The sequence below is a fragment of the Mugil cephalus genome, chromosome 12 (genome assembly GCF_022458985.1).
Source record: "Mugil cephalus isolate CIBA_MC_2020 chromosome 12, CIBA_Mcephalus_1.1, whole genome shotgun sequence".
Lineage (NCBI taxonomy): Eukaryota > Metazoa > Chordata > Actinopteri > Mugiliformes > Mugilidae > Mugil > Mugil cephalus.
In genome coordinates, this window is record NC_061781.1 from 20077099 (window position 1) to 20133644 (window position 56546).

The following is a 56546-nucleotide window of genomic DNA, read 5'->3' on the forward strand; positions in this document are numbered from 1 at the left end:
CGATACCTTTTTTCTTTTTTTTCTTTTTTTCTGTCTCCCCCATCAAATAATTAGTTGCACATTTTAGACATTTGATAGCAGTTTGGCCATTAATAATTCATTCCCGCTAAATTCATAAAACATCATCTTGTCCCCAGCAAGTAACATTTGATATTACATCTAAGGCCCAGAGCAGAGATGTTTGCCAGAATCCCATCAAATGAAATTTCTAAAAATACTGACTAGCGTCTTCTCCCTCAAAGGCTCTCAGTGGCCCTTTAAGAACGACTGGAGGAGGAGGAGAAGTCCCCTGCTATCTATTTTCTTTGGCGCCACAGCTCTTTTCTGAACGTCTTCCATTTGATTCCATGCCTCTCCTTTTTTCCCCCGTCCCTCTCCCTCCCTTCCAGGCCCCCTTCTCATGATGTCAATTTAATTCAATCTAAAGAATTTAAAACAACCAGTATCTTTTAATGTCTGTTGGAAGGGCACTTGTAACACATTAAATTTACTTTCACCTTTCTGCTGGGATTTTGTTTTAAGGTGGGGGAAGGGGTGTGTGTGTTTCGTGGAGGGGGGTGGGGTGGGGGGTGAAGATCAATTATTTGCCGAATCTGAAGTTTCATTAAAATCACTTTTCTCTGTCTATGTCCTTGCGTCGTTTTAAGTGGGCCATCTGTCTAAACATCTCTCAGGGTTCTTTTTCCTTTTTTCTGATCATTTCCTCGCCTTATTCATGAACCCTAGGAGTCCAGCTTTGTAGTAGTATTGGCGCTGGAGCAGCCTATACCCCCACTGAATACAGCTTTGGGCCTCAGCCTGCGCAATCCCCCCCCTCTCCCCCACCCTGTTACCTCTCCCCCGTTCTCCCAAATAGCCTCCCCTCCCCTTTACCTCCCTCCACCTCTTCCCCACAAGGGCCCGCAGAATCTCTGAACTTGCTACACAGAAATGACCCACCTTATTGCGATCGGTTATCCTCACCCTCCGCCTCTCCCTCTCTTCCCCTCTCAAACCCACCCACTGTTTCAGATCCCCCTGCCTCGTCCCTGGCTCTCCCTCCCTCCCCGCCTCCCCCTCCTTATTGCAGATTTGTATGCAGGCTGTGACCTGGGTGGCTACAAAGCACCGCACATTATTCTTGATCATTCCTCTGCCCCCCATGAAGCCAGTTATGAGGAAAGATCCCTTAATGATGCTCTGACTATTAACAGTGTTTTATGTCCAAACGTCTCTCTCGTCCTAACCAACCAGTCAAATATAGATACAAGGAACTGGGTCCTCTGCAGCGACATGGATTTGGGGAAAATAAACATAAGTCTGTTTGATTACGGCAATAATTGGCGAGTAAAGGGTACAGTCCAGTGATTTGGGGGTTCTGAGGAACTTGACTGCAGCTGCTGACAGACGACTTTTGGCCAGTTTTCTTTTAAGTGAATTCAAAGATATTTGCAATGGACACGTGTTAGGGGTCAGCCTCGCAAGTTTTACACTCCAAGTTCATTGTTTAATTTACGAAATTGGAATTTTTTTAAAGCATAGACACAATTTAAGATCACAATGAGCATAAAAGCAGAGTTCATATATATATATATATATAGAGAGAGAGTGTGTGTGTGTGTGTGTGTGTGGGGAGTGTGAGCTTAGTCTTGATCGGTGTCTGTTGTCACAGTGCCAGTATTGTGTCTGCAGCCAGTCCATCCAGGCCCCCGCATCTCCCGTCTCTCGTCCCGAGCTCATCCCTCTGTCTGTAGGAAGACAAGTCACAGCGCCAGTCTGGCTTATGGCCAGTGTGGAAGCTCTGGTTAAGTCCCTCTGCCAAGCCTGGATTACACTGAGATGTTAATCATTGGAGAGCGTATTAAAAACATTATCATATACTTTCCGTTTTTTCAGGCCGAACAGACATTTCAGCTGCAGCAAATCTGCTGCCACCTGCATGTACTCTTGCGAGTCTTTGCCCTTTCTGCGCGTCCACAGTAAACGGAAAGGAATCCGTGGCGTCTTTTGTGTGGAGTTTGGTAAAGTGGAATGTCCTTTAAATTCCAGTCTCTTTTGTTGCTTCATTGTTGCAGCTTATTGTGTCATAAGTAATTCTAGCTGACTTCAAAGGAGGTTGGGGCGCAACTGTAGGGTTGTGGGAAGCGCTATGAATGTCAAGCAACGCAAACGACCTCTCTCAGATGGGTCTCCAGTGAAAATAGTTTGTTTTCCTTTTTGTCTTCCTTCAGATTGATATGTGACCTAAATTCGGCAAATCTAAACTTATAACGCGGGAACCCGACGCCAAACCTGACCTCCCCAAAGTTTTTGCCCCTTTTTTTTTTAATCCTGTGTATACGAAGCGTGTGTGTGTGTGTGTGTCTGAGCGGATTGCAGCGTGTGTGTCTACGTGCAAGGTTCACATTTAATGGGTTTTGTAGAAGTGAGTGGGAGCCGCCAAAACGGCAAAGGGAGCAACGTGGAAATAGATCATATTTCAGGTTTCTGTGTTTTTTGCTAATAAACCAAAGCAATATGTCAGAATTACACATTATCGAGGCTTTTCAATATTGGCTAAGTTGATTTGTGTGAGCGGGGAGTAGGAGAACGGAGGTCTGTAACCAATTCACTTAGGGAGTACGTATGCATTTGGGCCCCTATAGTGAAGCAGACAGACGTTCAAATTTGAATGATGATGATTTCTACTGAATCCGTCTCTTCTGAGCAACAGATTTTAGATGACCTATCGCTCAGTCACTCTCTGAAACGGTTTAATCCTGTTTGACTTGCAGGGGGCTGGGGCTAACGTCAGCTTGCCTTAAGTCTGGGGAAGATAAATACATGTCGCCAGTCCCTGACAGAGCTGTCAGTTCTTTATGTGTTAATGCAAGTGTGGATTTATGGTGAAAAGGGTGAGAGTAGTCATGTAAGAGAGAAGGACAGAGGCCGTCCGAGAGAAAGCAACGTGGAGAAATAAGGCATTGTTTCGCAGAGTCGCCTGTAATCAGCAGGAGTTGGACATGCGGAGACTGTTGGCGGGCTGGAGATCAGGGGTCCATACTATCACTGTCTACGCTAGTGGAGAGATCTCCACGGGGGGAAAAGAGTACCCTGCCCCCCCCCTCGACACTCCCAACACATCCATCCACAGCCCTCACACACATTCCTTGCATACTCACAATATTGCCCTGTCCATCTTCTTCTCATTCAGCCTCCGTTTGAGTCCATCTCTGACTGACGTCTTTATTCACATCACAGAAAAAAAAGTCCGTACTCTGTTCGGTTGTTTGGAGAAAATGTACGTAAACAGGAGTCACGCTACTTTGGCGCCCGCCATCGCTCCGATTTGTGCGTGATCTGTGCGTTTCTGTCAAATTTACAGTGCGCCGCGGTGTTACGGGAACATGTTTTCTTTCCCCGGCAGCCGTGAAAAACATCTCGCCGCTCACGAGAGAGAAACGGAAAAGAAGTTACACCTGCACATTTGCAGCTGTCAGAACTTCCCGCTGGTGTTCGCATAAGGTTTTTTAAGAGAACGCACACATCCAAAACGTGTCGCCTCAGCTGAAGAATTATATTCTCAGTGTACACGCGAGCAGATATTGTCACACTTAAACACATTGCGCACAGCATGCTCATTGCGTCGGCTCCGGAGCAAATTTAGCATGCACACCTTTTTTTCTGTGTCGCCAACCTTTTGCGCTCACACAGATTTAGCACGTAAGCTCTCGTGGGGATGGCAAATACGCCTCCTTGTCAGAAGTCTCTTTCATTACAGTGTTAATGTCACTTTATATGATAGCTTTATAGTGTTGTGGCTTATATTATGGCGTGTCATGTAACTGAACCCTGAGCTGTGACACCAAGTGGGTTTCACGGTGAGCAGGTTTTGTTGCTGTTTGTGTTTTTCTTTTCTTTTTCTTTTTTTTTCAATCCAGAAAGTTTCAGCTCGACAACCGCGTTCCCGAGTCTTAATGAACCCATCACTCAATAACAGTCAATGACAGCAGTTCCCCGCGTTATCAGTATTCACGCGGGAAATCGTCAGCTTTCTAATTAAGTGGATCAGAATTAATCAAGCAGCCGCTCGCCGTGGCTCCGTGTGTCAGAGGAGGAAGTTTGTAACCCAAAAGAACACACTCACACGTAATTAAAGTACATATAGATATAGATTCAACCTTGCATCTGCATCTGTATTATACATCTCATTATAAAATCCATTAAAACTTAGTTAATTAGTAAAAGGCGTAGTTTTACACTTAGTTTTTTTTTTTTTCTTTTTTTTTTTTTACAAGTAGCTACATTCCAGGTCGGCTTGACTCATAAAATATGTTTATTCTAGCCCGGAGAGACATTTTTTTTTTTGATCTTCTCAGATTACGCTCCCTGTTGCCGTCTTTACACCGATGGAAATCTAACTTTGCCTGCATCTGAAACTGTTTGGCATTTAAACTCTGGGCTTGTTGAGTTTTGGATTTCACTAACCTTTTGGAGGCGAGCCTGCGCTTCTTTGGTATTTATACACGTGTTCAGGGTTCCTTTTGTTCTTTGTGAGAGACAGTGAAACAGCCTGTGTGTGCTCAGTATGTATGTTTATATCTAAAGTATGTGTGTGTGTGCTAATGGGGGGGGCACAGGCAGGTTTGTGTGTGTGTATTTGTGCTGTAATATTGCCGCTGCCTGGATTGTCCTCTTCATCTTGAGCCACAGATTCAGTGTGGTGCCCTCCCCCAGTTGACCTTTTAATGTAAACTGCTTGTTTTAAGATGCCATGTTTCATCAGAGCGGAGAAGCCGCTGGGATGCGACTCTAGTGTTGCGGGGAATGAGGGAGACAATTCAGAGGTGGGGAGAATCCATCTGAGTGACCTCTCGAACCTTTGACCTTTTAATGAAGCTTTTATTACTGACAACCACATTCACTTTGTTTTGTTTTGGACTTAACCTTTGTTGAACCTCAAAGTTGATGTTCTTCCTTTCCTTTTCTTGCTCAGGAGTTATTCTTCTTCCACTTGTTATCTTTGCTGTCTTGAATCTTCCGCATGTTAAAAGATTATTGTTTTGTTAAGGGTCTGGTCTCACCCGTCAAGACACCAGAGAGGTGGTTTGGGGAATAACGGTACACAATGATGATGCCAATTTTCCAGTGCAAAATGGTTGATATTTTCATATAATTCATACACTGATCAGGCATAACATTATGGCCACCTTCCTAATATTGTGCAGATCCTGTTGGTTGAGGTAAGGGGCCTCTGTGGATCCGGCTTGTTTCAGTGCGTCCCACTTATACTTCAGTTTGGGATCTAGTGAATCTGGAGGCCAGGTCAACACCTTGTGCTGTCCTTCATGTGTTTTTAGTTGGTCCTAAACCATTTTTGTGTGTAGCAGCTGTGGGTAGCTGTTGCCATCAAGGAATGTCAGTGCTATGGGGCGGGGGTGGCTCATCTGGTCTAGGTGGGTGGTTCATGTGTAAGTGACATCCACATGAAAGCCGGGTCCAAATGTTTCCCAGCAGAACACTGAACTGTGACAAGATGGTCAATGTCATTTCAGTGGTCATAATGTTGTGGCCGTTAGGTGTATAATGCCTCTGATGTTAATTCATTAAGCTGCCAGCTATTTACCTGCAATTACTTTGTTTATGACTTTGTCAGTGATATGCTTGACGCCGCATGCAAATGTTTGCGATGAAGAGATTGTTATCCAGGTGAGGACAACGGACAGCTACTGATCAGATTATCTCAAGAATGAAGCCTCAGGCGGAGCGAGGCATTAGTGCCAGAGACACCAGTGCGGACTCTGAGAAATGCCTCAGATTTCCAGCAGAAGCCAACAAACTTTAAACAGACTGTGTCTTTAGCAAAAATAAATAAATTAAGATTGCAGCTGCTGATCAGAAAAAACTTTAAACTAGGCCTGAGCTCATCTTAGCGTGGATGTCAGTAACCTTTTTATTAGCTGGACCGTGTTGTATTTTGGCAAAGGCATCGCCCACTGTTCCCTTTTCTTTCTTTCTTTCTTTTTTTTACCATTATCATTCTGTGTGTGCTGGTGCGTACATGTGTCCAGACATTCCAAGGGCTCTTTTTGAGACACTTTGTCGTTTATTTTAATCCCTTTAGTCATATTCACGTATGGTAGACTCGAGCTTGAAGCACAGTGGAAATGCGGTGACGGGTCTATTAATCTGCTGTATTTTTGTCAGTAATTGTGTGAAAGTGTTTCTGTTCTAGTCTCGTCTCGGTTATGCATCTGTGTGCTTTTAGCGGTGGCTAGGAACATCTTGGACGCGCTGTTAATTATATAGACTCGTTTTTGATGCTGCCCATATGCATAATACCCAACGCCTTCTCGCTGAATTGAATGTGGAGCAGAATTCAACTTGAACAAACTAAAAGAAAACGCATCACACAAAGTACACTATTTACACTATTTGTTTTTTTTGTTGTTGTTTTTTTAAGATTTTGTCATTTCTTTAGCTTGAGTAGTTACCAGATTGAGCAGAAAACAGCAGTCGACCCCTCAATTTCCCCTTGGACCACTCCTGCCCTCTCCACTGTCCCACAGAGCACTTTGGCTATGAGCTGTCTGCTGAGCTCATGGCTGTCTGGCACACTGACCCCCTTAAGAGGCCACACTGTGTGTGTGTGTGTGTGTGTGTGTGTGTGTGTGAATGCATGCACGTACATGGGCTTGCAGCCGCGTGTTTGCTTGTGATTAAGTGTGTGTGTGTGTGTGTGTGTGTGTGTGTGTGTGTGTTTGTGTGTGTGTGTGTGTGTGTGTGTGTGTGTGTCACCGCTCCTCTACCCCAACATCAACTCATGCCCTGGCTGTTATAAATAATTCATTGGCCATTTGAGGCCAGAGCAGAAGAGCACTTGTGAGAGTCTTTAGTGATGGCCTTTAGTTACTCCTTACAAATACCCACTTAAACAGTTCTCACACACAAGAATATGCACCTCTCAAACCGCAACCAAAGCAGCTACTTAAACTGTCACAGCAGATCAATGGGAAGCCTTAAACTCAACATTATCCCCTCATGTCAAAGCCGAGAGGTTTTTTTTTTTTTCCACCTGACAACACACGTACCAAATAAACGTTTCTTCGTCCTGATTAGCCTCTTATTACCCCTCATGTTTTGGTATCATCCATAAACTTTGGCTAACATCAGTTAGCGTTGATGGAGGAGGAGTTTGATGAGGGGAGGGGTTTGGAATGAAACACCTGGATTTTTAGTTTCAATCCGCAATCAGCCTCTGGTTTGGGTATTAGATAGCGGCAGAGGGAGCTGATCGGACAGAGATGAGGGAGACATGGCATATGCAAGACAGGAAGGAAGAGACGGAGGATGAGGCGTAGGGAGGTCAGAGTAGCATCTTGACTCCCGAGGAGAGGAAGAGAAGTGTCCGGTAGCACCTGCCTCATTATCGTCTGCCCCCACCCCCCTCGCCACCCCCTCTCGATCTGACGTAACCCCGCTAACCCCCAAGAATATACATTAGCTGTGGGCCATACCTATGGGCCATGCAAACACATTTGTACAAGTTTTTGTCGATTAACTAATTCAGAAGTGAGCTTCATTATTCCGCTGCCCTTAATTGAGATAACAATGCAAATTCCCTTCATTAACTGTGACATGGACAATTTCTCCCGGGCTCCACAGGGACACCATTATATTCAGAGCCCACGGAGCAGGTTGCAAGGTGTCATCAGATATTCAAATGGCATGCTTGTTTAATTGCAGTAAATGTAGCATGTCCGGACGGCTCGGTGGAGGACATTTGGAGCGCGGCGCTTGTGTCGGCATTTAGGTGTGTAGGTGTGTGTCGGTGTTTGGTAATAGAGGCGTTTGAATAGCAGTTAAGGTAGGAGTCAGATCAAGGTGTGAGTGTGTGTGTGTTTGTGTGATGGTGCAGGTCCACCCCCCCACTCCCCCACCCCCCCTTAAGGCAGCTGTTTGCAGGCCCCTGTGCGATCCCGTGGGGCTCCTGAGGGAGTGTGTTGTTGGACTCTTGTCTTTTATGGCAGCAGCAGTAAACATGACAGGCTGTTTGGAGACCATCTGTTTCCAATGGCTGCCGCATGGTAACAGGGAGCTCAACCTGAGATCTGCTCGGTGTCTGTCTCAGAGGTAACAGTCCTGTCTCCTTGCATCTACGAGGGGACTCTGACGGGGAGAGGTACGGGACATAGATGAGAGAGGGGGGGGGGGGGGGAAATGAGGGGCGCAGACATGCCGAACTTGGCATCTGCATGTGCCACCTAGCATCAAACAGCACCTAAAGAACCTACAGGTACACCCTCATCACTCTCGAAAAAACACACACAAACAGCAAATAGTACAAAAAAAAAGAGAGACACACTCTTCTTCAACGCACGCCGCAGACACACAAACACCTCGGGCCATTAAGCTAAAGCAGTATTAGGAGAGGCGGTCCCAGAGCGTGACAGATTGAGTCAAGTTCCTCTAACACTGTCTGGCTGCCGACACGGTGCTATGTCAAAAGCCTGTTTCCCTCAACACCTCCACTTGCCAAATTGAGATGAAGAAAAGAAGAGACTGTCACACACCTCTTAACACATAAGGCATTAATATGTCTCTGATGCACTCATTTGTTCACCTCACTCATTAATTTGGGCCCTTTCTCGCTTAAACAGCATTCAAATCAAAACAGTGTGGATAGCTTTGAGGTGTGACTCTGACTGATTTGCGGGTCCCTTACCTTTGAGGCCACCTCATTACAGTATCACAGATGTATTTTTTTTTTCTTTCCTCTGTTGCCCTTCGGTGAAATCAGAGTTTAGGAAAAACACGAGTTGACCCTGAGCTCCTAATGGTTGCTTGACACTACTTTTATTTAATGAATCCGGAGGTGTATCTGTTGAGACATGGATGGCTTTCTTCCTATCTTGGCCTAATTATTCTTTTAAAGTCATTTACTTTCCCATCATTACCCCGCTTAAACAACCCCATCCTGAAAGGCCTTGAACCCTTCTCTCTCTTCTCTCTCTCTTCCTCTCTGCCTTGTCATTTCACTCTCCCCCGAATGTATTCACCCATTAAAGAGCCGCTGCAGTCCGCCACTCATTACTGCTCAGTGCATTTACATTGAATAGGTCATTGGGACCCAACTAAGTGGAACTAATGCGGGACAGAATAGTAGAGGGTTTGGCTTCAGTGTTACACAAACCCTCTGCTCTGTAATAAGGACTCTCTGATTGCTGTTAAGTAGGAGGGAGAGCGCCTCAATGATCCAAGCCATGTCTCAAACAAATCTGTGGTCTGTTTGGCTGTCTCTGTTTAGGCTTTTATTCATTCAATAGGAACAGAATTACACCCTGTGTCTGGAAATCGTTCACTCGCTCCCTAACCCCTACTCCCTACATAGGAGTTGCACTATATAGTGAGCTCAATCCCAACAGCTTTGGGTCACTGCATGTATGTGCAGTTAATGACGTCACTGCCGTCACATCGTTTCGTGTCAGACTGACTTTTAAAACAAATATGTGTGTTCATGAAATAAAAAATAAAATTATGTTTTAAAAAGTTTTCTTGTCCATCTCCCACTATGCAGCGGCCTTCAGGTGGGTACAGACAGAATTTTGAGTGCACTGAAACATCTCAAAAACCATAGCCTAAACGGCGGTTAGTATATTTCAATGGACTGTTGTGACAATAATGGACGAGGAAAAGGCATATTTTAGAGAATATACTAATACACTCACTCCCTGAGACCGTGAGTGTTATTTTAAAAAGTTGACTGACTGATGGGACTGTATTCACCGACCCCTACACTCTCACTCGCTGGATGGACGATTTGATAAAAGGAGAACACAGAGGGGACGAAGTCTGGTCTGTCTTCATCAAGTGAAGCCTCTCCAACAAATATATTACAAGAAGTAAGTGGAACCACTGTGGAGGGTAATGTAGTAAATGCAACTAGCTAGCAGTTAGCATTAACCTGTAACAAGAATCCCCTAAATAATGATTAACTTAACGTTATTTCAGTCATAGTTTAGTCTAACCCATAACGTTATCCAGGCTGAAACTGATGATGCATTACATATTAATCTGATTAACCTGATATGAAGTGTGCATGCTGTTGATCGTCTCACTCCAATCTTTTCTTTTAATGACCAAAGCCAAACCAAAGTTGTCTTGGACTGGCAGCGGCTGGCGTGTGATAAAAGTTCAAGTTAGCGTTTTTGATTTTTTCGGTTTTGGCACCAAAAAATACAACAAGATGACATTTTCATGGTTGAAAGTGACAGCGTTCACCACAAGCTTCCCTCTGTTTTGCCTCCAGCTGCATGAAGGGGTCTATATAGGGCCCCCTAACCACTATTATAGGGCCCTATATAAACGTTGGGGGGCGATTTCGAACACGACCACAGGTTATTCGGTTTAGCAAAACATAAAGGACTGCTCGCTCACCTTTACAGTATATGCATTTTTAGAGGTCCTATTTTATTATTACATTATATTTTTTTGTTTCAGTTGAAATGTTGCTCTGCGTACGGTCTTGTGATTATGCAGGGACAAGGATGCAGAAGGCCGGGCCATATGGTAGATGTCTCCTCGCCATCCCGAGAAGACTTATGAATGGGCCACAGGGTCACGCTTTGACACCAACTACAGCGCACCATAAAGAGACAGCAATTATATACACACAGCCAGTCAAAAGGTAGCCCGCGGACTGTACGATCTGACTGTACGCTTTCAGCAATCAGTCTGCTCCACTATGAAACATCTGTTGTTGATGTTTATGGAAATCAAGCCGCTGCTTTTTTCACGCTGACAATAAAAGTCTACCTTCCTACACAACACGTGTGTTGGGTCTCCGGTTGGAGTAAACAGGCAGTAATTCTGTATCTTGTTTCTACTTCGTAGGCTCGTCTGTGGGTGCGGGGAGGGAGGAGATGATAGTTGATACTCGTACCTCTGGCTCAACGTGGTGGGCGAGAGCACAGCAGCTGGTTGACTTTTATTAAGACACTGCGACGTGTGTGTGTGTGTGAGCACGTGTGCACAATTGCAGCACCCATTTCAACCTGTTTACATGTCCATCTTATCATACCAGGCTTTGTACCTCATGCGGAGGCAGATGAAATTGACTGCTCTATCAATGGAGCACTTACTTCAGCACCGTGTTACACGGGAACGAAAAAGTGATTTCTTGTAGTCGGTGAGGTGGTCATTTTGCTGAACACGAGAGATAGAGAGAACAAGAAAGGGAAAGAGTAGTAGGGAGAAGTGTAAGAAGAGAGGGAGTATCCTATCTATGCGAATCCACTTCAGCTGGATTTAGCTGTATGAAGTGAGATGGATCAAATATTGAGTAAGTGAAGGAAGGGCATCACCACATCAAAGGCATGGATCGGGAGGCACAGGGAGAGATTAAAGGCAGCCTTGAAGAACTGGGTGAAGGAGACCAAACTGTGGTTGTTGTAGCCACACTGGATGGGCCAGTCGATATAGCCGACCCGTTGCACCGCTCCACCAAGTCGCTACTATCTGCGCAGATAGCTCTTTTTCCATGTTGTACTTGCGGATCTTAAGGGCTCACATTGACCTTGAGGAGGTAACAGTCTTGAAAGCGAATGGAAAGAGAACCCCCAAGAAGAAGGGGAAGGTACTCGAGAAATTATTCAAAAAACACTGTCAAAAATTCAGTATTCAGAGTCTCCACCAATGCTTTTTTCATCTTCCTCTTCATTGGTCTTCCTCCGCCTCATCATGTTAAGGCTGCAGGATTTCAGCTTTCATCCGCATCTTTGATATTAATTTCTTACACTTCTGCATATTGTTCTTGGATGGCCCAATACCCAAAGCAGCAATGAAAGGAGAGTGCACAATAGCACAAAAAAAAAACTGAGTGGAAACCTAAACCCCTGCCGATGCTGGCCCAATCAGCCTGCCCCGTTCTGGCCCAGCTTGTGTGCCTGCGCACCCGCCTGATCTTGGCTAGGTTTGAAAAGTCATGCTTGTGGGTGGATGCTACTCATAAATATGTATTTGGCTTAAGCCGTGTAGTCCCACTGCTCCCGACTCTGCCTCTCTTGCCCGAACCTTATGCTCCTCTAGCTCGTCAGTCCTTCATAAGTTAGGGATGCAACTTCCTGGGGCACATTCATAAAAAGCTGAACAAAAGAACGACTGATGCTAGAATCTCTGTTATGGGCTTCCTCTACGGGGGGATTGTACTCCAGGCTGTCTGCAGGATGTTTCATGTTTGTTGAGATAAAATCCAGGTAAATGGCATAGTTGTTACAGCATGTTTGGCCAAATAAACAATACGGCAAAACAGTGTAGGAGGTCTTATCAATGCTGCTGCACTATTTCCTAAGCAGTGAGCAACACACAAACATCTAAGGGATTAGAAGATCTGTGTTAAGATTGAGTTTGAGGGAAGCAACATGGAGTTACTGTTAAAATCTATCTATCTATCTATCTATCTATCTATCTATCTATCTATCTATCTATCTATCTATCTATCTATCTATCTATCTATCTATCTATCTATCTATCTATCTATCTATCTATCTATCTATCTATCTATATTTATATCTATGTATCTATCTATCTATAAATCATCCCTGAACAATTCATCTTTTTGGTTAGTGCAATATGTCCAACCGAGTGCCCAATCCTGATCCAGAATTTCTTATTTTAACTGCAGCTAGTGTTTTTCTGAGGATGCGCACGCTTCAAGTCAAAAGGCACAGAAGCCAAAACCTAAGATCTCTGCGTGTACAATCTGCTGGGAATCTGTCATGTGATGATCCCTTTTTATCTACACAGTTGGTGCGTGCGCGTCCGAGTGTGAGCAAGTGTGTGCGCGCGCACGCGCGCTTGCTTCTGCGCTTGTGTGTACATGTGCGCTGGTTTGGTATGGTTAAGGAGTGAATCACCATCTCTCCTTCTCTCCCACTCCACCATCTTTATGTTTCCTAGGCTGCGGGTTTGCGGTTAGCTTTGTGAAAATGTGCATATCCGTAGTCGGCAGACAAAAACTGTGTCAGAGCTCACAGTAATTGATTTTCTGTTTGATTCGAGAATCGTATTTGAACTACTGTCCCCCCCCCCCTCTGTCTTTTACATTTATTTATGCTCGTGACAGTTCCTGCCCCTCTTTCTCACAATGCTATTGATAGGTTCAAACAGCACTTGCTTATGTTCTGTGGCAAACCAGAAAGATCTCCCAATAAACTTGCAAAAAAAAAAAAAACATAGCTTTTGACCTGGATCAGACGGGAAGCTCTGCTGTTGTCATTCTTAAATGCAAAACCAAGCTATAAGCACATACTGTAGTCTGTGAAAGCTTACATGGCACAAAGATATTTTCTTATGTTTGTTTACAGCTATCCAGGTTATTATTACAGGAATATTATCTGATGTTCTTAAAACGCATCAAAGCCCGGGGCTGCACATTCCTTCAAGTACGGAGCGTAGAAATAGGTGAAACACTTTCAAAGTGGAGTGAGAAAAGGAGCAAACATCCAGAACAAAAGAATTGATCAAATATACAATTAACAATTTTTAGATTGTTTTTTATTATTATTTCTTAATTAAACCTAATTTTGTGCGAGTACGTCGACTCAGTTCAGAAGTCGACAGCTAGCGAGGGAATCATCATCCACAGACTCACTGCCATTGTTCTTTATTTTTGTCTTCCCCGTCCCACTTTGGAAACAAATGTGTGATAATGGCCCGTGCCTCTTCTTTCAGCGAGGGTTGATTTTCCAGCTGAGCCGAATTATTAAATATAAATGGGTTGTTGACTGATTGTTGGAAGGCACAACAAAATGTTGCAGGTCGTGACGTAGATGTTTGCTCCGAATCCGCGAGTAGACGTTCTTTACTTTTCTTCAGAGGGTACTGTAACTTTTATCTGATTTGCTGTAGAGAGGATAGAAGAATGACAATCTCCCGGCTACAAGCCAAACCAAACCTTTCAATCTTTGCTCTGCAGGGACTGACCACTCAACTCTGCCAGCCAAGTACTGTAGAGCAAGTGCTGCAGTAACCTTGATAGGAGCTGACCTCTGCAATTATAATCCTTATTTTCTGATGTATTGGGGTTGTTTTGTTGTTGTTGCTTTTCTTTTGCCATGCTATATGATTTAACTTCAAAGTTAACTTAGCTGTAACAAGTTTCAAGACCCTTTTGCTTTTTTTCCTACCCCTGCATTATGAGCCCCATTAAGCTACATCTCATGCCTCATCTACACAAATATCACCATTCCCGCTCCCATTCTTATCCCCAGGGCCCATTCTCCTCAGGCCTAGCCCACTGCAAACTCCTGACTACAGTAGCCTGTCCACCTTGTGCCCTGGCTGTCAGCTTTCCAGGCAGGCTGCGTTGACAAGGGGAGGCCACTAGGGCTGTCTGTCATGGGGTTATTCTCGGGGCGGAGACGGTTCAGCTGATTCGCTGACACCGGCTGGCGTGCGCGGGGGCTGGAAGGGCGGGCGTTTGGCGAGGATTTACAACGTGTGTATGCGTGAGCGTGTGTGTGTGTGTGCATTTGGCGGGGGAGCTACCAGGGGTTAGCCTCGCCAGATGACAGGTAAAAGGGAGGCGGAGAGAGAGTCAAAAAGAAAGAAACACGGGGCTGGCTTCGTCCGCACGCCTAAACACACACATAGCCGGCTGAAGGACGATTAATAGAGTCCGGACCTCAGAAACACAGCTGGGAATAAACGCCCCCGAGAGAGGTGTGTTTTAATCAAAGAGTAAAAACGAGGGGGCAAAGTGTAAACCATTTAAAAGTTTACTTCTGTAAGAACTGACTGCGTCCTCAGGTCATGACCTGCAACTATTAGTATTACTATTAGTAGTTGTTTTTGTGTAACCATTTCAGGTTCCACTTTTTTTGTACGGATGATGTGCTAACTAAATTGTAGGCCCCTCTTCTTTCCACTTTATACATCAAATTAAAAAAACAAAACAAAACAAAAAAAAACAACCTTCCCTTGCTTTTCTTACAGGAGAAATATAAAACTACAGTGGCCCTGAAGGTCAAAACTCAACGACATTTCAGAAAACACAACGACATTTCAGAAAACACAACAACATTACCATTTCCATAATCTGAAAGGTTGTATTTTGTGAAATGTTGTTGTGTTTTTTTTATGTTGTGTTTTATGAAATGTCGTTGTGATTTTTTTAAAATTTTGTTGCGTTTTCTTTAATGTTGTGTTTCTTTGAAACATCATTGTGTTTTATGAAATGCTGTTGTGTTGTTTGAAATTTTGTTTTTTGAAATGTCCATTTTTTTAAATGTGTTTTTTGAAATGTCATTGTGTTTTCTGTAATGTTGTGTTTTGTTGAGGTGTTGTGATTTTTGAAATGTGTTTTTTGAAATGTTGTGTTTTCTGTAACGTTGTTGTGTTTTTTTTTTAATGTTGCATTTTCTTTAATGTTGTTTTTTTTAAATGTTGTGTTTTTTGTAATGTTGCATTTTCTGTAATGTCGTGTTGTGTGAAATGCTGTTGTGTTTTTTGGAATGCTATTGTGTTTTCTGTAATGTCGTTGTGTTTTTACCTTCAGGGCCACCGTATAAAACGCTCCACATTACACCTCGTAGAAAGATCACACACTGGACACAGCTGTTACTGTTACAGGCGTTTCATGTGCAGCTGCTTGCAAATGTTTGTGGGCATCCCTGAGCACGCTATGTACTAAATCTTCCAGTATATACCAACATGTACATCTTTCGTGTGCGCATGTTTGATCAACATCTTTCCATTCTTGTTCAGGAAATGTCACTCCCTCTTCCGCATCTGCCACATACGCAGGATTTTTAAGATACTTCAGACTTTCATCTTCTGTCTGTGAGGACCACAGCTTCAGCTTGTGTTCCTTGAAGTAGTTCAGCATTTAGATTTTCAGTTTTAGTATCTTGACCTCATTCACCTTTATACTTCTTCTTGTGCAACGTCAACACAATCCCAAAGTAAGCTACTCAGTTATTTGTACAAATTCTTCTTATTGTTGTTGTTACTGTGGTCGGATAATTCAATTTTTTTTCTGTCTGGCGGTGGTCTGGCTTATCCAACTGTTGCTTTTAATGCTGATGCACGGCCACACTGTGTCCGCTAAACCTTCCTCTTTTGAAGTGATACCGGTATAATGATATCACACGACAGCTCCCTTTATGACTTTGTATTTTTTTTTCTCAAATTAGAAAGTAGAAGAACTTCTTTCTATGTCCCCGGCTTTTCAACTCCTCGATGAGTTGCTCATTTGTTGAGTGTCCACGAATAATGAGGAATGAAAGGAGTTTACTGAAATCCGTCAACAACTAATCATTTCTTATGACAGTCCTTCACATGCCTTAAAGCCTCTAATAAAATCTTATGACATTTTGATAATTTACAAGGAGAACAGTCCTAGATGCCACAGTATTTTTTAAGATCATGAAATAAATACAACACATGTGAAACAGCATTTGGAGAAGACTGTCATAAACTCACAACTTTTGTGAGGATAAGAACCTCTTTATCGGCGATAAGGAGTCACATTTGTGCATAGCATGCTGTATGTTGTCCTTTGACCACCTCTGTTTATATATGACCATCCCAGAACAGTGAGAGAGATTGTATCGTACCCCCTGCCGTATTCTCACCCGGGGTCTGGGGATCTAAGGACTGATATTTTAGCTATATGGTGTCAGTGATGTCTCGGAGGCTCCCAGGGTCTGACATCCTCGACTGCTTCTTCAGGAATCTGATGCTGCTGCTCAGACCAGCTCTACTCTGGAGTCTGTGTGGCTTGATGATACATCAGGACTATCAGGTACGGTCTGTCTGATCAACTGTGCAAGCAGTATTTTTTTTTCAACACATGTTATATGACATTTTACAGGCTTAATGGAACTATATATGTGTATTGAATATTCTGCGTGTGCGAGGTGGGGATAATCCCTTGATCTCCATCAGAAGGGTTAGCGACATGCCAGTGCTGACTTTGGCCACAGGAGCCAGGACAGCCCAGGCGCCAAGGGAGCCTCATTCCACTCATGTGGTGCCAGCACTTAAACAAACAGGGTCAGCTTTCAAAGACAAAGAAGAGACATGGATCCACTGGACTCCTAGTCAAGTACTCAGATTTACTGTATTCATAAACCTGTCAGTCTCCCAGAGGTTCGAGCTGGGGGTCCGAGGAGGGGAACATTTGATTAATCAACGCTTTGTTTGCTAGAAAGTGTCTTTCTTTCTTGTCATTGCTGTTAGTTTTGTTTGTATAGAAAATAGTTGCAGCATGAAGCATTTCATGTCTTTGAAACTATAATACTCTTTGGCATTCTTTGATCATTTCCTGGCCTCTCATGTACATACCATATTTTTTTTAAAAATGACTGAGGAAGAACCCGCTCAATGACATCTTCTCTGCTCCTACCTTGGACCTCAATTATCATCTTGAGAGTTTCCAAATCCTGTATTAGATAAATGGCAATTGACTCTTTTCTGTTTCCCATAATAGAAGCAGCATCTTGAAACTGCAAATGAGATAGAGTTCAGACATTAGTATTCTGTTAATTTGACCCCAGGCGCCTCTATGCAATCAGATCTGAAGCCAAAGCACTTAGCCTATGCTAAGGATTAATGACGGCCATCTAAAACAATTTGGAAGCCAATCAGTTGAACTGAGGAGGGTAAATCTAATATGATAATTTATCTGCATCAACGCGACTCGCCTGGCGGGGAGGAGTATGCTAATTGCGCGACCCTTACCTAGTGACTGGATGCACACAGCTGGGTGTGCGGGCTCTAGCTTTGCTATTAGGGAACTTTGAGGGACTTCGGAGTTTGCTAAAGCGAGTTCTCCTTGGAGGGTGATGGGAAGTGAACCCCGCCGCTTCACACTGAGCTCAGCCCTGCTCCCCTCAACCCCTCCATTTCAATTTCCATAATGTGCCCGCCTACAATGACATGACAGCACGGCGCAAATAAGTGTCTATATTGGTAGCAGATAGAAACATAGTGGAATATGGTTAGAAGGCCTCCCCAAGGGACCACTTTTGCCACTACAGAACATCAGTTACACAGCTACAACAATAGTCTCTTAATTGATTCGTTTAATTAGCCTGAGATGGAGCTAGCGCTACAGCTTGTCATCGTGTATCATAGGGGGTCTTCACGGCCAGTCTTTTACCCGACACTAGTCAGACTTCTATTAAAGTGTAATTATATGTAAATGAAAACTACATAAAACCCCTTTCGCAAGCTGACCACTGAATCAATCCTGGCTTTCAGTGCCCTCCGTTTTTTTCCCCCGTCCTCTTTATTTTTCTAATGAAAAGAATGAGAAAGCGACGTTTCTTATTATTTACATGGACACATTTGAATTTTTTCGCCTACTTGTGAAAGACAAGCAATTAATCAGCAGCTTTTGATGGAGAGGTAACCCTCTAAATCGGTTCTCAGCTTTGTATTGTGGAGACTGGGAGCACTTGGGCGAGTTGGGGGTTGTAAAGGAGGGTGAGGATCAGGGGGGCCTGTAAGGGGGTATGTAAGAGTTTCTATTTAAACTGAAGCCTCTCAACAAAAACAGCCACCCTTTCCCAAATCCTATGGAACCGTTCGCCCTCCCCTCGCCACGTTGTTTACCACGAGCCCAACTTCACAAGACCTTCTTGGTATGAAGTTGGAGCCACAGAGCTAAGAGCAGGGGAGTGATTACAACTTCCTTCAGCGTGAATGGTGCAGATGTCGGCCTGGCCTCAGTGAAGCAGAACAATGCCCTCAAAGGCGTCTGGACACAATGGGCCTTTCTCCTCTGCCGGAGATGTCTCTCTATAGCAGCTTGCAGCGCGGGGATGCTAAGCAGGTGGCACACAGAGAGACAGAGACGGCCCCGGCCCTTTCAAGTTTCCTTGGCTGAAAAGCATCAGCGGGTACATGTGTGGAGGAGTCGCCGAGGATTGCTTCTGTGGTCAGTCTGGGCATTAGCGTCTGGAGGTGTCATTTAGCTGTGGATTAGCCAGGCTGCCTGTTCACTGGGGATTTTCCCCCCCATTGATGGAGCACTGAGAGAAGCTGGGATTGATACTCGCTGGCGTCTCCCTCTTTCTCTGATCTGCCGGGGGCCTTGGTTGAGAGATTGAGAGCTCTTTTGCCCTCATACGAGGAAGTTATAAAGTCCTGCCACCCCACCCTTTTTCATCCTTCACATTTATTTCTATATTTTTATATTAAAGGATTATTATTATTTGTAATTATTTGTTATTATTACTTGTAATACGTTAAAAAATTTGGAGAAATTCGTACTGTTATCACTGTATATGGACTTTTACTTGATTGTGTTTCCCACACCATGCATTTGTGCACCAAAATGGAGGCCCCCCGCACTTATGGATTTACAGATTTAATTATGACAGCACAAGTGTCCCACCGAGTGTTTACCACAAAGAGTCCCTCTCTATGGAGCTGAATAATTTGCTCGGTACTTCCCCAACTGCGTGGCATTACTGTGGTTTTCCCGGGCCCAGTGGAGAGCGGTGGGGACCAAATGAAGAAGAGTCACCTGGCGTCTCCCTCCAAGGTCTCGCAGAGTTAACATGTAATGAATAAATTAATATCTAATGAAGGAGAGGTCCACCATTACACTCACCCCGCACTCATGCCATCAGGGAAGATAGAGGTTGAAGACACTAAATACTGCAGTGGATGCTGTGAATTGACAAACAACATCAAAAGACAGAAAGAGTGGTGCTAAATACTTTGCGTGCTCTCCCACTGTGCTCATTTGAGCAGAAGTTAATGTCATCTGTACTTTCATTTTTTTTGTCTTATTTGTGTTTTCATCTAGTGAGGTTCACGCTGGATCTGTGCTTTCATCACAGTGTGGGCTGATTAAAGATTTTTGACTCTTGTGCACAGTCTTTTTTTTTTTTTTTTTACGAAAAACAATTATTGTAGAATCGCGAGCGATGATTTCCATCACGTTTTTTTTTTGTTTGTGTTTTGCCTTTAAGAAAGCAAAAAGACTAATTTGGGCAATACAGGGGCCAGCTTTACACATGACGAATGCGTGTTTCTCTGATGCATGCAGCCACTAAGTACTATAACCATTTCAATGACTCTCCGTTACAGGAACGTGTACAGTACGGTGTACGGTGGTGGTAAAACAATATGCCTAAAGATATACCTTTCTTGTATCCTTTGTCATTGAAAGATTTAATGCGTCATTGGCAGACGTGCAAGCCAAATCCTGCTGGGCTGTTGCTAATGTCGCGGCCCCCTCGTGAGAGTACATTATCTCTGAGCCTTCCTATTATTCTGGAACAGTCTCTGACTTCTAATGTGCCTATCTAAACTTCCCTGGATATCTAGCGCCATTATGAAGTGAACTAACAATCCATTATTCTTATCTCTCGTCATTACTACAAGAAATACTCCATTAGTGTAAGTTCTCTTGTTTAGCTCTCCTCAGTTAAGAGAATGACAATATGCTGTCTAACAAGCCCTGAAAAGCATCAAGGCTGTGGAGTCACGTGAAGCCAGATTTTCTCCACGGTTCAGATGCATTGAAAAATGTTCAGTTTTGAGAATAGGAGAGTCAAACAGGAAAACTGTAAGTCAGATTACAAAACAGCAGACGCATGCTCCAAACAGAAGAAGACAAGCACTTATATAAGATAAGAGATCATTAAGCGGCAATAAACTAAAACTAATATATTATCCTCCTTATATTTACCTATTACATTATTTGATGTAGATGTGGTCTACTGTTTATGGATCCTGAAAAGGAGCATACAATATACAGTAATCAGTTGGCTAATAGTGTTTAACATATAATTAGGTGTTACATTCTTCTTTTGCTGAAACTCATTTTGGATGCTGATGATATCTTCCCTCACATTTTTTTTTATTGGAATAGACATTTGTAGGTTCCTTCTTGCTTGTCACCTCTGGTTTAAGAAACTAAATAACAAATAACACTTCAAAGTGTTAAGAATTTTTTCCACCTCAGAACAACTTAACAATACATCTACCTTTTGCGTCCTCTATTGGACTTGTGTTCAGTGTTAATAGCCGCACGAATAAAGTCAGAAATCATAAAGTAAAGAATGTCCTTTCAGCTGTGATCGGTGTGTTTCTGCAGTTAGATTCAGAGACTCCTGAAGTTTTGAATAAACAATGGAGAGAAAAAAAAAAAAAAAAAAATGCAATCCTGTATGTGAGTGAAAGTGGCCCGAGCGGATAATTCAAGGGAACTGGTCACATAGACCAATCAGTGTCCGTGTTTAATGTAAACAATGCTGCTGCCAGAGGTGAGGCATATTAACCTCTCCCCTGAATCAAATACAGTATTTTTAGCCCTTTGATCCGATGCCCACTGCACTGAGAAAACAGGCGCTGATCTGCACGTTTGCTGACTCTTCAGAGGAAATACTCAAGATTTGTAGGCGCGCCGTGCAATGAATGTGCAAACAATGCAATAAATGTAAAGTGATGAAGACAGGAGGGGAGAAGGTATTTCATGAAGCATGTAAAGACAACTAAAAGCCATGTATGCATTTATGAAATTTAATTTTATCAAATTATCAATAACTTTTTGGAAATAATGTCCCAAATCTACTTCAGGTCACATTTTAAGTCCGACTGTCAGCTGTATTTCTGATCCTCTGAACAACCATCAGGCACATTACAGCCTGATAGGGCTGTGATAATACACTATTCGCCATAGACTTCTCTCAGGGAAGCAAGCAAAAGGAACAATTTGTAAGTGCAATTAGATTCCCTGATACCGAGTGTTAAAGTGAGCTCTCCTTCTCCACAGGAGTCCGGGGAAGCACGTGTACAGCACCTCTGTCTCAGATAAGATTACACAGATAATACTCGGTACAATGCTGAGAAGGGGTGAGAAACATTTTTCTTTATATTAATACAGTGTATTTACACATACCTCGCGAAGCTTGCAGCATCAATTCTATTACATTCTCGAGGAGTGTGAGATATTTTATCGTGTGATAAAAGAAACATTTGATAGCATGTCAGGGCCTAGTCGGCCCGTCTGCGATCATCTAATGAATTATGTGTAAATTATTGTTCGGATTCAGGCATGAGATGTTGCTTTGAAATAACTTGGGAAAGGCTGAAAATGGTTCAGTATGTGCGTGTTTCGGCCTGTTTTTTTTTTTGTTTGTTTGTCCAGAGTGGCAGGTGCATATTCCTCCCTCCTAGGAACACCATAAATCTGTTGTGTTTACAAAAAGAACCATTCGGACTGCACCAAAAACAACAAAGTATGTCACTGTTCTCCCTATTCCTGTGCCATGTTTGTGCAATGACATCACCGACCACTGACTGATTAATTACCCTAATGGTCCATTCTTAGTCAGGAGGGCATTGTAAGGTCACAACCTTGGGGATAGAGGAAATGGTAGTCGTACGCGGGGGGTCATCCTTCTCCCGATTCTTCGGGATGACCACTCCTGCGTCACCTGTCCGTGACTTACTGTCCTCCTCCGCTGGCAGAAGAGCAGCGAGACGTCCAGTCTCGCCGCTCCACGAGAGAGAAGAACGGCGCGGCCCAGGAGAACAATAAAACAGTGTCAGTTTCTACAGGAAAATAGAGACAAAGTGAAAGAGGAAACAATTCGTCCACAACAGGACACGAGGCCTCGGAGGATAACCTGCCTTCAAAGATGCTGGGCTGGCTTATCAGAATAGTTTAGAGGTGGCGCACTTCAAAAGGCTTAGTGCAGCTCCCGTACCGAGCCGTTTTTCCTGCTATTCTTGTGGGCTGGTTTTGGGTTGCTATAAGTAGCCTGCATCCTGTCCCTCTGTGGTCTCAGGTGGATAGATTTTGTTTTTGTAGCTGGGGCCAGGCCTTTAATGGCCCTCTGAGCTTCCACTGCTTCTGTTGGCAGGGCTGATTGGCTTGTTAGCGATATATACATCATAGAGAAGTGCAAAACTCCTGTGAGACATAGCTGTTACCAGTTAGCAGAGTGGTCATAAAGTGTATTGCTCTTCTCTGTTTTTGTCTCTTTTGCAGAAAATATAATGTAGTATATACTATGCTCACAATGGTTTACACTCCTTATTCTTCATTTATATCACATCTGAAAACAGATGTATTTATGGTGAATGCAGACACCTGTTGTCCGAGAGGATTTCTAGTGCTATCCATCATGCATTGCTCCAAAACTATAAATCCTCCTTAAACATAATTTATTTTATTTATTTACTTTCATGTGCATTTTGTCAAGTTTTAGTTCGCGGGGATGTGCTGCTGAAATACGACACGGTAACCTGAGCATTAGCAGCAGCTCATAAAAGCGAAAAGGCCGAAAACAATTTGATCGAGTGGATATCTGAGACTTGAGGTTTATTAAAGTCTTGAAATCCTCTTTGTCCTTGAGTGAGAAAGCATCTGTTCGACGCTTGTTCTAAGTGTCACTGTATCCGCCTTTATCCTGTTGAACCTCCTGGATAAATATAGGTTTGAAGACATACCAGTCTGCAACTTTAGCGGAACCTGCCCCGTCCGTCTGTCTGCCCCCGGCCTCTCCTTGCGCTCTCCCCTTTCCAGAGCGCCCTGTCTCCTTTTGAAACTTCTCGTCCATGTTGATCCGCGGCGTTCTGCTGGTTATCCGTGCCCCTCCCACAACACTCACAGGCACACATGGTCCATTGTTTGGGGCACCGGCCTGATTAGCGTGCACTCACCAACAGGGGTGGTAGCCAAGCCACTTAGTATAGTAAATGACCTCCGTGGTGTAATTATGTACAGTCTGTGGTAACCTGTTGGTCTAAACTCTGAATGCACCTCTGCTTCCCTTGGCCCACCTGCACCTTTGTTAGCCATTCAGGGAAGATGGACTAACAAAGTCCCTCCATGCCTGCGGCTGTCTTCCCCTTAACCTCCCCTTCCTTTTAATGGCTTTCAACTTTCTCTGGCTTTCCTCTCCGCTGCCCTAAACTGTGGGTCAGCCTCCCCATTAATTACAGCTCCTGGTGATTACGGGGTGAGAGGGAAAGTGGCAAAGTTTGTCTAGCGTGTGGCGGGTCCGAACGGGGCTGGGCTGTTTATTTAACCACGTTAGTATCTCAGGTTAAGTATGTTCGCGCCATTGTTTCCTCGTGACCCGTGGCTTCTGCGGCCTGACATTAATCAAGCTGTTTATGCCGAAGGGTTTTACTTCAGAGTTTGTGGTGTGATGAGGTTCATTTCTATGTGTCAGTACACAACACGTAGTTTTTACTTCTTTTTTTTTTTTTTTTACCTTGTTCGATCCTGTGCTTAGCCTAAAAAAAATGGGGTTGTAGGTAGGGGTAGTGGGGTGGGGTGGGGGGTGCTAACGGGTGCAATCACAGTCTCATATCCTGATTGTGCAGTTGGTAGTGTGGACAATGAGGGCGGAGAGAGGGAAATGTGCACGGCAGCTTTCCATTATAAGATAGTGTGTATTACTGTAATCCAGAGGGCCTCCTGCTCACCGTGGCGTGTGCCAGACTCCTGGGTGGGCAATCTCAGAGACAGTGGGGAGGCCCAGCTTATTTCTGGGCACATTTGGCATGGCCTACATGGCTGTTACAAGAACTAGAAGTGGAACAGAAGTCATAAAAAGGCGTTGCGATGTATTGGGGGGAACTTTTTAAATGCTGGAAGGGGAAGGTGTACCTTATTTTATTTATTTATTTGTTTTGTCTTTGTGATAAATGTAGAAAATTATCTGTTTGTTTGACATGATAAATACATGAAGGTGGCTCTATCTCTTAAACTGAATTCTGTTCTTTAAATGGCACAGTATTGGAAAGATAATATTAAATACAAAATACGGAAGAAGAAACTGTCGGGGATATACTGTATGATGAGAATTTAATACAGTGCAACTGCTCTTTTGCTCCCCGTCCCTCACTTTCTCATGGTTCAGCTGTTAGAGACCCTCACAGTATGAGGGCCTGCGCTGCCCTGAAGACCACTTGTTGGAAGCCTGCTGATCCTCTCATGGTTTGAAACGGCCTCAGGAGACTCTGAAAGCCGGTCGGCGCTCTGTCAGAAAGCTTATCCCCGTGCTGATGCCACCAGACTGGCACCGGGGCACCGCTCCTAGTAAGAGGCGGTCGGTGTCCCACTGGAAATGTGTCTCATGCCTGTTAAAAGTGTCTGGGCCCTTTGGCACAAGGGTTTCTGTGGGTAGAGTTTGCAATGGAAAAAACCCCCACAGGATATAGACAGTGGAAATGGCAAATGACAGTAAGTTGAAATAATTGCACATCCGCACAATGAGGCAATGAGGTATCCAGAGACATATTCTGAATATGTATTTATGTGTTTATTGCTTTATGTCACCTCAAAAGTATTAAAGTCTCAAGAGGAAATTGTTCACAAACTGTTTATGCTGTGAATGCGTGCGTCTCTGCGTGGTGACTCCTTGATAAATGAGATGTTTGAGATTATTTCTAGACTCTTGAAGAGAAAAGGTCTGTCACACAAATAAGAAGATCCTCAAGTTCAGTCGATGCTCCACTATTTTTATTTTTATTTTTTATTTCACAAGCTAAACCAAAAGAACCAGAAATGACTCGTAATGCAGGTCAGAGTTCTCAATGACGCGATGATGTGGATTAAATGGTGCTTCTCGACACTGGGTCACTCGATCGCCATAGCAACTGAAACAACGATGAACTCCCCAAGGTCATAACCTTGTCTGACCTAAGTTCAGTGGGAGGTTGCCTGAGGTTTCCTGAGTATAATAGGTGGGAAATCTCCACTTCCCAGACCTCCCAGTAACCCTACAAAATAGAAGATTTACGAGGCCCAATGAGGGCTCCCCTGATTGGCTTTATGACACAGACTTCCACTTGACCAATGTCATCAGGAACTCTAAAACATCGGCTTCAGAGAATGGGGCACTTAGGGGAGCGTTGAGGGAGGGGGAGGGATGCGTTGAGTGGTTTGATTAGTGTGGAAGCAGAACGAGGTATGAATAAGTTAGCAGCGCGTGGCACGTAGTCAGCGTGGCCTACAGCGCCGTCTCCGCGCTGCAGATTCATTACGTGGTGACACGCTGCACTCCTCCAAACTTGTAAACTGAAATATACAGTTTTCGCTTGGGTGAACAGGTGACTTCCACGCTAATAGACACATACGCACTCACAGCCATGCACTGGCACTAGTGGAGACATGCATGGGTCACCTGGCAGGTCATGCTCCCCTACTGGTCATCCCTGCTGTAAGACTGCATTGATTATGTGCTCGTCTGCTAGCATGCAGTCAAGCATGTGCATTTTAGCATTATTATTATTATTTTTTTTTAGAACTGTGTGTGAGTGTGCAAATGTCCGTGGACCGAAGTCATCATGCTGACATTTTCAGGATGTTTGACAGGATCCTAACTTCACAGGAGGATTATAAGGAGGTAAGGCAGCTCTTCTTTTTTTGTTGTTAGCTTAAGACCTTATCTTACCACGAGGAGCACCCTCAGGATCTTCAGGTTTGACTTGTGAAAGAGAACCCACCACGTCTATAGAGGAAGATAACACGAAGGCTGTAATCGGGTGACAGCTAGCTGACCCCTGACACGTGCGTGCACCGTGATCTGCAGCCCAGTGTGAGGAAATAAATAGTACACGATCTTTAACCAAACATTTAACAGACAAAGACAGCATAATAAGCAAACTAGCAAAACATTTACGCCACTGTGAAATCCACTAATTGTGCGGTCATGCCTCGAATGCAAAATGAGACCACGTCCGCTGAGCGGTTGCAGCAAGGGCTGCAACATTTTGCTTTGCTTCACTCTGCTGTGGTGTGGTGAGATCACTCGTCTTTGCTCATTCAAGTCGAACAGAAGTATTAGAAAAACAAGAAGAAACCGCTTGTTTTTTTTGTTTGTTTTAAAAAAAAAAATCCAAGTTTGCTCTTTCCACTCTATAAAAACAAAGGCAGACTCCTATCCACAGTCACTCTGTGTGTTATTTATCACCACTCGACTTCCACAGAGTGAATGAAAAAAAAAGAAAGAAAAGAAACAGGGGGATGACCGTGATAAATTGCGCGCGAGGCCGGAGTTGCACCGAATGTAATTGAATGTTCTGTGTATTACGACGGCCCTTCAGATCTCATCTCGTGCGTTTTTCTTATCTCATTTGCTTTTCAACGGCGAAGGAGCGCTAACGCCGGGCCACGAGTGACCCACGAGCGCTCTAAATGAATACAGTGCGCTAATAGCTGCGAGAAGACAGCCCGGGAGCAGCCATGAAATATGTGCAAGGACCCGTGACCACCGAGATAATAGCCCCCTCGCCCCGGACCGTGGATTCTCTGTGCACTCTCCCTAGCCATCCCACTCCCACCCAGGAGTTTTGGAGTGGCTCCCGTCCAGGACAGATGGTAAATTGAGGCCCTTGCCTCTCATGGCAGACGAGGAGGCTGGACAAAGCCTCGTGGGCAACACAAGGATGAGCGAAATGTGCCATCGAGTCAAATAGAAGTTTTCTCTCGATTAGATGCGTGTGCAAGTTTATGTTATGTCTGTGGAAAGTGTGCATCTGCTCACTGTACGATGATTCTTTTATTGACAGTACAAGAATGGTATAACCTCTGTCTTGACTGCACAGGTTTATAAGCACTAAATACTAGCTGCACCAGGCGAGGCTTGGCTATTTCCTAGCAGGGAGTTTTGTGTATATGAGCTTTTTGTGTTCATGTGTCGAACCACATCCAGGGCACAAAGAAGAGAAGATGGGGGCAGCTCTAATTAAAGCCAAAGGAAGAGTGTCGTCTGCTGTGAACTCGCAACTAGGGGCCACAGCAAATCAATGGCCAGCCAGCACTGTCATCACCATCAACAGCTCCCGATCAGAGCAATTGGAGGGGAACAAAAAGGAATGAGAAAGACTCTACCAGGAAGCCCCTACCACCTGTGCAGAGCGAGAGAGAGCCGGCGCGAGGGAGAGAAACACAGAGAGGAACGTGCAACAGACGGAGAGAAGGAGATTGTGACGCCGGGGTTCGAAAGCCATTGTGAAGCGCCGGAGACTTATCGTTTCTTATTTTAGGCCGGGCAATTTTGTCATCATCACCGAGGACATCTATTTTGATAAACAAAGGTGCAATTGTATGGACATTGGCTGTGAGCAGAATGATCTAATGACCTTTTAAGAAAAAAAAGTATGGATTTTTTAGGCTTTCGCTTGCGGATCAAACTGCTCCATACAGCGAGTGCCAATGGTAAATGTTCCTGGCAATATAAAAAGTGCTCCCAGAGCAGATTTAGACTATTGAACCCTGTAAGTGTTATCAGTGCTCTCCTGTCTATGTGAACTGCGCCGCTCAGCCAGCAAGCCAAGGGAGCGCTGGATCAGATTCTTACGCAAACACGGGCACATAAATGGCATGTTCTCATGGCATTTGCATTCCAAATGTTTTCCAAGACGAATGTGAATGCGACTATTTTCGTCTCATAACGCGCACTCTCAGATAACTCCCTTTGAATAAAATGAATTTTGACAAGGGGAATCTGCATACAAAAACACAGCAGGTTCGGAGGCAGCGGCTCTCTGAATCTCTCTCTGAATCTCCTCATTCATCGGCTGCTCCTTACGGACTCGCGGCTCTTTAAATGGCCTGCCTGTGTTTATTCCCCCGTTCGCGCTGGAGGTTAGTGAAGCGGCCGGCGAGCCGCGTACAGCCACACATTGAAATCCTCTGTGCTAGCGGCTGGCACCTGCACATCCTTCGGTTCGACCTGCTCAGTGTCACGCGGAATTTTTTTTACAAACTCTAGAATTTTGAGTGTAAAATCAAGAGGAAGGCGACTATACTCTCTCTGGTGTACTGAACTTTGACAGCCGAAAGTTTGCGGTTGCTCTGAAACACCGCAGAAAGCAAATCTTATTCCTAACCTTACTCTTATACATATACACCTTTACACATGACCAAATCAGCTCCTGGCCCCTTGCGTCTGCAGTGGTAATGAGAACAATAACAATGGCAGATGCAGAAAATGTAAGCTTCAGTCTGCATAATCGGAAATATTCTGTCATATTTAGATACGCAACACAATTACAGTGTGACACTTACTTTTTACAATGGAGAACATTTTGCAAAATTAATTCCATGACGTCTTTTTGTGATTTCGTTGTGAGTGGGCTGCGAGCTGCAAAGTTGCAGTCCTCAAACCAATGGTTGCATGTAATTTTCCTTATCTTGTCTTTCTTAAAAGGTTTTGTGGGCAATGCTTCATTACCACGAGTGCATTTGTTGCATTTTAAGATGAACTATATCACAAGCTGACTCAGAGGTAAAGCCCCTCAAAAGATGCCAAACGTCTGTAATTCCCGGGCTCCTAAGGCCCCTTACTTTTACGTCTCACATTATGGCGCCTGGCTCCAAATTTACAGGCCATGTTATATGATCTTTGCGGATGTCTTCTCTAAAGTTTCTTTTCCGACACGACTAATCACTCTTCTCATCATGGTAAACACTCTTCTCATCATGGTAAACATGGGTATTTTAAACATACCTGTTCAAAGGGGCACATGTGCAAAGCAGTGGCTAGGAATGTAATTGAAACCACAATCTTTATGAATTGTGAAGAGTGCAATGTATAAACGAGATCTGGCATATATATGTTTCATATATATGTTTCATAATGTGAAGTATGTCTGTGATGTGTCTCAATACGCCTTACGTTGTTGTCGTCGGCGCCCCCACTCAGCCAGCCCATGTGGTGCTGGTGGGCACGTGGAGCAGACGTTCAAAGCAGTGCCATCTCCATATGTTCGCCACGATAATCTTTTATCCGCCATTCCCCGACTCTGGTTCACTCCCCTTCCTCGCCTGTGGCAACAATTTTATTTCTGCATCAATTAGCACAGTGATTAATACAACAAGCAAACAGTTTAGAGGTAATGGCACACAATTAACATCTTTCCCCATCATAAAGGGTATGCTAAACACTCGCACCGCCGCCGCTGCTGCCACCACCACCACCACCACCACTTTCTCTGCCTGGAATGGAGATGTGTTTAGTCCCTAATTCACATGCTCTGGGATGGAAGTGGAGTGAGCCTGGCTTTGTGCTATGCCATCACCACATTAATCTAATTATAGATAGCTGAAAATGAGTCTTGCAAATCGAGACTGTGTGCAACACCCCTACCCTCCACCCTCCACCCCCAGCACACACACACACACACGCTTACAATGTCCCCTAAATGGGAGAATGAATGAGAATGCCTTTGCCTTTCACTGCTACTTTTGCACCACGCAAGTGCCAAGCCGCTCTCCAAATGCCAATGGAGCCGCTGAAAAGGCACCATTCACTTGCTTTGTATCCCAACTTGTCACTGACGTACTTTTACCACAAGCCCCCTTTCCCTTTTTCTCTTTCCCTGTTTTCTAATTACAAACCCACTGGCACCGGGAGGGTGTGCATGGGTAAATAGAGCTGTAGGGGCCTGTCATGTGTGTAGTAGTGGAGAGAGGTCCTCGCAGCGCTGAGGGATGAGATGATTTGTTGTGATTGACAGCTACCTTGAGACTGGCCTGATGGAGTTGTCAAAGCTGTATGCTAACAGACTGTTTCCTTACCACTGCAGATGTACTCTGCTCCGCTGTACTGCACACACACACACACACACACACACACACACATGCACAGCGTTTCTTAGGCACATCATGGGAACTCAAATATTTATTAGGACAATGGGTTTTAGATGCAATACGAGAACAGGCTGTCAAATTTCAAATCAAATTTTGCTTTTGGGGTTATTCTAGTACAAACAAGCATTTTGTTCTGACAGCTTCACACCGCCACCTCTTCTGTATCACAGCCTTGTTTTTCCTGCAAAGTCAAGACAGAGCTGTATTTGAGGGTGCCGTCTTGGGCTAACACCGGGTGTGTGAATACAATGGCAATCCTGCATCTGGGAACTCAGTGGGAAAACTATCCCATTTCTCACTTGTGCTGTTGGAAGAGGGTGTTCATTTTGACAAGGTGGATAGTGTTACTACAAAATGAAGTTGTGCAAAATTCCCTGTGAAAATCCGGTTATGTGCATTAGCGGTGATTCTTGACTGGTACCAGTCATCGCACGGGTCCCCCCCCGGGAGACAGCGGGGCAAGTTTGTTTACGGTGTCGCTTCCCACCCGTTGTAAATGTAGGCCAGAATTTAGAAATGTTTTAGCTCTTTACATGAAATGTGATGGAACGTTCCTTCTTCCTTTTTCTGAGAATGTATAAAATGAAAACTGGAATATGTTTACATCATGCTCAAAAATTAAGACGTACAAGTATAATGGGACAATGTTTGCATCCATTTTAATGGAGCACGAATGTTTGACAGAAGCTTCATGAAAGTGCAGAAACCGGAAAGGTGTGCCTCTGCTCCGGCTCTTGTTCAGTCTTAACTGGATATCCAAAGTCACTCGGCACATGGTCACCGGATTTCTGCTCCGGCCCAGAGTCCTTTTTTCATTTTCTTTCTCTTTTTCCCTGATGCCTCGTTCTCCTTGCAGTTATTCATCTCGGGAACAAAAGCTAAGTGTTTAACTGTGAGCCAGATCAAGGGCCGGCTTCTTCCTCCCAGGAAAAGGTGGAATAACAAACATGGCCGACGCTGAAATCAGCCATACCTTCTGTTGGCTCCAGACTCCCACATCTGTGCCGCACCTCTCTCCGTCTCCCACACAGCTGCTGCCGAGGCTGGGGAGGCTCCAGCCCACTGCCTCCAGGCTCCCATCGCCTGGGAGCCTCCCCTGGGATGCAGCTGACTGGCACCCAGACTGCCAACCAGATGATGGATCCTACCAGGAGAATCAGAAGTGACAGGGGGAGGCGCGGCTGCAGGAGCGGCCACCACTGAACCTGAGGACGAGGGGCAGGCTCGGTCAGCCACCTCGGCTCTGTGTGTGTGTGTGTGTGTGTTTACGTGCAGATAAGTTCATGTGTAAACGTATGCCTTTGAACGGCCACGTCAGTGGGTGGTTATTTTGGCACATGCGGTCTTTTTTTTTGTGTGTGTGTTTTTTTTTTTTTTTAGTTTTTCACTCCAGTCACATTCTCCATCTGGACCCAGAGTATTTCATTAGCTGCATGATATTCCGTTTTACTTTGAAAGCTGACAAAATATCAGCAGTGTTTGACTCTTAATGTTTGACACGCCTGTAGTTGGACCTTCCCCGAAACTGTGACAGATGCCATAAGACGCGCGTTGAAGGAAATCGAGACGGAGAGAGAGTGGCGGTATATAAAGAAATACATAAATAGCCGCCGTTTATACACTCTATGTCTTTAACCTCCTTTCACATAAATGGCGGCCAATCCAACCATGGATGAATCCATTTTATCTCTAATTTTACAAGTTTTGTTTATTCATTTAGTTTTAAAAAAAAGAAAACATAGTAAAACCTTTTCACTGGGCTCAGCATATTGTTTTGTCATTTCTGGCATGACCAGCTCGATCTTATGATACCAGCTGGATGAAAGCTTCATTCTTGCCCTGCGGCGTCCTGCTGTGCCATTGCCTCAACCAGACACTGTGATGGTAAGTGACTGCTGTAATTGTTCTGCTTGTAGCTCTTACTCTTCAGCCGTCCAACTGGCTCCTACCTCCTGGCCGTGCCACATTGCCCTCATGGGCCATCTTGGCATGCACCCGCAGCACACCCTCCCAGTGCCCCCTCCCCCCCCTGCCCTCCCACCACCACCACCACCCACATACCCTCCCTCCCAACACGGAGATTTAATACGACTGCACAGTTTGATGTTGATGTGGAATTTCTTTCTGATAAGTGCCCATTGATTATTACAGAATTCTATTCCTGGTGTCAATTCGGTCGTGAAGCGTTGAAAATAAAATCTCGGTAGAAAAACAAAAAGGATTTCTGTCGGCGCGCCAAATAAGTGATTAGGATTTTGCTTTGCATTTAAAAATATATTTAAATTCATTTAATTACTTTAGTATTTTTTTTTTTTTTTTTTTTAATTAAAACTGTTTGGGGGAACAGTGCTCCAGATTTGTCCCAGAAATCGGTTCACTTAAAGGCTGTTGATGGCAAAACACACACGTGACTGTGTTTATTAAAACTGGGACTCTAGATACAACTAACACTACACAACCAGATAAAATAAAAAAGTTTCTGTGGAAAATAGGTGTGCTTCGCATGTGTCTCCAGCGCGTGCTTCCTTCGCGGCCGACTTATTTTCTCCATCGTCATCTCCGAGCGGAGGGAGATTATGCATGCACTCAAATACTCTCGTAGCCTCATGTAGCCTTGCTGACTACGCCAGCGCCGAACCCCCGCCCCACCCCATCCGGCTGCACGCACACACACGCGCGCACACACACACAAGCCGAGGAGAGGGGAGAAAAACACGAGGGGAGGATTGCTTACTGTACTGTACATCAAATATTAAATTGTTTACCATGGCAAATAGACTCATCTTCGCTCAGTCTGTTTGAAGTGACAGTCTGTGCTGTGAGTAGTGGGTAAAGTGGAACAGCCCTCGCGGTATAGCGGGGACCTGCTACTGTAACTGAGAGGCTCATTTGCCATTCACTTGGTTGTGTCTCTTTCTCGCACACTCTCGTTGGCAAGGCACCCGCTCTGCATTAGTCAGGACTGACTCTGATTTCTTTGCTTTTTGGGTGTTAATGGTGGAACCCCGTAGTGGCCTCTTTCCGTTTGCTTATGTAACAAACGTCATACAGTGAAGAGAAAGAGGAGGAGGAGGAGGAGGAGGAGGAGGAAGAGCAAAAGCAAAACAGTGAATGACAGTGAAGAATTGTAAACTGTTCTTCAGAAGTAAGAATGTTTAAAAAAAACACCGGCCATGCTTAACCAGTCCAACTAACTCCTTATTTTTTATTTTATTTTATTTTTTTTTTTCACCTACGCGCTGTGAATATTAGCTTTAAAACACACACACACACACACATAGAGCACACAAACACATGTAGAGCACACACTTAAACCCAAACCCAGCCTTTGGGATTTACGTGTCTGGCTTTTATCTTGGCTAACCGCCAATAGTCAAGTCAAGAACCCGGTGAATAATTCACTATATTTACCTGCTCCTCTCTTCAAGACTTATAATGTTTGTATTGCGGCGCAGAGTAAATGAATAAATAAATAAATGAAGCAGTGGGTGAACATGTAAATGCACAAAAAATCTGAAGGAGCGGGGGAGTCTTGGCTGGTGTCTCAGCCAGAGGTATGTTGCCATCTTCTGGTTTTGGAGTCAAACTTCAGGGAAAGCAACACATTTTTTTTTTTTTTTTTTTTTTTTTGCCCGAGACCCTTCGGTGCTCCATCGCTCACATCAGTTCAACATGAGATGTGTTTCATCTTTTTTACTTGCTTGATTTCCCATAATTATTTCACGAAAAAGCTACAAGCAACTGAATCCGTTCACTCAAGCTCAAGTCTCTAATCTAAATGTCACGTTCGGGAATGCGTTTTATTAGCGAGGCGATCTTAAAACGCACACTTCTGATTGGAGGGATCGGCTTTGATGCGTTGTTGTCACAAGTTATAGAATTCACATTCCCCCTTCTTGTTTATCTAATTTGCATGTATGATCATCCACATATGCCCTCCTGGTTCACCACTGCTCCGAATATGATCTGTGCTGTGGCAGGGTGTTAATTGGCTTGGCCCTGCACTGTGTGTGTGTGTGTGTGTTTGTGTGTGTGTGTGCGTGTGTGTCTGCGTGCGCGGCGTCCGCACCTCCGCGCAAATGTTTGTGTATGTATATGTCAGCATGTTGACAGCGTGAGCAGTGTCGGAGTCTCTCTCCGCGGCCCGGCACATGTGGCTCTCCTCCAGCCTGCGTGGCTCCTTCCTCTGTTCCTAACATGCGCTCTGCGCCTCCCCGTCCCTGCCCAGACCTGCTTGGCTCTGCGAGGCCCTGTGTGTGGCCGGCAGGGCCTCGCAGGAGGCCCGGGGCCGTTTACCGCGGCCCGAGGACGCTTTATCAGATTCTCAAACAATAACTCGATGCATGGATTTATTGACTTTTTCGAGCCACTGCATGTGATCGGGTTGTGATCGTAACATGTTTTGCAAAATTGTGTGTGAAGTAAAGGTCTCAGGGAAGAAAAACGGTTACTGCGGCTACGTTGCTTTTATTATTTTATACGTGAGATCCCATATATGTCGATGTCAGAACAATTAATAAATATTGCAAATTATTATTATTTTGTCAGCTGTGTTTGACCCCCTCTCCTCACCTCTCCACGACACTGCAAAAATAAGGAAAATAAACATTTTTCCTGGTCTCAGTTGAAATCTGGCCGAGCATTAAGAGATTTCTGCTCTATAGCGAAGATCATTGCTGCGTTTCCCAGACTTTCTCAGCCAAGTCCTGTGGTATTTACGTTCATTCTATTGTTCAGTACAAAGATGCCTCATGGGATTAGCTGTGTGCCTTCCTTTATGCCGTCCGGTACCTTCACCAGCTACGTTTCATCGCGTCGCTGTGCAGCGTCCAGGCCTAGTACCTGTGTGTTTGTGTGTGCGTGTGTGTGTCTGGGCATTACCTGTGGCGTGTTTTTGTAAGAGTGCGTGGCGCGACGGTCAGTCACAAGAGAGATACAGCTTCCTTCTGTGTCAAAAGCGTTTGTGTGACATGACTTGTGTTGCCTCGCTGTCCATTGTGGGGAGTTTTTGGTGGGGTCGGCGCGGGGCGCTGAATAAGCGGGATGCCACGCTGAGTGGGCACATGCCCCAGAAAGTGCCAGAGGACAATCAGCATTGCGCCAAACGCACACACACACACACACACACACACATGCAGACAAACACACACTCAATCTATTGCCCTTCCTGTCTGTGTTTCTCTTTTTTTTCTCCCTGTCTTTTCCCACTATCCCTCCTTGCTCCTTTTTTTTGCCTGCGGCAAGACAGCTGTGTCCATCAGGCCGAGATGCCCGTGACACAGGTCACACGCTAAGAACCCACTAAGATCATTGCGGCGGAGCCGCTCCTCTGGCTGTTTGTTCAGGGCGGAGATGCGCTCCCTCGTGACTCCTGTGCAAGCATTGAAAAATTAGGATTTAAAAAAAAAAACACACACACACAAAAAGAAAAAAAAACAACAAAAACACACATACTCATTCAAACACAACAGGATTTAATAGGTTAATACGTTAAATAATATTTCTTCTCCTTCATCTTCCTCATGATTGAGCGCAGATGTGCCCTGAGCCGCGGCATTTGAGAAGAGGACGGCCGGTTAAAAGCATTTTTTGGGGAATCAAAATGTAAGAGCAGACCGGGCGACGCAGGGGCCGAGGAAAGATTTAGGTTTTATCTAGTTTTAGTGAAACGCAGGCCTCCATTCACTCCCCACTAAACGCCTTATTGTGGCACTGGCAGCTAGCAGGAGCACCAGTGTTTTGAGCGGCTAATAATGACTGACCATCACAGTCGCCCCTGAATGAGATCCACTGTGATTTCATGGCTGGTTGGGCAGAGTTTTTAACTGCGTTCTCCCTAAAAAGCTGTTGTCAGCTTCACTAAGAATTTCGTGAAGCGTTTATTGGAGTTACATGTGGAAAATGCCCAAAGAAGAAATTGCTTAAAAAGAGCTTTAAAATCGATTTTTTTTTTGTGCACAAACTACTTGATATAAACACAATTTAACAATCTTTGACAAGCAAAATTATATTTCTTGTTTTATAAACCGTGCACACACTTACGTGTTAATTAATACGGGATCCAGTGTTGACTCGTAGGTGCATGGTTTTAAAACATAATTAAAACTAACTAATCATAGCATTTAAACAGTTTTAAAATTAAATTAAACTCTTTTACATCAAACTTGAATTCAGTTTAAAGTTTTAAAAGGCGCATGCAGCTACAAGCAAAGTCATTTTTCATTAAAGCGGTAAAGAAAACTTCCTGTCACTACCTCGTGTGTGGGAAAAGTGGTTTATATTCGCCAGAGAAGTGGGATCATACTCAGCTTCATATGTGCTTGAACCTGTGAATAGTGGTTAATTGTAACATCCTGAATTATTAAACACCATGATGCTTTTCATACGACTGCACGTCGTTCTTTATTCACGATCATTAATTCATTAGAATTCATTCCATTTTCTTTTCAAAGTGCTTGTGCATTGGCCCTTTTCTCTCTCTCAAATCATGCATTCGATTATTTCTGTTTTGTTTTTGTCCCAGTGCAATTTTTTTTTTTTTTGTATTAAATTTTTACTACAGTAATCTTGCCGTTGGTAATCCATTACCCCGAAGCCATGTGGAGCTGTGTTTACAGTAAAAATATTGTCACACATTGCCACAGCTGCTCCAATTCGCTTAATGTCGGGCTTTAAGGAGCAGCTAAAAGCTTTGTTCCAACAGCTCTGCGTCTTTGATGTGAGGGAACTGGATATCCCCCCAGATCTGGAACACAGTCTCAGAATAAACACTGTGGTCTGGAGGTTAACTTGCAGAGCACTATATAGCCCGAATGCTGAAATCCATACGGCTTCAATGAAGCCCCTCTCTCTCTCTCTCTCGCCCTTCATTCAGTCGCTGCTTTTTCGAGCAGCTTTTGGAAGTTTGTGCGGCGCGGCGGCGTGTGCTCCCTCTCCCTCTATCTTTCCCCTCTCCATCTCTCTCTACCCTTGTCCTCTCCCTCCGTCCCCTTTTCACTCGCGGAGGTTCGTTTGAACAGAGGGGCTGTGCTCCTTTTTGACCCGCGCTTGTCAGTGTTAATTGTATGGGTTTAATTACAAAAACACATTTAGCACGTTGAAAGGGGTTTAAGTTAAATCCTTCCTCTTCAGCCCAAACCTCCAGGATTTAGACGTGGCTGGTCTGTATCAGCTATCCGAGTCAGATTAGATGTTGTCTCTTATCTTGCCACAGCCCCGTCTTTTGAGCTGCCTTTTATTCAGCTGTCTGTCTGAGGCTTTTTGCAGGCTGCTTAGATGCTCTTAGCCCGGTAGCTTGATATGCATGTTGAGTCCAGTCATTCCTTCCTTCAGGAATGATTCAGTATTTCATTTTGCTCTGTCACAAATCAACAGTGGAAACATGTTGTGAACATGTCAGATTTTTCATTAAAAAAAAAGCAACGCATTTGAATATTTTATATACGTGTTTGTTCTTGGGTTTATGTGCACAGGAGCCATTGTTGTGCGCAGCGTTTCTTTTGCGAGAGCAAAATCTGGAATAAAATCACAAGTTCACACGCGTGCATTTTTAAGAAATATTTAGATGTTTGCAGTAAATCATTTAAAGTTCTGCATTGTAAAAAAAAAATGGGCCCACGGTGCAGAAATGTCTCAACACGGTGACATAATTCTGCAGCTACAGACATGTTCAGGCTTAATTCACCAGATTCCAGTCCATTGTGAAGCAGCCAGCGAAGCTCTGTTTAATCAGAAGGATTTGTCATGTGATTGACGGACTGTTGACAGCAGTATTGGGGCAGTATTTAGCAAGGTCTCAGGACCCCTGCGGCTAAAGTGAATTTTATGGAGACACTGGTGGGACGCTGGCATAACAAGAAGTCAGGCACTTTTTTTTTCTTTCTTTTTTTTTTTTTTTTTTTTTTTTAAAGCTGATGCAAATGAAGGTATTTCATGTTGACATCTCACCGTCTGGGGTGTGATAGTTGATCACTTTGTGCATGGTGGGAAAACCAAAGTGCATGCAAGGCCAGCCCCACAGCATAGCCTCCGCGAGCGGCGCCTGTGTTCGTGTGCGCAGCAGTTACACCCACCACTGTTCCTCTGTGTGTCCGCGTGCAGAGTGGAGTACATTAACAGACCTAATTTACAATGTATGGACTCTGCGGACTGGAACATTTGGAGTTATAAGATAGTTAAGCGCTTGGTTAACAATGCTTGGGCTGGAAATGAGGCGAGTGGCTGATGGTCACCGTGTTCCTCATTATGAGTAATTACTAAGGGGATTTTCGAATCAACAGAGAGAAATAACTTAAAAAATTAATTTGTAAAAAAAAAAAAAAAAGTTAGTGAAGTTGAATAATAATTACAATTATTTATATTAATATAAATACATTTTAATACAAATGCTTTGACATAAAAGCACATTCATTTGAATGTTTAAATAAACTTTATTTAAATTGTTATTTACCCCCTCCCTGCACACACACACACACTCAACCCTTCTGCCTGACAGACACACAGCTCCCCCACCCCCCACCATGCTGACATATATATATATATATGTACAGCTCTATTACTTATTTATTTTTATTTATATATTTGCACTACTTTTTGCACTAGTTTTTTTGCACTACTTTGCACTACCAACATTTCGTTATGTACACACATAATGACAATAAATGATTCTTGAATCTTGAATAAAATAGCATTTTTTTGGTATTTTTGCTAATTGTCTGCATTTTCATTTATGAACATAACACTGCGCTACATAATCTTTTTAATATTAATATTTGAGATGAACACCTTTAACATGATTTGTGTTTGTTTTAACAGATTCCAAGCAAAAATTCTAAATGTCCCTCGTTAAAAGGCATTTTGGATTTTTCTAAATACTTGCTTTTGACACTGCAAGTAAAACTTTAATTAAGTCTCCTCTGAATTAAAGAATTACAGTCTGCAAAAATGTTAACTCAGATAATATGATAATAAAAAGATTCTCAATGATCACGTTCATGTTATATTAAAGAAACTAAATTATAAGGGACAGACAGACAAATAGCTCTCTAATATGTTGTATCGTGAAAATGTACATTTAGATAATTTTAACATGAAAAATCTGCTGTTGATGAGATTTATTACAGGTTTATGTTGAGTCTAAAACTGCAGTGATAGCTCCTTCACTCAAACACCACCACTGACACAAATTAAAACTAAAAATGCTATTTATTTAAAGACATTACATAAAAAATGTGAATCTGGAACACTTTGATGTTTCCTCTTTGATTCCTGACTTGCTCAGTGACAGGCACATTTATCTCCTTCAGCAGCAAAAGGATGAAGGATATTTGAGATTTTACATGCTGGATGTTTTGGGACTTTTTTTTTTCTCTGTTCTCTACAGTCCTGAGGTCAAGGTTTCGTGGGCAACACTGCCTCTAGGTGTGATGTTGAGAACTGCAGTCCTGTCTGAATTTCTAACAGCTTTTTAAGAGATTTAAGGACATTTAGCGTGAAATAACGGCACATTACAAAGCTGAAGAATATACAAAGATGTTAATTGAAGAACCTTCCTTTTCTTGTGAATTAACTATACTTCCGTTTATCTAAGCATGTGATAAGATCCTTTAAGCTAATGACTTGTCTCCCTCACGCATTAACATCAAAACAAACATAAAAAAAAAAAATAAAATAATACAGAACCCATAAGTCTTGATTCACATAAATGATTTCAAATTTGCCTCTTTCCAGTGAAAGGGTAAAATGAGAATGAATGAATTGCGGCTCTGAGGTTTAATTGCTTTTTCATGATCCAGCAATCCTGCAGGAAAATGCAGCGTAAAAAAGCCCAATTAGAGTCCTTTCACTTTGTGCTGGAGACAGCAGGGTTCAGGCTGATTGTCTTTCTCTGCTAGTTGCTCTGCTCCAGAAGGTGATACTGGGTTGGACCCCTGTTACCCTCCGAGCCTTCTGTTAAATTTGGCAGAAAAAACACCGGGGCTCGAGGAAGAACAAAGGCGCGCCGGTTTCGCCATAGAACCAGAAAAAAGAATCCCTGAAGAATGGATTAATTTGGTCTAATCGAGGAGACCCATTGCACGCTCGCTCTAGCAATGAAGGAGCTATTGGAGCAAGCAGGAAGCAGCTCTCCTCCTTATTAAATCGGCTAAAATGGCTCAAAAGTTCTTCACGGCGCTCCCTCCATACAGCAGATGCTCTGCATTAATTGGTCTATGAAGGCCTGACCCGGGGTTCGGTGCGAGGGGTTTAGGAAGCATATTTATTATTTGCTATAACCTGGCGTACATGATGTGTGCTCACGAGGGTGGTATTTTAGAATATTATACAGATCCTAATGTTCAGTGAGCTTTGGGGAGGTGGCGTTTGGGAGGTAATGTTTTAACAGCAGGTAAGTCCTAAACACCATTCATCAGAGGCCTGCTCTCTCCCCTCATCCGGCCACAGCCATGACTGATGGGCCTGTCTTTTGTATGAATGTTTAGCACAGTGGAAAGCCATATGCCACTGGCACCAACTCCTGCCCACTACTGTAGCAGTGGCGGAGAGTAGGAGAAGAAGAAGAAGAAGAAGAAAGTCAGAGAGGGATGAAGGAGACTGAAGCAAAATAAGCGCAGAAAGAGAAAAAAATAATATACCTTCCTGAAAGCAAAGACTTACATAAAGATACAGAATCAAATGCTTGGACACTCCCGTGCGACGTGAGCACGTGTACGCACACACTAGTGTTTTTTAATAAGAGGAGTAGTGGTAGTGGTGGTGGTGGTGGTGGGAGGTTAGAGAGAGGAGGTGGTGCTGGTCCATCTGTCCCAAGCAGCCTCTCTCCCGGTGCTGCTGCCGCCCCCTCGTGAGAGAAGCACAGCTGTTACTGGAAAGCCCTACCGTCCAGAAAGGGGGCCCGCACTCCTCCTCCTCCTCCTCCCCCTCCCCTCCGTCCTCCGTCCCTCCGTCCCTCTGTCCCTGCGGTCCTCTCTCCACCTCTCCGCCCAAACGCCCCTGCAAAAGGGGGGATGAAACGAACCAGCGAGCCCAGCCACTGTGCAGTCAGCCTGCGCGCCCGCAATTTCAAACCTCTTTAGATCATTTTTCATGCTCACCAGAAATGAATAATGCACACATTAACTGGTGCCAGTTAATAAATTTCCGTCTCACTGCACTATATTTTTCAATAAGGGTCTAGCTGCTTCGTTTTGTTTTGCAAAACAGCCTCATAGGGCTCCTGCTGCAAATTATCCCAGCCCCCCCACCCTCACCCCCCTCACCCCTCCTCTTTTCATCCGCAGCCTGAGAGGCCTTCTTTGACTTAAGAAATGATAAAATGATCCTACACCGGCTTAAGTTTTCACTGTTGCATGGAAATGTCAGCGACTGCACTGACCGTTCCGTTACGCCTGTGGCCGTTCCCAGTTGCTCCCCTCGGCTGAAGATAACGCGCCGCAACATTTTTCGCCAGAGTGCATCCTCAAAATTCAAGCCCCCAGGGCACCGCTACATAGAAACAGAATCAATCTTGGGGAACTTCCAGGGCTTTGTAAGGGAGCCAAATTGGCAGACTACGTCCATTATATCAGTTCGACAAAGCCCTGACTAGCATCTGGCCGCAGTGGACACTTTATGGCCCGTCTCTAACTTATTAATCATCGGCCGCGACACCGCGGGCTCTCGAGAGGGACGGCTCGGCGCTCCGTTCGCGGAGGACGCCGCCGAAAAAATTGCCAGGGCGCGCGGACGAGACGGTCCCGATGCCCGCTGACAGCGGCCCTCCTTAAAATGACAGAGCGCATCCGAGCCAGACGGACGGAGCGGCGTCAGGGAGGCGCCGTGACAGGCGAGGGGGACCCCTTCCGAAAATGCCACCGTGCCCTAGTGGCCTACAGTGTTGTAGTGCACTGGTAGTATCTGCTCCGAGGTCGTGTCATGTAATATGATCTAGATGGAGCGGACAGGGCGGGGTCCCCTCTCTGGGAATGCAGACGGGGTGTCAGACAAGCTGCTCCTCTAATAAGGACTGCCATTCTAATGATCACCCTGTCAGCCTGACCTCTGACCCTTACTGTTATAGGAAACAGAGGGAGGGGCTGGCCGGGGTGGTGGGAAGGACCGTGGGTTCAAATGCGCAGTATTTACATCAATTAAGACGGGCAAGATGGAGGTGGCCATCAGAGGACATTAGGATTGTTGTGATTTTGGGAGGTGGGAGTCAGGGGGGTGGGGGTGGGGAGGGAGGCACGGTGAGGGCCCTACAGAGGCCCAGCGGACACATCACAGGACAGCCCTTGATCACATCCTGTCACATTGATGAGAACTCTGTCAGAGCCACTCTCACATCCACACTGTGCTGCGCGAGTCTGCGCGAGTCTGCGCGTGCACTTAAAGCTGCCGGGCCCACGGAGCGCGACAACCCGCCGCCAGTTTGCGCAGCGTTAACCTCTAAAAAAAATGCAAATGCCTCAGATGCTGCAATTAAAACTTGCAACTCGCTCAGTTTTAGCATCGCGCGCGCGCGTTCGCTTTTCCCGCTTTATTTAATATCTCTGGGCACTTCCATGCAGCGGTTTTGAGGAGCCTTGTGTGTCTTCATTTTGCCGAGGAGGGTGGGTGAGTGGGTGGTTGGATAGGTGGGGAGGGTGGGTGGGTTTTTGCTGTTGGTGCTTATCAGATGCAAAATAGCACACCTGCTGTTCCAAAACACCCTCAGTGGGTTCAAATTAGTGCTCCCCTGCTTCTTGTTTTTCTGTTGAATATGCTGCTGCAACAAAAGGATGACAATGTTTTTTTTTTTTTCTTCCTCCTTTTTCTTGGCAATCATAACAAAATGCCCGGTTGAATTTAGTATTACAGATTTTCAAGTGGTCGTGGCTGCGAACAATCAGACATGATGCTCCCTAATCCATTGATTATGATGATCAAAAGTCATCAGTGTGATTAATAGCACACAATAAAAGGACCCCACCTGGGAGCTGATTTCATTATGTCATTGTGACGGAGCATCCAAGCAGGTAAAAGGTGCACGGCGGAAAAAATCCACGAGAACAAGGAGAGGACTTCATAGGGCTGTAGTATCCCATCTTTTATTAATGTCACTCCCTAGGACAGCAGGTTTTTGTCAGTCAGAATGGATAATGAAGATGTTGGCGGGGCCGGTGGATCCATCACTTTAATACTCACATATTTTATGATAATGAAAGGTATTCAAAGAATGATTATGATAAAAGTGGGCCCCCCCACTGGCGTGCCAGCACAGCTGTGCAGCTAGACAGTGAGCTGCAGGCACCGAATGAAAGGCTCGCGCGGAAAGTGAAGAAAGGATCCATAAGCGCATAAAGCGAGTGGCTGACGGTTTCGCGGGCCAATCGTACATCGGCGGCGCCGCGTGTTTCACTGCATGACCGAAAATAATATTGGGGAAAAGCTTTCAGTCTTGAATGTCACTATCCGAACGCTTTTTGATCTTATTCTGTCTGCATTCGCTCCATAGCATGAAGCCTTTTCACCACGCTGACCTTTACACGAGCCTCGATGAGGCCGGTTTCATCTAAACTACAATTTGAGTGCCGCAGAGCTCCGTAAAGAGTGTTTACATCAAAGCGGTAGAAATAAAAAACCTGGGCGACGAGGACATTTCGTCACGTGACGTTACGTGTGGGACGTATCGGTAACATCTCCCGAGCATCAAAGCGTCAACTGGTGCATTGTACTGTATGTGTAAACAAACTAAGCGGCCCCTAAAGCAAAGTCATACCAGCCCGCCACGGCTTCAAAAGTTTCCTGCAAGCTGTAGGAAGCAGGTGAAAAAATAGAAGTGTGTTGAACTTTGACCCCGGGTGCACACTTGTTGACTGATGTTTCACACTGGGGTTGCTCCCCCCACCCCCCCAACCCCCCCTTTTCGCAGTGTTCTTCAAGAGGCCAGTGTGCGAGTATGTGTGCGTGCATGTATAGTCCCCCGGGAGATCATCCCCGTCTCCTTTGAAGGCTCTGTGCTATAGAGCTGTTTTCATACAGCACCGGCCGCGGGCTTCCTGTCGCCGCTGACCCCTCGTCTCCTAGTGGATCCTACTCAGCACAGACACCTTTCTCCCATTAACTACAGAGGCGAGGAGGAATGGTTTTGAACCTCCAAGTGCCATCCCGCTCGAGAACAAAGAGAGGGCATCAGAAAGGAAAACTAAAACATAACCGCACCAGCCGACCACCAGTGGTCAACCCTTCCCAGCTGATGGGACTCTTCCCCGCCGGAGTGAAAGGCTACGCGCCGCGGCGCAACTCGGGCCCGAGCTATCGCGGCTCTCGCGCGCAGGAACATTTCGGAACTCCTGAAGAAGAGCCAGCCCAAATAAATCGCGGAGCGGATCCTCCGGGTCCACATGTTGCGCGGCGCTCCGTCCAGCTGACACAACACGGGGTCAGAGATGAAAAGAGGACGGGGTTCAGCCGTGATCAGGTCCACATGGCCTTCAAACGGGGCAGCAAAACAGCGCGGTGCAGCCGACCATGTAACGAGCACAGGCATCTGACACCGCTGCCCCAGACACATCTCACACCCATGAAATCAAATTAGATACTCGACACAGTCTCACACGTGGAAAAAAAAAAAAAAAAAAGTCTACGCCGCTAGTTAAAAACTAGAAAATGGCATTTGCAACTGTGAAACATGTTGCTTTTCCCTTTTTGTTTGTTTTTCTTTTTTCTTTTTTTTTTAAAAGAGCAAAACCACAGCTCGATACACAGATCATGGTCTTTAATTCGAATTGTTTCAAAGCCAGAATTATTGAGATAAAACAAGTGGAACAATGGAAAAAATTTGTTTTACAGCAAGCAAGGGTCCCAGTGGGCCTCCTCAGGGCGTGCTGCGCTTAAGCTGGTCCAGTTTACGTCGCAGCATGTTGTAGTTGTCTCTGGTCCCAGGAGCCTCGGGGTCCAACTTTAGAGACAGCTCATAGTGTTTCTTTGCCAGCTCCAGCTTCCCCCAGCGGTGATACAACACAGCTGAGGCACAAAAAAAAAAAAAAAAAAAAAAAAGCAAACACCTTCTTTAAACGGAGAAGCTGCAACAATTCTACTCATCCAGTGCATTCAATACAGGTATGCTGCACGATATTCCTCCTGGAAGCGTGCTTAAATTTCCCCCTCTTTTTTTTTTTTTTTTTGTGCAACGCTGTAAAATAACTGACACAATCAAAATTGAACTCGCCTTACCTAAATTGCCATGGCAACTAGCAGCATTTGGGTTGATCCGAAGGGCGTGAAGAAAAAAGCCCTCTGACTCCTGAGGTACAAAAAAGACACACACACACACACACAAAACAAAAAAACATGCTAAATTATCTCTACTAGTCAGAGAGAAGTCAGACACGATTTCCCACACCTGACCGAGAGCAGGCACAGAAAACCCGGTAAGGATCTTTAACATGCATGAAATATAATCTGAGCTTATTTTATTTATTTTTTTTTGTGCGTGTGTGTGTGCTACGCTGACTGACCTTGTATTTTTGTAATTTCCCCAGCACGTTAGCCAGGGAAAACATGATGGTGTAGTCGTTGGGGAGGATCCTCAGAGCCTCTCGGCCGATCAGCTCTGCTTGACCCAGGTTACCTTGAAGACAGACCGGAAAAATTACCAAAAATGTCAGACATTAATATTAAATGATCCCCACAGCACAGCTACGGCTTCAGGTCCTCACATTTAAAGTGTAATCTATGCAACGAGGCAGATAACATTTATATATAACGGAGACCGTTATCGGTCCGAGTGATGGAGATTTTTGCAAAATGCCGCCGCGACGTTGTTGTTAAAATCACGCGCACGTACAGAGACAGACTTTCAAGAGCTACAGAATCTGGCTGTTTTATTTGTCAGTGGTATCTAGAGCAGAGTTTTTCCCCTTTCCGCACATAGAGGAGTGGTTTAGTCTCCTAATTAAGGTTGAACACAAGGCCCACTGGGTTATTGATCTCTGTCACAGATCTGTCTGATGCCTGGCCAGAAAGGGAGAAAGAGAGACAGACAGACAGAGGGGCCAAACAATGGCCGTCATGTCCTGAGTCATGGCCTGTGCCCTTCAGACACAGCTTGCCAACATGTGACTGCATGTGTGACTGTGCGCCCGAATTTACACTGATTCGCTCTTTTGTTTGTGTAACGATCGAAACAAAAAGAGGAGGGGGGAACGCCAAAAGAGAAAACAATATTCCCAATTCCTCACCATTTCAAAACGACACCTATTGTTCTTCTTTTCTTTTTCTTTTTTTTTTTTTGTCTTTGGAAGGGGAGCGGGGTAGAATTACTTCTGTCAGATTTGGGGGAACAAATGCGGTGGGGGAACTCTGAGGGGGCGCTGTTCTGGCTGTGCTTGCCCACGTTTGATCAGGAGCACACTGAGCCCTGATTGGACAGTTCCAGTGCCCTCCTGGGAGACTCCGCCCTCGCGGGAGCAGCTTCTGACAAAACGGCTCGAGCGTTTGGAAATCAGAGCATTCTCCACACGGCAGGGAAGAGTGCCTTCAAAACTCACAACACAAAGCTTTAATACATAAATTTCAAGCATTGCTGATTCCTGCTCTTCCGGTCTAATCTTGTTGGCCATTTAGATTTCCTGCTTTTCCAAAATAGCAACGCTGTATTTTTTTTTTTTTTTTTTGTGGGGGGGGGCTGCTAATACTGTAACAATCTGCATCCACAAATGAGTTTTTTTTGACAGTACAGTGATTCACATACTGGCTTATTTTCACAAATGAGTGAATATTATCCAGATTAAACACCACATGCTAACAGATGCTTTAAATGGTGTGTGCGGTTGTGTGTTTGTGCAAGAGTGTGTACCGGTGTTGTCCAGCAGAATAACCATGTTGTTCCAAGCCAGACTGTGTTCAGGTTTAAGCACAGTCGCATTCCTCCAAGCATTCAGGGCATCCACGTGTCTGTTCTGGTCGGCATACTGTAACAAAAAGAACACAAACTTACGGATATCCTCTATTTTTTATTTGGTAAGTTGTAAGGGAACGTCATCCAACTATAACCTTTACTTCTGTTTGTAGAAGCACCATTTTTCTTATTTTAACACAGCACCTTAGTAACAGTATCCACGCCCTTGAACCTTACCAAGCGTCCCAGGTTATAGTAGCAGTCGGGGTATTTTTTCCGGAAGCGGATGGCGTTCCAGTAGCTCTGCTCCGCTGCCTCAAACTTCCGCAGGCTGTTCTGAACTATACCCAGATTCATCCAGGCTGCGGCAAAATCCGGCCTGCACAGAGGAAACGTGAACGAAGCTGTCAAGTGTGACAATTCTGGAATTCGTGAAAGGAAATTGTAATTGTTTTGTGTTTATTATTGACTTGTGTATTCGACATACTGAATGGACACAGCTTTAGACAACAGCTCCTCTGCCTCTATGAGTTCATTCTTCTCCTTCAGGATGTTCCCCAGGTTGTTCATTGCGTGGACATAGGTAGGATGCAGCCTGAAAGCAAAAAACAATAAATCACCTTATACAATTTTTTTTAATGATATGAAAATTGCTTTTTAGCAAGTTTTTGTTCTGACAGGTCTCTGTAGTGAGGTGGTGATGTGTCCTTTGATTCACTGGTGCATCTGAGCATAAATACACAAAAAGCACAAGTAATGGCAGCCAGAACTGCTGATGACGATGAATTGATAACAAGTTAAGGTAGCCACTAGGGGTGTAACGATTCATCCACTACATCGATGAATCGGTTTATTTTCCTAAGATCCAACTACATCGATCTGTGCTTGGCAAGTTAGCCTTCCGGAGGACATACATCGATTTATTATAATCGATTGTATCGATACTAGGAAATAACGCATTGGATTAAGCACGTCAGAGGATCCGCTTAGAGTATTCACTTGAGAAACACTGTAAAACTGGACAAACAAAATTTACAAATTAGTTTTGTGTACCGAAAACACCATTATACAAATATGCGTTAGCTTCCGGCTAACATCAATGGCAAATTGAATAAATATGCTAATGCTAACATTCGCTTCACGTCTCCTTGCCTCTCCGCCTCGTCCCACCAATGACACACAGTGACCTGAGCAAAAAAAAATAAATAAATAAATAAACTCGATGAAACGTCGGATAATTTAACGTGCAGCATCGGTCACCACCATCATGTGATATTGTCAACAGACCAGTGTGTAGTGAAAAGCCCAAAAGAGATAATAAACAGAAACGGACATGTGGTGTTAAACTTCTGGGCCATAATAACCTCGTTCTTTATTGATAAACCGAGCGCCGTCCAGTGGATCGTGTTGGAAGGTATTCATTGTAGGCGTTTCTCCACTCATTGCCCAGCAGTGATTCTCTTTTTTTTAACAAATAATCGACATTGAATCCACCTTTTTTTTGGGGGGTGGTATCGCCATGCCCTACTTTGGAGCAAGTGTCTGAGACATACCTGACTGCCTCTCGGTAATATCCAACAGCAGCAGTTGTGTTCCCTCCGTCAGCCAGGTTCTTACCTACATTGTAATGCACCTGAGGAATCAATAGTCAACACATACAACGTCAGAGCATGGCCTAAATTGTGAATAAAAGCAATTTAGAGCTGCAGGGAAACACAAATAACTGTTTCATTTTTTACCTTGGCATTGAGCGGACAGACAGCCAGGGCACTGATGAAGAGGCTTTGTTCCGACCGCCACTGGTGACTGCGGAGAGCGCAGCGAACTACGTACACGCATAGCAGTGCCAGCGTCGTGACACACAGCAGCTTCTGTGAAAAGACAGGAAGACGTTTCACGGCCTCTTTGCAGCGTTAAGCGTACAAAATACAAAACCAAAAATACATCTGCGACTGCAAGTTAACAACCTGCAAATGTATCTCTATAACACATGCACACCACCTGCTGCTATCATCCCTTTATAGGTAAGTCATTAGTCATTTCTCACGACTGTCCCTGCTCTGCATCCAGCTACTGAAGCATCAAAGCTGCATAAACAGGTGGCGAAATTAAAGGAAGCAGGGCAGCGTGACCTGGCGGCTTTAGAAAAAAAAAAGTCAATCCTTGCCGGAAAGGTGGTTCATTAAGTGTCCTCTACTTTTAGTGCGACTGTGCTTTTTTAACCCTACCCTGTATTTGGACCAGCGGCAGCAGCAGTGTCCCAGGGAGTAGGCCAGCAGTAGGCAGTAGCCGGCAGAGGACAGGTAGAGAACTCTCTCAGCAATGACAAAGCCCACTCTAAAAAATATGTTGCAGGCGGGTAGAAAGGGTACTACGAGCAGAACCAGACCCAAGGTCAATGTCCTGATAGGGAGAGAAAGAATCCACAAAATGAGAAAGGATTATGCACTCATATACGACTTAGAATTAGAAAACACAATCTGACACTGACTGAGATTTAAGATGAGGAAATGTAGGCTCAGTCAAACATCTACTTCCTTTCATCTACAGCAAGTGTGAGATGGCCGTGCAAGCGTACCTCCTCCTCTGACTGTCCTGCGAGCATAAGGCTTGGCTTATCAAGCCTATCAGGACGCACCAGAGCAGCAGCAGCCACACCATCCTCCAATCGGCGGCCGACTTAATGAGAGGCACACAGCCCATGGACCAATCAAAACACAGCCACCAGGGACACAGCAGCAGCCAGGCATTAAGAGAGTAGTAGTAATTATAGTTGACTATCTGCCAATCAAAAATGGAACGGGAGGGGGTGCAGGATGGAAGAGGGTGAGGGGGAGATGAGGAAAGAACAGCATTTATATAAAATAAAAGTCTCAGAAATTAAACTTTAAAATGAGGAATTGTTCATTCACGATTACACCTTCTATATAGCATTTGTGAGTCTGGATGCATTATTCGAGGATGAAATAATCCACAAACAAATCTTACTCACTCTAAGAAATATATTTTCTGCGAAAGAGGCAGGGTTGTCTACTTCGGTGAAGGCCGGCGGTCCCGTTCCCATGATTCTCCAGCGTGCATAGAGCATCAGGAATCCTCCAAGACCCATGAGAGCCAATCGGGTAAGCAGTCCCATACGCAGCATCTCACTTACCTGTGAGGAAAAGATTACCACTTATCAGAGACAATTAAAAAACAATGCTCGTGAGCTACTTTGAAATAAAAAGTTCCAATCCAGACATTTGGATCTGTATCCAATCAAGGCATTTTTTCTAAAAAAGGATCTTCAGTATTTGTTTTAGCCTACAAACGGAGGTAGCCCTACCACGGTACAGAAGCTGAGAGTTTGGGATGGTAACAACTGTTAAACAAAGCGATCAGTAAATTGTGCAATGTGAATGTTTTGCAAAGTAATGGCAGAGCGAATCATCCAAAGCTAATGACTTCTGCAGATCTCATGCAGCTTCAAGTAAAGCTACGCACCACGGAGCCACTTATAAAGATATTTAAACTTGGTAATTGGCCATTTATTTTGTTAAATCCATCCATTAGCACTGAGTGTTTTTCCTATTTCTTTTTATGTTTTTGTGAACAGGTGCAAAAACCAACATACTTTTAATTTCTTTACTGTTATTTATTTTTGCACAACAAAGGCAACTTCATGTGTTAAATTAAATGGAAATCTTTAAGGAATAGCTTGGTGCTTAATAGTTAAATGATCAGGATCAGATCGGAGCAGAAAACCTTAATAGGGAGTGCCCTATTATAGAACATCATGTCCTCAGTATTGCGATTCACTCTGGCTTACGTATACAATGTATGTGATGTGACATTAATCATATAAGGGAGTACATAATTTATAACAGGAAGGACGGGAGGGTATATAACGTGTAACTCACATCAAGTGGATTCTTCCTAAGGAGTAGCCTCTGGCTGAGTTCATACACATTAACATTACAGATCAGGAGGACATCAAAGGCTGCGTTTATGCCCTGAAGGAAAATACATGGAGAAGGAAGAAAAATGGCATCTGAAATTTATATAGGTCAGCAACAAAGTGGATTTTTAGCACATTTAACAGAAGCTCTTTTGTGTAAGCGAGAATTACAGGAGGAGTGAGTATGACTGAGTATGTCTTTATAGAGTATTTATCTCTTTTTACATTGTTACTACTGGATGTGATGAAATCGTCAACACTTGAAAATTACTTAGAAAAGAAAAAAAGGGAAGACTTCATACCAAGACGGTGATGCCTTGTTCTTTGCAGAGCATGGCTGCAGCACACAGCAAGAGGCTGACCACAACCCACTGGACAGAAAACTTGTCATCTCTGTCACTCCCTGAGAGCACAAAGCCAAGACTGAGTCTGTCAGAAGCACTTAAGTCTTAAACAAATAATGTGGGGCTATATTTATCATGTACATATGAACATAATGTGTAATCAGAGGATAATAGGTGTTGGACACTTACCTTTGTTAAAAGCTTTGCAGTAGGTGAGGAAAGAGAGCTGGAAGAACAGAGCGCACAAAAGGTCCGCTCGGCCCACAATTCCAGCCACCTTAGTGGGACGCAGAGGGAAAAGAGAATTAGACGTCATTAATTACTGCATTTTAATACGTATACACCACATCACCGTTCTGTTTTGCATGGTGCATTCGGTTTAAACTGGAAGCTTATTAACGGAGGTAGGAAAACTCTCTCATTACCCGCGTGGCCTGTTGGTGTGTGTGTTCTATACAGTGTGTGGGTACAGTATGGCTGGCATCCTGGGGTTGCCTGCTTTGATACATACAGCAGGCCTAAGCCAACTGCCTTCCTCCCTCTCACCCCCCAGGTCTTACCCAGTCCTTGCCCTGTATGATTAAAGAGAATGGAGAAGGGGAATTGCTGCCTTCCAGCCAAGCTTTCCAGCAAAAACACATAAGCTGGCGGGTCAATAAGCATCCCAACACAGCTAATAGTGAGGCCGTGCAACCGCACACACACCTTGCCCCTGCGCTCCCGACTGAGACGGGGCTTTTGTTCTTGGCAAGGGACCACTGGATGTTTAGTATTAAAACATCAGGAAGGGAATGTCAAGATGCCACAATGCACAGCTGCAGAGAATTCACATTGTTGAGAGAAGTTTATGTGCAGTGAAAAAAAAATAACCACAAAAGCCGGTACGAGACTGCATATACTCACTGGCCACTTTATTAGGTACACCTGTTCAACTGCTTCTTAACACAAATAGCTAATCAGCCAATCACATGGCTGCAATTCAATGCATTAAGGCATGTAGTGGTGATCAAGACAACTTGTTGAAGTTCAAACTGAGCATCAGAATGGGGAAGAAAGGGGATTTAAGTGACTTTGAATGTGGTCTGGTTGTTGGTGCCAGATCTACTGGGATTTTCACGCACAACCATCTCTAGGATTTAAAGAGAATGGTCCGAAAAAGAGAAAATATCCACTGAGCGTCAGTTGTGTGGACGAAAATGCCTTGTTGATGTGGGAAGTCAGAGAAGAATTGGCAAACTGGTTGGAGATGATAGAAAGGCAACAGTAACTCAAATAACCACTGGTTACAACCAAGGAATGCAGAATACCATCTCTGAACGTACAACACGTCCAACCTTGAAGAAGATGGGCTACAGCAGCAGAAGACCACACCGGGGGCCACTCCTGTCAGCTAAGAACAGGAAACTGAGACTACAGTTCACACAGGCTCGACGAAACTGGACAATAGAAGATTAGAAAAACGTTGCCTGGTCTGACGAGTCTCGATTTCAGCTGCAACATTCGGATGTCAGGGTCAGAATTTGGTGCAAACAACATGAAAGCATGGATCCATCCTGCCTTGTATCAACGGTTCAGGCTGGTGGTGGTGGCGTAATGGTGGGGGGGATATTTTATTGGCACACTTCGGGCCTCTTAGTACAAACCTGAGAATTGTTTGAATGCCACAGTCTCTGAGTATTGTTGCTACTTCCAGCAGGATAATGCACCACGTCACAAAGCTCATATCATCTCAAACTGGTTTCTGGAAAATGACAATGAGTTCACTGTACTCCAATGGCCTCCACAGTCACCAGATCTCAATCCAATAGAGCAGCTTTGGGATGTAGTGGAACAGGAGATTCACATCATAGATGTGCAGCCAACAAATCTGCACCAAATGTGTGATGCTATCATGTCAATATGGACCAAAATCTCTGAGTATTGTTTCCAACACTTTGTTGAAAGTATGACACGAAGAATTCTATGCCACGAAGAGACAGTTCTGAAGGCAAAAGGGGGTTCAACCTCTCACAAGCAATGAGTACCTAATAAAGTAGCCAGTGAGTGTACAGCACTGGTTGTATAACAGTAACAGTGTCAGTGCAGTGGAGGTCGAATCTTTTTGTCGGGGCTCTTGAGGCCATTTTCTTTCTTTTCACTAGACATGTCCTGACTGGTGGGAGAACCATAACGGGGTCAATCAATGCATTTTTAAAACGATCTGATCGGATAGAGCATGCAGCCAAGTCCAATCATTAGATTTATTTATTTATTTTCTTACACCTGTCATACACTAAAACCACAATGTGAGTGAATAATAAGTGGATTTTATGTTAGTATTGATTCATAGGAGCTAAGCATACATAAGTTTGTGAAGAAATTTTAAGAACTAATTTTTTATTATTATAATGATCATTGCAAGCTAATCTAACATCCAAATTAGTGCCTTAAAGATAGGTTTAGTTTTTAATGCTTGGCTATTCTACTGCAAATATAGTGCTACAGTGATAATTTCAGTTATTCTACTTGGATACAACTGCAGATTGCAACATATCAGACATGATCACAAGGGAGGTGGTGCAAGTTCATAAAGGGTCACAAAAGTTTAAGTTCATCTGCAAAATTGGGGATCAGATCAGAGCAAAGACACTTGATCAGGACATCCCTACATTTTACAAAACCACCAAAAGACATATAATACGTGAATCTATGGAGACTTGTCTGTGTAGGGGCAACAGCTGCACACTGTTGACGCTGGACAATGTGAGGGTATTTTACACTGTACTGCACATTTTAATATGAGCTTTGAAGAGCATCCAGAATAATGCAGATTGTGTCTTAAATTGTACTTGTGATATCCTTACATAGGATTTTTTTTTACCAACATTAATATGCACTGAAGCACTGATAATACCATGGATGCACATAAACACTTAACATACGGTGCATGAACATGTACTTACACTTTCCGTGTGAACTGGGTGTGCAGCAAAGAAGACAGCAGCAAGCAGAGAGGTCTTAGGAGCGTGGTTCCGTATCCTGCCTTTCTCATCGTAGGCCAATCCACCGATCAGTATCGCAAACACGTCGATCATAAGGGCGGATATGACAGCATGGAGGACGATGTTCAGCACATGGAAGCCGACAGGGTGCAGGCCTCCTGCTATGAGGTAGTTCAGCCTGCAACAGCAAGAGAGGGAAAATCTGTTGTTTAATGCATGGCACACGCAGGAAAGTGCAGGCGAGTGTGTGTCTGCGAGGGGGGTCGAGGTTAATTATTGGGGGTAATGTGATGTAATGATGTCACTGCGACAGGTGTTGTGGGTTTCCCACGTGGTCCGGGCTCATCAATAATCTATTAGAGTGTTAGGTGTGGCGAGCACAAAGACACAGCTTCAGGTATCCCGGAGCAACGAGGAGACAAAGAGGCAGAATAATGAGGTGTTTCTTCTGCAAAGTTGTGATTATGTTTGAAGTGATGGCATATACTACTACTGTATATTGCAGATGATGAAAGACAGAAAGGGTTTAGCATTAGTGTGTTGGCTCAGACACTACTTTACCTAAATGTGAAGACAGTGAGAGGTCTGTAGGATTTGTGACTAGTGTTACTGCTCAGGTTGCTTCCCCAGAAGTCATTTCTCCAGATGTTGCTCAGGGGCGTCTCTGGCTTCAAGTCCTGTAACACAAATGTAAACTTAGACCGGTTCCAGAAACACCGGTCGTATTTTCATCCGGGAGTTTGATGCCGAAGACTCACTTTGTTGTTGACAATCGCTTCCGAATCATCAAACACAAACTCCCCGTCATAGCTGTTGACGAAGCACAGGAGTGCCACCAGGGCCACGGCGACTTTGGCCCGAGCTGGAGCAAGCTTTGGCAGGGGTATGTGGTGGTCCCAGTAGACTTCAGTCAGTCCCATTATGTGCCAGGTCTTTGGTCATTCTGCATGTAGTCCCTGAAGGGAAGAGGATGGGTGCAGGCAGGTGCAAGGGTCAGAGTGCAGGGCCAATAAATGTAAACCACATCATGGATTGCTCATTTATATAGCCTTCATTCATACCTTATCTTTCCAGAGACATCTTGTGAGAGGTCACTCTCTGCCGTCCAACCCCCATGTTAGCTTCTCCGCCGGCTGAGCAAACCCATTGAAAACACCGAGCACACGAACCTGGAAACAAAAGCGGCGGTTCGCTTTGCACTCAGATGTAAAGAGACGTAGAAAGGTACCACACATGCAGCAAGCTAATTAAACGTGACTTTAGACTAATTTAGACTTTAGCGTGTCTTGTTAGCTTCATTCGTTATTACAGAGAATAAAGACGACATACGCGCGATGGTCGCTATATTAATATTACTCGTTATCAATTTATTTTATTTACGTTTTTGTCGTAAATCGTAAGGTTGTCAGTCACGTAAAACAGACCTGGCGAGGTGCAGACAGAGGGGCTGTAAACAAATGTACACGCTCGGGGTTCAACACTTCCTGTTTTACGTCACTGCCCCGTGCTCATTTTCAGCCAATGGCTGACGCCGAATGAAGGGCACTCAGTCTACCGTGGAGTGAGGATGTGGGGATTCTCCTGCACAAGATCATTTTATTAGAGATATACCGGTGGTCAGTCATGTTTCTCTCGAGGAAGCTCTTATAATTCTTACAGAAACTGATACATGTAAAAGTTTATTAAGTGAAACTATAACATTTCTTTGACCAGAGTAAGTTAAAAAGAATAAACAGACTGCTCAAACATGCTCAAAACACCATACAACTATAAACTTCAGCACAGGCCATGCCTCTGCAATAGTCATATTAAACGTGTCCATGATCACAAG

At 44.3% G+C, this 56546-nt stretch overlaps 1 protein-coding gene across 3 annotated transcripts; it reads right to left on the reverse strand.

The window, feature by feature from the left end:
- Positions 1-45314: 45314 nt before the first annotated feature.
- On the reverse strand, positions 45315-56206 carry tmtc4 (transmembrane O-mannosyltransferase targeting cadherins 4). 3 transcript variants are annotated; one of them, XM_047601967.1, is made up of 19 exons: positions 56140-56206; positions 55777-55884; positions 55474-55671; positions 55277-55392; positions 54677-54893; positions 51924-52011; positions 51693-51793; positions 51353-51445; positions 50446-50607; positions 50032-50234; positions 49682-49856; positions 49193-49324; positions 49007-49086; positions 47941-48048; positions 47691-47832; positions 47412-47526; positions 46072-46184; positions 45788-45857; positions 45315-45577 (listed from the first exon to the last, which is right to left on the reverse strand). In XM_047601967.1, the coding sequence occupies exons 3-19, from the start codon at positions 55633-55635 to the stop codon at positions 45429-45431; spliced, it is 2226 nt and encodes a 741-aa protein (XP_047457923.1). In that variant the 5' UTR covers positions 55636-55671; positions 55777-55884; positions 56140-56206; the 3' UTR covers positions 45315-45428. The 3 variants fall into 3 exon arrangements, with proteins under 3 accessions (XP_047457923.1, XP_047457925.1, XP_047457924.1); XM_047601969.1 differs by having other exon boundaries at positions 56096-56194; XM_047601968.1 differs by lacking the exon at positions 56140-56206 and having other exon boundaries at positions 55777-55987.
- Positions 56207-56546: the final 340 nt, after the last annotated feature.

What these genes read in the sequence shown, in the direction of transcription:
- tmtc4 (XM_047601967.1), bottom strand. Translation starts at nt 55,635, where the DNA reads ATGGGACTGACTGAAGTCTACTGGGACCACCACATACCCCTGCCAAAG. An exon ending in AAGCGATTGTCAACAACAAA is followed by an intron (nt 55,393 to 55,473) that starts GTGAGTCTTCGG and finishes TTTGTGTTACAG; the next exon opens with GACTTGAAGCCAGAGACGCC. An exon ending in AACAAGGCATCACCGTCTTG is followed by an intron (nt 51,446 to 51,692) that starts GTATGAAGTCTT and finishes ATTTTCCTTCAG; the next exon opens with GGCATAAACGCAGCCTTTGA.